This window comes from Nicotiana tomentosiformis, chromosome 3, assembly GCF_000390325.3.
Source record: "Nicotiana tomentosiformis chromosome 3, ASM39032v3, whole genome shotgun sequence".
Lineage (NCBI taxonomy): Eukaryota > Viridiplantae > Streptophyta > Magnoliopsida > Solanales > Solanaceae > Nicotiana > Nicotiana tomentosiformis.
The window spans coordinates 146,715,628-146,787,716 of NC_090814.1; the positions used below are offsets into that span (position 1 = coordinate 146,715,628).

General features: G+C 36.1%; 4 protein-coding genes and 1 long non-coding RNA gene across 12 annotated transcripts; 3 read left to right on the top strand and 2 right to left on the bottom strand.

Moving 5' to 3' along the window:
• Positions 1-3,118: 3,118 nt before the first annotated feature.
• On the top strand, positions 3,119-4,255 carry LOC104086762 (ESCRT-related protein CHMP1B). The gene has a single exon (XM_009591095.4). It carries the CDS (start codon positions 3,478-3,480, stop codon positions 4,087-4,089), a length of 612 nt encoding a protein of 203 aa, XP_009589390.1. The 5' UTR covers positions 3,119-3,477; the 3' UTR covers positions 4,090-4,255.
• A 3,080-nt stretch (positions 4,256-7,335) lies between these two features.
• On the bottom strand, positions 7,336-13,794 carry LOC104086764 (small ribosomal subunit protein uS8mz-like). The gene is made up of 3 exons (XM_009591096.4): positions 13,448-13,794; positions 13,115-13,275; positions 7,336-7,688 (listed from the first exon to the last, which is right to left on the bottom strand). The coding sequence occupies exons 1-3, from the start codon at positions 13,575-13,577 to the stop codon at positions 7,590-7,592; spliced, it is 390 nt and encodes a 129-aa protein (XP_009589391.1). The 5' UTR covers positions 13,578-13,794; the 3' UTR covers positions 7,336-7,589.
• A 4,373-nt stretch (positions 13,795-18,167) lies between these two features.
• On the top strand, positions 18,168-34,539 carry LOC104086766 (uncharacterized). Of its 6 annotated transcripts, none has more exons than XR_001967404.3 (5): positions 18,171-18,329; positions 19,515-19,810; positions 19,918-20,001; positions 20,083-20,115; positions 33,551-34,539. It is a non-coding gene; the product is annotated as an uncharacterized lncRNA (long non-coding RNA). The 6 variants fall into 6 exon arrangements; XR_684176.4 differs by having other exon boundaries at positions 33,568-34,539; XR_011415050.1 differs by lacking the exon at positions 20,083-20,115 and having other exon boundaries at positions 18,168-18,329; positions 19,476-19,810; positions 33,568-34,539.
• Positions 28,665-36,025, top strand: LOC104086765 (uncharacterized). 3 transcript variants are annotated; one of them, XM_018767575.3, is made up of 2 exons: positions 28,665-33,644; positions 35,256-36,025. In XM_018767575.3, exon 1 carries the CDS (start codon positions 31,152-31,154, stop codon positions 32,754-32,756), a length of 1,605 nt encoding a protein of 534 aa, XP_018623091.1. In that variant the 5' UTR covers positions 28,665-31,151; the 3' UTR covers positions 32,757-33,644; positions 35,256-36,025. The 3 variants fall into 3 exon arrangements, with proteins under 3 accessions (XP_018623091.1, XP_009589393.1, XP_018623090.1); XM_009591098.4 differs by having other exon boundaries at positions 35,554-36,025; XM_018767574.3 differs by lacking the exon at positions 35,256-36,025 and adding an exon at positions 34,182-34,539 and having other exon boundaries at positions 29,240-33,644.
• Positions 36,026-37,283: 1,258 nt separating this feature from the next.
• Positions 37,284-50,216, bottom strand: LOC104086767 (uncharacterized). Its single transcript, XM_009591100.4, has 12 exons — positions 49,689-50,216; positions 46,310-46,536; positions 44,734-44,801; positions 43,230-43,304; positions 42,711-43,060; positions 42,434-42,502; positions 42,243-42,331; positions 39,248-41,323; positions 38,782-38,859; positions 38,528-38,639; positions 38,055-38,105; positions 37,284-37,947 (listed from the first exon to the last, which is right to left on the bottom strand). The coding sequence occupies exons 1-12, from the start codon at positions 50,064-50,066 to the stop codon at positions 37,894-37,896; spliced, it is 3,627 nt and encodes a 1,208-aa protein (XP_009589395.1). The 5' UTR covers positions 50,067-50,216; the 3' UTR covers positions 37,284-37,893.
• Positions 50,217-72,089: the final 21,873 nt, after the last annotated feature.

Below are 72,089 nucleotides of genomic sequence, written 5' to 3' on the forward strand. Positions count from 1 at the left end.
TCAGAGCAAGTTGCTTGGGAATAATGATATCAGTGACGCAGAGGAAAAGATGCTCTGATCTATTACCGAGAGTATTTTTGTTGTTGGCAGAAAGAATATATGTCTTTGAAACTTGGATGCAGAGGGTAACAAAATTAAGGACCCGTTTGACCATAATTTGTTTTTATGTCCAAATGCTTACTAAAGGTATTGCTGCGCCTTCAATTTCCTTACTGAAAGGATGGTATTAATTTCATTTGCAGTTGCAGAGAGGGTTTTTCATCCTCCTAATCAAAATGGGACTACGCCATTTCTTTTGCTACTCAACCGACCTAATAATGAAGAGTTCAAATTTTGAATTTAATGCAAATGGTGCGAGAAATATTTTTTGACGAATTTGTTCCTCAAATTTTTGTCGTGTTTAATCAAAGAATAGTGGTCAATCAAACTCGTAATTACTCCATATTTTTGACTGTCGTCAAGCCATTAGGAATTAATTGTAATTATGTTTTTGACTTTCATCAAGATGTTGGGAATTAATTCTCACCAAAATGCGAGGATTGAAAGACTGACAGTTGAACAAGGGCTCTTAGGGAAAGCCAAAGACATGGTACATAAGATAGTACGTAGTATCTGTTATTCCATATATACGTACGTTGCGCGTGTATCCCATCTTAATAAGTAAATAATTTTAAAAATTACATTAATATTATATTAAAGAATAGTTTTTGAAATAGAAAATAGATACATAAAAAAAAGTAAGTTCTTCAAAATGATTCTGGATCATATTTAGCTAACTCAATAAAGAAAAATGATGACACTAAAAAGTCCTCAATTATCTTAGTCTATATATTCAACTAAATATTTGTTTTATCTTTATATTTTATTATTATTTTTCAAGCTTTCATATTTTTTTTAGCAAGATCACGTAAACTCTTGAAGATTTAAGAATTTTTTCTAATATTTTTTGAATGACTTAAGTTCATGACACAAACAATGTCAACTAATTAACAAATTTCTTTTCTCTAGAGCAAACTTCTTTTGTTTGGTATTAGGAAAGCTAACAAAAAATAGAGGAATGACAATATATATATATATATATATATATATATATATATATATATAAAAAATATTAGCTTCTTTTATAGAAGTTTTTAACTCCTTTTTCTACAAAAAAATTAGTTTTAAAATTCTAATTTAACAAGTTGACCTACAAACAAAATTGGTAGATGAAATCAGTGACCACCCAAAAAACTAAAAGAAAGTGTTCATGGAAAATAAAAATTAAGATATTAACCGCTTTTTTTACACTCCTTAATTTTGATATTAAAGAATAAGTTTCCTACTTATTATCTATTCCTTTTTTCCTTTTTAACCTACAAACACGGGCGAAGCCACACTTAAGTTAGGGTGGTCAATTACCACCCTTTGTCGGAAAACTACATTACGTATATAAATAAAGTATTAGGTTTTAGAGGTACATATCATATATTAAACACCCTTTGTTGGATTTTATTTTTACTTATTTCAAGTTTGAACACCCTTCCGGAAATATAAATAGAGAAATATAATTAAGTAAAAAAGTAAAATAAGATTGACAGATAACTATTTTAGTTATATTAATTAGAGGAATAAATCGAGTTATTAAAAATTAATATGAAAATAAAGAAATAAATTTATCAATAATAAGAGATAATTCTATAAATAATATACTACTATATATATAGAGAAATAGTAATTTTGGGGCCCTTAAAATTTTGGGGTCTAAGGCAAGTGATTCACTTGCTTTAGGGTCAGGCGGCTATGTATATGTTATAAAAGGCACTTGTTAGAAATACACAAAAATTCCATGTCAATTTGGATGTATAAAACCTATTATTCTTTGGTAATTACTCGACGAATAGTGCTAGACTTTTGTCACCAACGAATGTTTATTAGATCCATAACACGAAATGACTAAACATTCGTTCAATTTGGATTGTGAATTCATTCTCATGGTTGTCATTATATGCTTTAGTTTCATTGCTAAATGAATGTCGTTTTTTTTCCTGAATAAATAATACACATAAAAAACGCATAATCAAATCAGAAGCCAAAAATATTATGTCCAATTTTAACAAATTGAATCAGGATTATGACTGTCAACGTATTTTGTTGATCTTCCTATAATCTGCGAGTCCATTTCTCCAACCCAGAGCCAAACATAGTTGCTGCAAAGAAAATCAAGAAGACTCATGAGTTGCCTTGTGACTAGTGAGATAGCAGCTGATGTTAGATTATTTTTCTAATAGACGCTGCACAATTTAAATGGAATATTGCCATTTCTTCTTATTGAGAAAAATATCTAGTGTAGATTAGTTTTGCTACATTGTTGGTGTCTTGGTGAAGTTAAAGAAAGTTTGATGGTATTTGAAATCTTAGTCACAATAAATATTTTTTTTGTCCTGCAGTTTTGAATCTCCTGTAATTGAGATCATTTGCTGCTTAAAATTTTCAACATCAGGTAGGCACACAAATTTCACAAGTAGGGTAATTTTAAAATAGAACATCAATCTTAACTATGCCATGTTTATGCTTGGAGTTAAATCATTCAATCTACAACTGTAAATTTTTAGTGAACATTATAAGGAAATAAATTAATATCTTTTTTGGTTTCCAACATGATAGGTGGAACCTTTTCTGGGGTTCGATTAATAATGCTCCTTGCTAAAGAAGACTTTTTTAAGACTTAGTTTGAACTCGTCAATTAAAAATGAAGGGATAATTACTATTTCACCACAATCTTTGATAATATAAACTAATTTTTTCACAAAATAGATTCAACAAGATGAGACCAAAAAAAAAAGCATAAGAACATTCATCTTCATCTTCGAAGATGGTAGGTGTCTTGTAATTCTTTGTTATTAGAACAGTATAAACTTGAATGGAAGTTTTGTATTTGCGTATTTGCAATTGCAGAAATGTGGGGAAAGAAAATATTTTTAGTTCAAACAGAAAATGAATTTAGTTTGTTTGTCAAAAACTTAACGAACTATTCCAACACGGCTAAATTTTCTGACAGAATATTATTAGTTATCTTTTTACTTTAGTCCTTCCTGAATAAATAGAGAGAACATAAATTAACGCGTCGAAGTTTCGAAACGAAAAAAAGAAAGAAATACAAACGTCAATTCAGGAAAATTAGGAAAAAGAAGTATAGCTCGTTCAACGGTCGACTCATCTATTGGGCCCACTATTACGTGTTTTATTAATCCGACGGCTAGTTATAGAAATAAACGACGCTACAATTGATCCTGACCGTAGATGGTCTTTACTCGGTAAGGGAGTAGCATTATACAAATACCGTATCCAACGAATTTCCAGCAAAATATCTCTGTCTCCAAACCCTAACTTCAACCAAATACAAGTAGGAAAGGTGATCGATCGAAGGTAAAAAGATCATCAAATTGCATCAATAATTCAGAAATTCGAAAGAGCTTATCGCCAGATCTAAGAGCCATGGGAAACACAGAGAAATTGATGAACCAGATCATGGAGCTCAAGTTCACATCAAAAAGTCTTCAACGCCAAGCTCGCAAATGCGAGAAAGACGAAAAATCCGAGAAGCTTAAGGTGAAAAAAGCAATCGAAAAAGGAAATATGGACGGCGCTAGAATTTACGCCGAGAACGCGATCCGCAAGCGCAGCGAACAGATGAATTATCTCCGTTTATCTTCACGGCTCGACGCCGTTGTGGCTCGACTCGATACACAGGCGAAAATGACCACAATTAGTAAGTCAATGGGCAATATTGTAAAATCACTTGAGTCTTCTCTTGCTACAGGTAATCTCCAGAAGATGTCTGAGACGATGGACAAGTTCGAGCAACAGTTCGTTAATATGGAAGTTCAAGCTGAGTTTATGGAGAGTTCTATGGCGGGAAGTACGTCGCTGTCGACTCCCGAGGACCAGGTTAACAGCCTTATGCACCAGGTGGCTGATGACTATGGCCTTGAGGTATCTGTTGGGCTTCCCCAAGCAGCCGGTCATGCGATTCCTACAAAGGACAGCGAGAAAGTGGACGAGGACGATCTTACCAGGCGCCTTGCTGAGCTGAAGGCGCGTGGGTAATTGAGAAATTTGTGATTTTTATGTTAATAATGAGGCTGCACAATTGGTATATTGTGACATAGTATGTGCAGTTCTCTCTATTTCCTACAGAAGAATGAGTTTAATGTGCATTTCAACTCTCTTTTGATTGGTGGAGTTATATTGCTCTACTTAATGGTTTGCAGAATTCGCGTGTTTATACTTTAATGTGCATGTTGGTAAATGGTAATTTGTACATTGTCTGGTAGTGTTGCAACTAAACCTACTTGTTGATATAGCTGCTCATAACTCGTAGTTAGTGGCAGAGCTAGAGGTATGGAAGGAAGTTCAAGTGAATCCCCTGTTTAGGGTTCCTAGTTCTGCCACCCCTCCTAGTATCGCATGACACCGTTTTACCTGTAAAGGCGAAGCTATCCGGTTGGTTTAGTTGATCTGTGTGAAACAGAGAAATTAAATTTGAATGAATTCATGCTCAGTTAAAAGAAACTAAATAGGGAGACGTTTCTTTTTGGAGAGGGAGGGCATAGGTTAATAAGAATGGTTGCACAAGCTTGATCTTTGTCGTGTCAAGCTAATTTTCAAACAGTTTTAATTGTTTTTACCATCTTTCTGGGTGTTGGTTACCAAAATGTCGTGTTCATGGACTTCAACTTTCTGCCATTCATGTTTGTATGATGATAAAGGAATAGACAAATGATGGATAATATGTTACTGAATATTATAACTGAATACTGAAGTTAAATGGATTGACTCCATTATTTTCTGCCAGAGGAACCATTGTTGTTGGTAAGAATCTGCAGTCTTAATGGCCATCCACCTTATTGTTTCACAAATTTAGTGTGCATAGCTTTGAAAGCATTTGTGAGCATGCATGACTCACCTGTCATCGTTTTTGCAGCTTGACATATTGACAACAGTTCTAAAATTTTGCAGCTGGGAGTTGCAGATTTGTGTGTGGGGGGGTGTTTGGGGTGGGGGGTGGAAGGGGTGCTTATGGATATTGTCTTCACAAGTTTGTACGTGGCTAAAAATCCTGGTTAACTACAACCACACATCAATTTGATATGCTCTCATAGTTCTGGTTGTCCTAATGTATTATATTATTCTCACTATAAAAAATTAGATATACCTTTGCAGTTTTGTTATCTGCCACCTTATCAGTTTAAGCGCGTGAGAGAGAGAAGTGGATAAACATATTACATATATGCCATCTTTTAGTTGAGAGAGAGATGCATCTTATACAGATAACTTTGCTTGGTCGTTCTTTAGGTTGATTGATCTTTTGCAGATCAATTTTTGTTAATTCTACTAGTTAGAATATGTGTGTGAGGGGAGAAGAAGAGCATCTGTAGTTTGTTTCAATGTGTAACTAGGTCCAGAGTATCATCCAGGCAGATAGCCTTTTTAAGTGATAATAATTGCTATTGGAGGTGCTTTCCTTGTGGAAAGAAACTTCCAGGCTCCCTTTGCTATGCTAAGCTTCTGTAATAAAATTATGTTTTAGTGTTAAGGTAGAAAACTGTTTTCATGTAATTCTGCATAGACTGCAGCAGGTACGAAGCGGAGAAGTAAAACAGTGAAACTTTTGGTGCAGTTAGCCATAATAGTGTATAGGGTGAGAAAGGCTTGGAGATGGTTAGAATTTCTACTTGTCAGTGTGCATTTTATGTACATGTTGTATGAGAAATGATTTCATGTATATTTTTATGGCAATCTGTTATAGCTAATTGTTCTAGTATTTGCACATTTGCTTGTAATCCATTTCGAATAGTTCTTTGAGAAATAGGGGCTGCTGATGTGAATTCAATCCATGTTGTATGCCATTCTTGAAATCTTTATAATGTACTGGGTGGAGTCAAGTGTTCCTTAGGTTGGGTTTATCCTTGCACCACTAATTTGGAGTATTTCATGTTGCACAACCAAAACAGAAAGGGATATCGTGCCAAGCTAACTTATGCATAGTTTAATATGCTTGGGGTTGTTGAGCAAAGCTAATTTTTAAATAGGTTTAATTGTTTAGAGTTTTTTTGTTTTTGTTTCCATGTGGACAGTTAAAATTTCCTGTTAAATGACGTGAAGCATCTATCATGCATGAGGCTATGATGATAAAGGAATAGATAAAGCATAAGCATTATGGATATTGATTTTTATAAAATGGTTTTCTCCTGTCTAAGGACAAGAGTGGGTTGCTCTAGTGATAAGCACCCTCCACTTCCAACCAAGAGGTTGTGAGTTCGAGTCACCCCAAGAGCAATGTGGGGAAGTTCTTGGAGGGAGGGAGCGAGGGTCTATCAGAAACAGCCTCTCTACCCCATGGTAGGGGTAAGGTCTGCGTACATACTACCCTTCCCAGACTTTACTAGTGAGATTATACTGGGTTGTTGTTGTGGTTTTCTCCTGTACCATGCTGAACTCAGAAGGTTAGATGGACTGATTTCATCTTTGCACCATGAGGAAGTCTTCTAACAGAAGTAACGGTCAGCAACAGTTTCCCTGAGTTTACCATAGCTTCAGAAGCATTCGTATGTAGTGCATGACTCAGACGTAATAGTTTTTGCCATATGATATTGATGGCAAGTTTAAAATATTAAACCTGGAATGGGGAGATGGGGCATATGGAAGTTTCTTTGCTTGTCTACTAGTGTCAAAACATCCAGGTAAGTTGCACAACAATCTAATTAGGTTTGAATTGTATAAGAGGAGGTGGGTAACATACATACCTGAATTTTTCTTTGGGAAGTCTCTAGTGGGAAAAACTTCTGATTAACTCGAAAATAACTTCATTTCTTCTTGACTTACATTCTACAGCGGTGAGTCGGTGACTATGTTTGGTCATTCTTAATTGGAGGATTGTATAAATGTTCTTTTGCAGTTAATTTAGTTAATTTACTAGTAGGGATTGCACATGGAGGCAGAAGAGCATTAGTGTAGTCTTGATATCATGTAAAAGAGTAGCTGATAACTGGTGGAAGTCGTCTTTGCGGAGACATCCTATGCTTTCCACTGTTCATGTTTTCCCCTGCTCACGTAACTTGAGTAAGAAATCTTTATGTTTGAGATAGAATGTTAGTTCATGCTAAACACTGCAAACATTTGGTATTGTCGGGATTGACTGTGACAGTGTAGACACAAAAAGGCTATTTAGTTTTGAATATTTTATCGATTAGTAGGTCCAGCCGTAGTACTGTGTGAGTTGCTTTGTTCATCCTCGAGTAAATTGGCGTTGCAGAACTAGAAAAAAAGTGAGGGGGACTTTTGTCTCATGGGTGAGACATGGAAAATCACGCCAGCTCTCTTATACAGATAAAAATCCAACACGCTACACCCAAATGACATCGAAAGCTCATAAGTATAGCTAAATAGAGGAATTCTAATGTTTACTACGATTCAAAGAAACAAATTTAACAGGAATTCTAATGTTTTATTATTCCCTATTGGCAATAGAAAGGAAAATTCACTTTTCATCTAGGGCGTCGGGAAAGACATTACTCTTGCCAACTTTGAGCCATGTTTTAACGTGTTCAATAGAAGTAGCCAATAACTTGTCCACCCACATTCTGCCGCTGAGCTTCTTCGTGATCCAAAACTCCATTTGGTGTTGTAATTACAACATATCCCCACTGCATGAAGGGAAGAAATCAATTCCTCAATAGGAAATAAAAAATCAGTAATAAGTTCTTGGTCATAAGTTAGAGAAGCTGGTGAAAAACAACTGGATTTTAGAGTAAATGAACCCTAATAATTTTGAATGTCTGCACAACTTCTTTTCATGGAATTTAAATATGAAAAAACAAAACTAATCATTTAAGGTTTTAATAATTAGGATAAAGCAAAACTACACTGAAGAGCATATAGGATAACAGATTAACAGGGACTAAAAAGGTTTACATGTGTCTAGTGAACTTCAAAGCTCAATGATGGATGTAAGCAAGGAAGCAACGGAGTTATCGAATCGTGTGCGCTTTCCTTATCTTAAAATAAAATTATGTTTGACGGACAAGAAAATAGAGAGATAGAAGAGAATTATAACCATAATATATGCACATGCAACTCAAATTTGGCTCCACGCACACACCACAACATGCAGCTTAAATATATCTTATTTTTAAATCCCTAGGCCCAAATCCCCGAATCTCACCTCAAAAACATGTAATCTAGTTGAAATACTCAATGATAATTCAATATTATTGACCAACAATGGTCACAAGTGACTTACCTCAAGAATTCCCGTGAAATCTCTCTGAAAAATCGCCCCAAACCGTGTGTTTGAAGTCCAAAAATGAGAGAATCTCGGAACCCCTCGTTTTAACACTGCCAGTGTTTTCGCATTTGCGATACACTTGGCTCTCGCAGATGCGAGGTCTTCGACACTTCTGCCGACAACAGTCTGCTTCCGCGAAACAGCTGCCCCTTTCCGCGGTCGAACCCTTCGCAGGTGCGATCAGCGACCATTGCCCCTTTCCTAATGTACGTAGTATTAGAATTCTATTCACCTACCATGAAGTTGTTGGTAAATGTTCTTCTGTCCAAAAAATTAATCTAATAACAACCTATTAAATGCCATTAAATTTTAACATTATAGAAGTGAGGATTTCAACTATAAATATGCAACGATTGTTTTCATCCTTTTCATAGCAAAACTAAAATGAAGTTGCTGGTAACTTGCATTGCACTGTTTTTTAGTTTCACTACAGTCCCCCAGCAAGTAATTTCTCAATCGACCACCTATGATAATATGCAGATCGTATTACAATGGGCACCCACATTCTGTGGGAGGAATAACTGCAACAATCGTGTTCCGTCAAGTTTCACCTTGCATGGCCTTTAGCCCGCAAACAGTACTGGATATAGTCTAAAATGTCCTCCACCTCCACACGATACTAGCGTGGTTAGTATATATGTTCTTGAAAATACTTATTAGCATATATAGTTGTTGTTTTTTGATGATTAGTACTAGTATATACTCCCTCCGTTTCAATTTATGTGAACCCATTTGACTGGGCACGGAGTTTAAGAAAAGAGAGAAAACTTTTGAACTTGTGGTGTAAAATGAGGCACATATATTTTGTGTAGCTATAAATCATTGCATAAAGGTAAATTGTTTCCAAATAAGGAAAGAGATCATTCTTTTTGGCACGGACTAAAAAGAAAATAGGTTCACATAAATTGAAACGGAGGGAGTATATTTTTTAACATATATAGAATTCTGCTACCTGGGAGACTGAGCGGGAGATGCGGAGCAAATATCCACACCTATTTGAGACTTCGGGTATGATTCTAAACCCGTTCGAGGACGAACGTTTGTTTAAGAGGGAGAATGTAACGACCCAGCCGGTCGTTTTGAGTATTACAGCCCCGTTTCCCCATTTACTGAATATTTTATGCTCAATTGCGATTATGTGATTTGTCGGGAAAGTTTCGGAATGAATTGAAACACTTAGTTCCAAGATTTAAAGCTTAATTTGAAATAGTTGACCTTGATATTGACTTATGTGTAAACGACCCTGGAATAGAGTTTTGATGATTCCAATAGCTCTGTATGATGATTTTGGTCTTAGGAGTGTGTCCGGAAAATTATTTGGAAGTCCGTAGTTAAATTACACTTGAAATGGCGAAAATAGGAATTTGGAAGTTTGACCGGGAGTTGACTTTTTGATATCGGGGTCAGAATCCGATTCTGGAAGTTGGAATAGATCCATTATGTCATTTATGACTTGTGTACAAAATTTGAGGTCAATCGGACTTGATTTGATAGGTTTCAGCATCGAAAGTAGAAGTTGGAATTCGTTAGTTTTCATTAGGCTTGAATTGGGGTGTGATTCATGGTTTTAGCGCTGTTTGATGTGATTTGAGGCTTCGACTAAGTTCGTATGATGTTTTGGGACTTATTGGTATAATTGGTTGAGGTCCCGGGAGCCTCAGGTGAGTTTCGGATGGCTAACGGATCGAAATTTGGACTTAGAACAATTCTGAAAATTTTTCCGATTCTGGTGCAATCGCACCTGCGATGGAATTGGTCACAGGTGCGCGACCGCAGAAGCGACACAATGGTCGCAGATGCAGCTTGGGCTAAGGAGGGCAGTGGTCACAGAAGCGGGCAGGTGGACCGCAGAAGCGAATCGCACCTGCGAAGGTTCGACCGCAGAAGCAGAAAAAGGAAAGGGGCAGTTGTTTCGCAAAAGCGGACAGCTTCTTCGCAGAAGCGAGTCCACAGAAGCGTCGAAGACCTCGCATCTGCGCTCTCGCAGATGCGGCCAAGTGTATCGCAGATGTGAAAACACTAGCAGTGTTAAAACGAGGGGTTCCGAGATTCTTTCTCATTTTTGGACTTCAAACACACGGTTTGGGGCGATTTTTCGGAGGGATTTCACGGGAATTATTGAGGTAAGTCACTTGTGACCATTGTTAGTCAATAATATTGAATTATCATTGAGTATTTCGACTAGATTACGTGTTTTTAAGGTGAAATTCGAGGATTTGGGCCTAGGGATTTGAAAATAAGATTTGAGGATTTGAAGATCGAGTTGATGTCGGAATATTGAATGCAAATTTGAACTTTTAGACATGTTCTCGAAGATGTTTGATAGAAAACTATTGAGGGTATTATAATATTGGACAATGGCGCTGCAAACCCAGGTGGCATGTCTAATTGAGAGCTTTTTCTGGTCAAAGATACTTCCTTCTGCATCAATGTCCCACGATAGTAAGATGGCTCAAAATGGTTCTTTTGGAACAGAAAACGATAGCGGAAATTTAGAGCCCGTTTGGACATAAGAAATTTTTTTCTTTTTTCCAAAAAATTCACTTTTTCCCGAAATCAGCGTTTGTTAATTTATTTTCACTTAAAGATGCATTTTGGAATTTTTCGAAATTTTGAAAAACTCCAAAAAACTGTTTTTCAAAATTCACTCAGATTACTCACAAAACTTCAAAAACAACCCAAAATTATATTCATGTCCAAACACAACTCTAATTTTCAAATACCATTTTCACTTGAAATTTTTTTTTACTTTTTTTTGGAATTTTACAATTCTTATGTCCAAACGCCCACGTAGTGTCTACAGACAGAAAAATGGCTGAAAATGGTTATATTTGGATACAAAAAATAATAAAGAGGTTAGTCTGAAGGGAGAAAAGTGACAACAATTGTGGATACTCTTTTCACAGTTCTTGCTAGAGAAGAAACTCAAAGAAAGAGCAGCAGGCTGAGAAGTAACTAGCGAGTGTGGTAAATGGATAGATATATAGTAGTGCTGGTTGGAGTGCAGAGGATAGTATATTCAGAAACTCGTAAAGAACGAGCGGAAATAAATGCCTGGAAGATGTAGTTGTTTGATCTGTTGGTTGGACAAATTGGGCCTAAAGCAAGTGCAGCAGAGACATACATTGGCCCAGCCGTGCCTCGATATATCATATGCAAAAGAACTGCATGATAAAACAGGAAACACCGCCTTAGTTCAACTGCAATTATTTGTAGCACGTGATTGACAGATCTACAAAGGTAAGTGAGTCGACTCTTCTCCAGATCTCAGAAGTCCATGAAACTGCAAAGCTCTGAGTTTCCTTCGGCTAATGAGAATTTCTTAATATGACAACTATTACCGACCTCTTCCTCAGAGCAGCTTTTTATAGAAATATGGAAACAATTCATTCACAAAAAAAAAATTATAAATATGTAATTATGTCTACCTGTAACTACAAATTTTCGAGCTTCCTTCAGGTACAAGAATTTACCATATAAGTAGAAATTTAATCCCCAGCCCCTCCCAACAGGGCAGATTTTTAAACTTCCATTTACAAAAGTACTAAGCAAACATTTCACGAAAAAAGTCAGAATCAGGGAGCAAGAACCAAGAGCAGCTTGTTTCCAGAGCTAATGGTGTAAGCGCCTATGGAGGGAAAATAACTAAATATACATTTGTACTTAACACATAGTAAAACAAGAAATCAAAGGGTACAACCTTCTCTATTTGCACCTTAAACTATGATCAAGATGAGATATTATAGTATATGATATAGATCCACATATTACATGAATACCATACCTAAAATGTTTGAGAAGAACATAGGAAGCTTCACTTGCTGGTTAGAGAAGCTACTATTGCAACTCAAAATGAATATCCTCTCGTCCAGGCCGGACAGCCATCATGGGAGGTACACTTTTTCAGAAGAAGTGCTCAAAATTGGGAATCTGATGAGGTGGAAAGATTCTTTCACAAACTTTACAACTTTACGCAATATGGAGAGGAAGATAACATGATAAAGAAAGGATCCCTCTCGAGCTTTTGGGTGAAGTCGCACAGCATTTTATGTTCAGTGGAAGCGATTCAAGACTCATCTGATCACCTATATGAAAAATTAAGGCTCCTAAAATTGTTGCATCTTTTTGGTGCCATTGAGCAATCTTAACAGCTGAAAAGTTGAGTAGGAGGATATGTATATTGCTAGTTGATGTTGTGTGTGCAAAAGCCATGGTGAGGATGTGGATCATCTTTTACTACATTGTGGCTTCATATTGGGCTTGTGGGCTATGCTATTCTCCACTTTCAATGTACAACATGAACTATCTTAAAACGCCTCTATCAATAGTTTTCGAATGAAGCTTACCACTGTGCCCCGTTTGTACATTTAGTTTTCAAAAATGTAAGAACACAAAAACCCAATAGGATTAATTTAAATTGGGAGAAATTTTAGAGAAAAATGATTTAACTGATAAAGTGATTAAGGAGAAAGACATGTAAGCATAGGAAACATAAACAAAATGTAGGAAATACTCAAATGGGAGAATGGTCCAAGACCTAACATATTCAAACAGAGAAAAAACTACAAAGCAGAGGCGAACAGATTAGCATTTGGCTAACAAAGCAATCAAAAAGAGAAATGATATAAAATAGGAATTACATCATACAAAGCAAAGCCTTCAATGGTGCAACTCATAATTCAGAACTCAACAATGAATCAGCTCAGGTTTGATGGCTTGCTTATAACTGATGAGAGCTCAATAGCATGAACAAAAAAGAACCTTACTAAGGGGGAGATCACAAACCTGACGAGTTGGTAGCGCGCGTGTTTTATATTGCTCAATGCTTGCAGCCTTGATATCCTGTCTATAGGTGAGAGCTCGACAATCATTGACCCTTCCAAGCAGTTGAACAGTTATCTTACCAACTCTGTGAGGATCATGTACTTGAAAGTCCTTAATATAACCTGAAAAATGTAATTACAAATTTAATATAAGCAGCCCAGCGAAACCTAAAATCCTTATTTGATTTCTCTCAAATTGGAGGAAGCATCTCAAAAAGGGAATTTTATACCAAAACTTATTGAATGTTTTAGAGCTCAAAACTAGAAGTGTGAAAGAGAATCGTTAAGTAAATACCTCGATATTTCATGATTTGGAGGAAATTAGAAATAACATTAGAGACGGGTTTGAGCTCAGCAGAAGCAAAGCCTCTCTTTTCTGCATTCACGATTGTCCTCAATGCGTCATTCAATATTCTCCTCCCCATTTTCACTATACTGTTTCTTCTCCGGCAACTGTAAAAGTTCCACTTCCAATCTCGACCTTCAACAGCTAAAAGCCTAAAACCCTTGCACAAAACCTGCTTCGGCCATTTTCATTGGTATGACCCGAGAGATTACTAATTGTATTTTGATTGGGCCGTGATGGAAAATGGGCTAAGAAAAGAACCCATTGGATAGTTGATTCTCGAAATTGTCAGGTCCATCTAGAAATGATGAATAGAACCCATTTTGTAGATTGGGTAGATTCAACTCCCCCCCCTTTGTTTTTTTTCTTTGTTTTTTCAATCTTGCCGGCTTCTTTGCTTTTTTCTTTTCAGTGAAATACCATTTTAGGGGATTTCAATCATTAATTACATCTTTATTCGTAAATAATAGGATATTCCCTATATATATATATATATATATATATATATATATATATATATATATATATATATATATATATATATATACTAGATAGGGGTGTACATAGATCGGGTTGGTTCGGTTTTATTAAAACCAAACCAAACCAACAGGGGCGGCCCAAGAAGATTGGTGGCCTAAAGTCAATTTTTAATTTGGGGCCTTTCAGAAGGAAAAAAAATTTATTATAACATCGATGATTCATTCCGATGTTCCTACACATAGAACAACATAATTTAGCGCAATTGTCGCACAATAACTCACTTAAACCAACAAAATATAGGGCGAGTAATGTGCTAAAAGTATAAAATTTTGGCCTAACATCAGTTGTTAATAGTTTCTTTTATAAATAATTTAGTCTCTCCTAAGATATTGTTGATCTTAGATAATAAAATCAAATTCATATAGATACCTTACTAATGATGTCACTCGAAAAATTTAAATAATGAAAAGTTTTATATTTGCGACAAGGGTTTAGGGGGAGTGATTCTCTTTCTGTATTTTTTGCTCAAACGTTTACATCACTACTAAATTAAAAGTTATCTTGAATTTTTATAAAATATTTTATTTTTTATTTTAACATACCCAATATATTTAGACTCTGCCTCTAAAGATTGTTGTGAGATGTATTTGATCCAACTTACCTTAATTAAATATATTGGGTTCGAGTTCTATGGTTAAAAAAAATCCCGTTAAAACGTGTTCTCTCTTTTACTAGGTATTACGCGATACAAATCTAGATTAGTCGGGGTCTCAATACAAATACGAGTAGAAAAACAAAAGAAAAATTTGGGGCCCTCAAAATTTGGGGCCTAAAGCCTTTGCTTTAGTGGCTTTACTGTTGAGCCGCCCCTGCAAACCAACTATATCGGTTTGGATTGGTTCGATTTTGTCGGGTTTTTCGGAATTTTTTTTTACATGAATAATATGTCAATCCTACTTTGTTAAATTTTTGATAAGTAAATATATGTTTAATAAAAATTAAAAAAATTGACAGACATATGATCTATTAAAATATTCTTATGGGAGAATTTTCTTAGTAACACATGATAATATTTTTTTAGTTGTGTGATAATAAATTTTCGTTGATGTAGACTTTCAAAGCTAACCGAATTTAATAATTAAATATAAAAAATAATACGATACCTAAATAATAATGTATGTTCTATTTAATTTTTAATTGTCAAAATACAACTTCAGATTCGAAAAAGATATAAGAACCTAATAGATTTTGACATATGAATATGAAAAAATAAAAAGGTTGACGCATTTCAATAACACTTGATAAGAAAGTGATCATACAACACATTATTTAAAGTTAATAAAAATGGAGCACTTCATATTCTATTAAATATTACTTCCCATAAGAGAATCCCAAATATCTATAGAAATTATTTAAAGAAAATTCTATATAAAGCCTTATAAGTATATATAAAAATTATATATTTATATGTCGGGTTGGTTCAGATTTTTTTATTCAATACCAAACCAAACCAAACCAAATCTCGTCGAGTTTTTTAATAGGTTTGGTTTGACTTTTTGGTTTGGTGCGATTTTCCGGTTCGCTTTGTACATCCCTAATACTAGATACCATTGGCCCGTGCACGGGCCCAACAACTTATAACACTATCTTTGAGTTAAAATATTTTGAGCAAGTCACACAGTTGGGTGATTATCAAATATAATTATATTTGCTAGTCAAATACATACAAACATATATTAATTATGAGGGATTTGCATCGATACCTAGCTTTTGGGTCACATTTTAATTTATACCCGCTTTGCAAAAAAAATTGCAAGCGTACCCACTTTTCGGGTAACTTCAGACATATGGGCATGAAGTAGCAAAAATTTATATCTGAAGTTTGAATTTCAAAATGTTTTGCCTGAAATGTAGCCTTATCAAAGCAAAACTTTAGATATTTTTGCCTGAAGTTTGGCCTGACTTTCAAAAGCAATCACGCAAAATTCAGTTCATAGTGCAATGGCAAACTTCAGTTCAATAAAACTACAACATGTTTTGGCTGAAATTTTTGTTTTGTAATTGCTAAACTTTAGCATTCTAGGAGCTGAAATTTTGTTTTGTAATTGTTGAACTTCAGCATTCTATGAGCTGAAGTTTTGTTTTGTAATTGCTGAACTTCAGCATTCTAGGAGTTGAAGTTTTGTTTTATAATTGCTGAACTTCAGCATTCTAGGAGCTGAAATTTTATTTTGTATTTGCTGAACTTCATCATTCTAGGAGCTGAAGTTTTTGTTTTATATTTGCTAAACTTCAGTAGTCTTAGAGCTGAAGTTGTGTTCTACATTTCTTTAGATGGCTTTAAAATATAACTTAAGTCAAATTGTGCTGAAGTTTTAACTAATTTTTTTGATAATGTTTTGAAGTTATTTTTCCTATCTTTTATTTTTCAGTCCCGCAGCCCTTTTCTGTCGTTTTTTCTGCGGATGATATCATAAAGCATGGGGTAAGCTAATTCCAAGAGATCGCGAGAGCAACTATTGTGTATAACAAATTTCACATGCATGTGCCATTCTTGTGGCAGATTACTTGGAAGAGAGACCATGTATTAGTCAGTTGATGTTGTATGTTTAAGAAGGATGGATCAGGGAAAAATACAAATCACACATACTTTAACCAGCTTGTGGAGTTTTATTTACTCGTCCTTCAACATAGAATATGGTAGTTGATAAGATTTAATAAAAACTTTACAAATCCAATCAATAATACTTATACAAAATCTCATGTGTTTGAGAGATAAAAGAAGAAGAGGAAAAGAAGGGGAGGAAGAAAGAAGCGCATAGGTCAGGAGGAAGAAAAAGAGGCGTCTGAATTTGTCAAAATTAGGGTATAAGTTAAAGAATTTTAAAAATATGGGTATAGGATAAATTAGGACGCCTCGTGCAATTTTTACATTAATTATATATAAAATATGTATATTTTATATTAATATTCAAAAAAAATATATTTGTCAGCTATCACTTTTTAGAGTGGCTATACTATATAGTTTTTCTAAATATTTTCAGTCTTTTTATCCCTTCGAGATCATAATACGTAAAGTCTGTGTTACATATTTTTTGTTTCTTCTTCATCCTCTTTATTTCTCTTTACTCATTTTTTAGAACAGATTTTAGATGTAGCTTTGGGTTTTCATCCGATTTTTTTGTCTTCTTCTTCTTCTTCTTCTTCTTCTTCTTGCATAAAAGCCCTAATTTTATCAAGAGACCTTTTAGAACGCATTTTTCTTAACTTCCTTTAAGACTTTTTAAAATTCACATCTTCGTGAGGATGGACAACAATGTTGGTTGAGGATTAACAATAATGGCTCTCGTCGAATTGGAGAAAAAATGATTGTCCCCTCACTTTTTACCCATTTACTCTTTTTCACCTTGAATTTTAAACAAAAATGATATTAACACTAAAATTAAATTTTATTTTTTACTCATATTTAACGACACATAATTTTTTATTAATATGTGTAGTGTCTCTTGGCAAACTTTTTAGTGTTATAGGAGAGTTATATATAATATTGAGTCGGGGTGTTTTAGCTATGGAAAGTTATAATACATGAGAATAATAGAAATACCGGAATAGTTCAAATATGATACTCAAAACAGGTGATATACAGTTTGTGAGGTTTTTAAATTATGAAGCATTTTGGGTTAAGTTTTGATCTTTCTAAGTTGTTTTCAGCTTTAAGCATTATATATATTGATGTGCAACAAATATGATAGTTTCAACATATAGACCAAATATGTTGAAACTTAATCCAGGATTCGTGCAATGGATGAGCTCTCCCTCTTCTTGTTTGACATATATAGTGAGTGGTTAATGAAAATGAGACTTATTTTCTTGACTTACAAGTACAATCTCAAGTATAGGACCAATATTAGTACTAATCCATCTCCAATTACAGATGTTGCCACATGAATTTGCTGGAACCATTGCCCTCTATATGGTTTCTGTAAATAGAGTCTAAAGTAAAATTACAGCTCAGTTAATAGGTTACACATGTAATTAAATGATTATATGAAAAATGTTTAGGTGGAACCCACTTCTATCATTACTATGTAGTACGTGTGCAATTCAAAGTTTGATGGGCCCTTTTTGGTCATTTCATGTAGCACAATTTTAATACGTGCTAACTCTACAATGTCCTGCACGTGAAATCTGCCTACAACTTGAGGTTGAGAAGGACAAGTGACCGCTTCAATTTTTATCTAATTGTTTGCTCTGCTTTTCTCTTCCTTGTACTCTGTTTTTCACGGACCGTAAATATCATCGAATACCTTTGTTTCTTTGTTCGATCTCTGACCCTCCGGCCAAATTACTTGTACGTTTCTCTTTCATCCACTGAATTATAGTTGTTTAGATTACGAATTTTTAATATTTAGTTAGTAAATTTCTGAATATTATGTATTTTGAAGAAGATGAAATGTTTATCAAGGTCATTTATTTCGGTCATTTAGCAAATCTTTTGTAGTGATCTAATCGCATGATTTTTATTCCAGAGTTAGATGGGATTCTGAATTACTGTATTTTCAAAATTGTAAGATCTCAATTTACTTTCTTTTTTTCATATGTGTTTGAATTGAATCTGAAAATACAGTGAAAGGAACAGTCATTTAGGTTTGCATATTTGCTCAAGTTCCAAGGATTTAAGCCTATGAATTTCACTTACCATGGCAAACGCATTAACATTTGTTTTTCTCTCCATTACCAATTTTTTTTTGAATATATTTAATCAAGTTTTCAGTTCTTTCTGTATTAAGTTTTACTGGATCATTGAGTTTAACATTTCAAGACTGAGTTTGATGAGGCTGATAGGATGTTTGCTATCAGATGTTGTATGTGTTATAAAATATAAGTCAATCAGAGGCGGACCTAGTATTTGAGCGTCGCCGGTGCACCATTATCTTTGACATAGATATGTCAATTACTAGCGATCTGCACATATGAGGCGTTGCAGTGTTTTGACGATGACAACGATATTTTCTGCTTCCTTCCCTATTCAATCTGTCCTGTTCCTTTTGCTTCAACTTCTGCGCTGCTTGTTTTGTTTTCTGTCAGTTTATTTGGTAATAACTGGGGGTTTTGGGTTTTGACATATCTTTTATGGCCTATGTGTATTTGAGACGAATTCTTCTGCTATTTCCATAATTCATAGACTGTTTTGGCATATATTTTTTAAACGATCAACTTGGTGGTTAAATACACGTACACCAAACAGGAAGAAAAAGAAAAACTAATAACACATCAGGTATATTAGAGGCTCACTTAAAGTGATGGGTTTCATATACTGTAGGAATGTTCGAATATTTGATGCTACTTTGTCTGCTCTGGGTCTCCGCTTATATATTGTCTTTAGGGATATTTGTGTTCTTTTTTACTTTCTTCATTTTGCAATGCATTTTACAATACATTTTTGCTCATTAGTCATTACTGATGGTCAGATTAATTGCTTTTTGATTTGTATTAGAGATGTCATGTTAAAAATGTATAAATTATTCAAATACAGATGCCTACTGATAAAAAAGCCACAGCGCCAAGTTGCCCCGCCTCCAGAAGAGGAAGCGGCATTACTCAGCAGAAAGAGCTTCTAAAATCAAGCTCAGGAGACATGATGTGTATACAAATCAGTCAGCTGATAAAAAAGAAATACTTTTATCACTACGACGATCGAAAAATATTGAGTCACAAGCCAAGGTTTCTTGGTTGAACATACTGAAGTAGCATCATCTTGTGAAGCTGCTGTTGAGTTACCTAGACAGAGAATACTAACTATAGGGGAATCATGTTGCCTTGCTGAAAAAGGTTAGGAAACAAAATATAACTCTACGTATATAGAACTCTGGATGTTGTTTTTGGGATTTTACCTAGATATGTATTGTTAATGTTAACATGTGTTCGCTTCTATGTAGCCGATAAATCCTGCGCGGACGACACAACAGTTTGTTCTAACAAAGGGAAGAATATAATTGGCTCCTATTCTGTATTCGAATATGGTTAGTAACTATTAAAATGCAGTTCCAATTTTTATTCACTTGAAATATTTCATATATCAGTTATAATAATTTGCATATTAGGTTCCACATCAAATACAGTCGTCATAAAAAGAGGTTTGTCTTGGTCTACTCTTTTAACAATATTAGCCATATATCTTTTCTCAATACTTGTATGATATTCAACAACTTATATACACAGGTTGTAGATCAAAGATAAAGGTTGTTGGAATTTCAAACAGTTGCCCAGTAATGCAACCATTTTGAAAACTGTACCAAACTGTAAATATTGTGGAGCTAAAAGGTTTGAATATGAATCAACAGGATTTTGTTGTAGCAATGGTTCGGCTAAGTTGACGTCATATGAAATGCCCAATGAATTATTAAATCTCTACTTAGGCAATACTGAAAAATGTGAACATTTTCGTACCTACGTTAGACTGTACAATAATATGTTTGCTTTTACTTCACCTGGGGTGAACTATGACAAAGTACTAGCAAAAAGAAACCACGGAATTTACACATTTAGAGTGCATGGTCAAAATGTATCACTTCATAAATGATTTAATTCCGACAAATCGACAATCAAGAAATTCACAGCTGTATTTTTACGATGAGAACACAGAAATATTGAATTGAATGGCTTCCTCTGTCACGCCCCAAACCTGAAGGGACGTGGCCGGCACCCGGTACCATACTCGGCCCGAGCGTACCACTCTGTAACTGTGAACTCTAGAGGAATAACCCTCAACCTACGCCGATGAGACCATATTCTGAATCATCTAAAAATATCGTCTGTCTCATCTAAGGGGTAAACATACCCAAAAACTCATATATATATATATATATAAATGTACAGACTGAGGAGGCCGCCGTGAACATCTACTGTTATACAAACTATACAGGACTTGTCTACAAGCCTCTAGAGATAGTTGAACTGTATCATGGTCGGGACAGGGCCTCGACCTACCCATCAAACCTGTATATATATAACAGACTCCAAGGTCTAGACCTGGTAACTCCGGGGAAGTGGAGCTTACCAACCAAGCTGATATTTGGCTCTGTCTACTGGGAAGGTCTATCCAGCTGTCTATCAGGACCTGCAGGCATGAAATGCAGCGTCCCCAACAAAGGGACGTCAGTACAAATAATGTACTGAGTATGTAAGGCAACAAAATAACTGAAAGCTGAAACTGAATTGATGATATAATAACGAAATGTAACTGGGAGTCAAAAATAATCTGAATATATGCTTACCTGCTGATACTGACTCAACTCTCTCCATATAGTATGTAAAAAAGTTGTCCGGCCCTATAAGGCTCGGTATGTGTAACTGCCCTGCCGTAGTAGGCTCGCTCATAGGCGCTCGGCCATACTAGGCTCTGTATCTCGGCCATTCTGGGCTCGCTCATAGGCGCTCGGCCACAGTAGGCTCGGTATATACTTACCATCTGATCAGTGGTTGCCCAATAGGGGCCTGCCCATCGATTATAGCTCGATGGTGGTAAACATACTGTAACATTGTATATATATATATATATATATATATATACTCTCTGCTCTCTTAGATGAAATAAGACAATACTAAACTGAATATGAAGTCTCGATAAGGGAGAATACTGTAACTTCGGAGATTAGGATAATGTGAATAAATTCAGGAATACGAACTTCTCTTTATGCCTCGTTATCAAACTCATGTAGTTACGGGATCATGCCAAAATGAAGAAAGGTTTAGCCTTAACATACCTTATCACAATCTTTTCAATCACCAAGTTGAACTCACCTCTTCGCACCTTAATCTACAAGAATGATAATAATACTATCGTTAAGTTACGAAAGGTACAACTATCGCACAACGAACGACAAACCTATTTTGTATTAAAACGGGCAGCATCTCCCCTATAATATGCCCTTCCTCCAACTTCAAGATAACACCAACAATACAAGGACAGAACAATAACAACATATATACATCATTTTCCAGCCCTATATACACCATCAAATACTACAAAACAGCCCAACACACCCCAATCTCTTCGTACACAAAACGACCACCGTAGTAGTGTCAAACGACCCGAAAATGTTATGACGAACGACCAGCCAACCACCCTACATTTATATGGTGTTTATAAACCCCCTTCCTCCTCCAAAACTCCACAAAATAGTAATAAAACACGCAGCCCAACAGCAACACAAAACAGTCCACAAAACAGTCCGCTACAAGTGAATAACTCAAACTCACGGCTTCCGATCACCATCCCGTGAGTTCTTACAAGTATAGAACGACTTACCATGAATTTACAGCAGACAAAATGGATGAAAGAGAGCAGTAAACTCACCTTATTTGTTGGATAACTCAGCTCCTATCTTGGTTCTTCAAACTCTAGGTTTTACCTCCAATTAGAACTTGAAAGGGAGAGAAAATCAATTAGGGTTTGTGGGAAATTTTTGGGAGGATTCTTTGCAGAGCTTATGTCTGGTTATTATGCTCTATTTTAAGTCTAATATATGAAGAAAATAGGCCCTTAAAAGGCCTCTTTGGACGACCCGAAATGGCCCATTTTTGGGCTTTCATTTAAGCAAGTAGGTGACACACCTACTTGTCACCTAGCAGCTTGCGCAGTATCGCAAAAATGCACATATCTCTCTACTCCGATGTCGTATTGACAAATGGTTTAATGCGTTGGAAACTAGACTCATAGAGCTTTAATTTGATAGGTGGAACACACCATAACTCTAAGTATATTGGGAGAAAATTGCAGTTACATTTGACCCAAAGTTTCAGTAAAACTTATGAATGTAACTTGTGATGACTTTCATCGACTTTTGTTCCACAACTCGCTTGACTTAAAAACATAACACACGGATGTAATATGACTAATATAAATCATAACATAATCTCTTTATCATGTTAATCACCCTAGTCTCACCCCAAAGGTACATGTTATAACATTCCCAACTTGTCGACTTTCGATGAAACATTGTTTTATTTTCAATTCCTTTAGCTTGTGAAACTTCCAACCATCTTTGTACTTGTTGTTAATGATCTTTAATATTTGTAACCTCCGAGGTAATATGATTAACTTACTTAGCAAACTTTTCAAATATGATTTCACTTCTGAGCTTACATCAATTGACTTATGACGACTCATACGTACGAAAACATGGGTTGTAACATCATTCCCCCCTTTGGAACATTCGTCCTCGAATGTTGACTGGTGCACTTATCAGTCTCATAACCTATTGCTCTCATAAATACTTTATTTCTGGCCTTTCCATCTAGGCAATTGTTCTATGAATAAATCCATAGGCCAGGGCATTCCCCCCTTTAGGCCTCTTCTGACACCATGACTTTTGGTCTGAATCCTTCCAACCTCGTAATTATTGCGACCTTCTGTCATTCATCTTGTACGACTTTATCCTTATATGTGTGCCTATGCGACTCTTCTGTTCCTTTTCCTCCAGCTTTTAGCCAATCTCTAGGCCTCACTTTGGGAACATATATAGAACTATGACAAGTTGTTCCTCCCAGTGTATATAGGTGTAGTAAAGTTCTTCGCTCGGTAATTTGTCAAACTTACGACTGTTGCGATATCTTGTTTCGTAGCCTTGTAAATATATCCTTATTGATTTACTACATCTAGGTAGGTCATACTACACTATCACACTTGCTTCCGTTTATTATTGCCGAGGTTTGCTACCCAACTCCATGTTACCTCTCGCTTCTTATCCTATATGTATAAATCTAAGTCCTTTAGTTCTTCCTCATTACTGTTCATCTTAAAAATGAAGGCCTGATATCATCTCATACTTTGGAACTTGTATCTGCCTATTGTTGATTCACCTTAATGTGGATCTATAATCTACCATTGATAACTTGAAACCTCTTACATAATACATTGTCCTTAGGGATCACGTCTCATTAGGAAACATCTGAAGTTATTTTCTTGATCCATCTAGGGATGATACTATACTTCAATAAGTGTATTTCATCGCATCCCAACGTGATTCATCTTATAAGGGGTATTCTAATCTCATGCAATTCATGAGTTTCCCTCCTCTTTGAATCATTAACCAATCAATAGCCTTAACGTTATCCTCTTATATATCACAATTACACCATTATTCTACTACCAGGGCAACATTTTATCTCTTCAAATTTCTCATAGTCTTAGACTCCTCTGAGTTCGTTCAGGCTATACTGAGTTATTTTTTTTTTTTTTTTTTTTTTATAACTTACGGAAACCATCAGTTCTCTTGTTTTGATGGGCTTAATTCTGAGGCCTTACCTATTCTCGTCAGCTTCTCAATCACCTCTGCTTATCCTTACTCATGTCCGCCTAAAACCATGTTTCTCTACCTTACTTTATCTTGTGACCTACACATATTTATTTATAGTACTCACAACCTTCCTTTAACTTTCTAGCACCATACATTTCCTTATGTTATTCAGGAACTTCAAGCGGGACATCAAATTGTCTCTAACTCTTCTTTACTCTCTTAACTAGACCTCTCGGTACTTGGAAACTATAGGCTAGAAGATATGTCCCTGACAACACCACTATCATTTGTGGGTACTGAATCATGGCGCTTCCAGCCCGCTATCTGATGTATGGACTATTCACAACCTTCTACATTTGAGCATTTCGTACCTTCTTAACCTTTACCTTACTTAGCTTTTAATCTCGCATTGTATCTTCTGTCTCTTTAATAACCTCCCTTCCACATAGGTAGAATTCACTTCCACTTCTTGAAGCTCTACTATAAACTTGCACCTCTAGTGCGTACACAATCCGGTGGGAGCTTCATACTTACTCCTTATGAGACTGGTACTTTTTTTTTTCTAGCTTTATTGTAGAGCCATTATAGACACGATAGGTGCCACTTTCTTAAGGAGTGTATATAATATTGTAGTGAGACTGTTGTTACAACATCATTTCTTCTTTAGGTCATTATGCTTATGTTGAAGCCTTCTTCCTTATTTCCTCAGCTAGTCTTTCGTTGTAGCACTTAGGGAAGACCCTCTGACTCTAGTAGAGCTGTGAGCTTTTTACATCGTATACCCGATGAAAGATTTGATATACTGACTCGCCAATAATTATCCTTAGTTACTTATCTCTATGCCCTTATGCTCGTAGGGTTACTTCTGCACTCGAATTTTTATTATCTCCTCAGTGGCACTCTCTCTTTTATTTCCATAACACTTATACGGTACCTTTTACTGCCCAACTCCTATCAGAATATTCCTCAAGGATTACGATGTTGTATCTACGAGATCAAATTTCCTATGTTGGGTTTCACTTCATTTATCTTGCATGGTCTACTGATTTATCTAAGACCTCTTGTCTATCCATGACTAGGCTCTTACTGAATTCCTGAATGAACTTCTAACTACTCATCAGTCCATGCTCATATTTACCTTCTGGGTAACCACTCTTGGGTTATGTCTTCTAACTTAACTTAACTTTTGCACTGGCTCCTAATGTATCAAGGATGATTGAATATCTTACACACGACGGTATCAGATACCTAGTGTAACTGGAACACTTAATCCCTTATGATTGACTTTGCTCAAAGTTCTTGCTTTAGGGAAGCATCTTCCTGAGGGACCTTTACAGGTTATTCTTCTGTTGTCGATTGTATTATTGCTGGAATGTAATATTTGAAATTCTCTTGATGTCAACTATTATCACCTCATTTGATCCCTAATTGATGTTCAGTTTATCTTGTTCACTAGCCCATGCTAATTTCTATTACTCCGGGGGTCTAAATTGTTTTGTCTTGGTAATCATGTTGGACGCACCAACTCATTTCTCGAAATGAGGATATGACTTTTGGCCTATACTCTTTTATTGTCTCAAGACCTGTCACCTCTTATGTTTTTCCTTCACTTGACTATAGACTCTATCATCATATCATATTTTGATTTACTGTTATCACCCATTTATCACATCTTACTCATAATATTTCATTTACTCTCTTCTTATTCTCCTGCCAATACTCGCATTATTCTGAAAACTTCAACAAAACATTGTTTCACTTTTAGCTCCCCTGGCTCAATCCACCATTTCGGGTTACTCTAACCCAAACTGGATCTTGATATCCCATCCTTCTTTTAAATATATATGTTAGCTCCCATAGGGCATAACTGAGATGGGTGTGACTAATTGTACATACCTCTATTTCTGTTGAAGGTAACTTAGAATCCTTTTAATTCTCTGCCTGACGTGGAAATTCGGACAATCTTCATTAACTAGGTACCTCGTACCCTTCTTCACCTTGCTTCTGTTACCTGTTGAATCTTATACTTTTACCTTTTGATACTCCCATGGCCTGTTATTCACGGGGTATGTTGGATATTCCCGTCTTAGGGTAAATGGGAAATTTGCACATATGGTAAGCACGATCTAATAGGGTCTCAAACAGGGCCACGTAATCAAAAATTCTCTCTCTACTAATGCTTTTATATGCTGTTGTATTAGCCCTTTAACTAGTTATAATTTTTCTAATTGAAAGCATCGCTATATCATTAGCAAACATAAGCTTTGGCTCGAACTCTTATGACTCAGCTCTATAGCACGATTTGGATTTGAATGAAGGGTAGCAGACTCCTAAATGCCTTGTAGCCTCCTGCTTATAAGTGTGGTGCACAACACACCCATAAACAAGACTCTACTAGACACGGCTTGTAGACTCCCTAGGATAGAACTGCTCTGATACCAAGTTTGTCACGCCCCAAACCTGAAGGGACGTGGCCGGCACCCGGTACCATACTCGGCCCGAGCGTACCACTCTGTAACTGTGAACTCTAGAGGAATAACCCTCAACCTACGCCGATGAGACCATATTCTGAATCATCTAAAAATATCGTCTGTCTCATCTAAGGGGTAAACATACCCAAAAACTCATATATATATATATAAATGTACAGACTGAGGAGGCCGCCGTGAACATCTACTGTTATACAAACTATACAGGACTTGTCTACAAGCCTCTAGAGATAGTTGAACTGTATCATGGTCGGGACAGGGCCTCGACCTACCCATCAAACCTGTATATATATAACAGACTCCAAGGTCTAGACCTGGTAACTCCGGGGAAGTGGAGCTTACCAACCAAGCTGATATTTGGCTCTGTCTACTGGGAAGGTCTATCCAGCTGTCTATCAGGACCTGCAGGCATGAAATGCAGCGTCCCCAACAAAGGGACGTCAGTACAAATAATGTACTGAGTATGTAAGGCAACAAAATAACTGAAAGCTGAAACTGAATTGATGATATAATAACGAAATGTAACTGGGAGTCAAAAATAATCTGAATATATGCTTACCTGCTGATACTGACTCAACTCTCTCCATATAGTATGTAAAAAAGTTGTCCGGCCCTATAAGGCTCGGTATGTGTAACTGCCCTGCCGTAGTAGGCTCGCTCATAGGCGCTCGGCCATACTAGGCTCTGTATCTCGGCCATTCTGGGCTCGCTCATAGGCGCTCGGCCACAGTAGGCTCGGTATATACTTACCATCTGATCAGTGGTTGCCCAATAGGGGCCTGCCCATCGATTATAGCTCGATGGTGGTAAACATACTGTAACATTGTATATATATATATATATATATATACTCTCTGCTCTCTTAGATGAAATAAGACAATACTAAACTGAATATGAAGTCTCGATAAGGGAGAATGCTGTAACTTCGGAGATTAGGATAATGTGAATAAATTCAGGAATACGAACTTCTCTTTATGCCTCGTTATCAAACTCATGTAGTTACGGGATCATGCCAAAATGAAGAAAGGTTTAGCCTTAACATACCTTATCACAATCTTTTCAATCACCAAGTTGAACTCACCTCTTCGCACCTTAATCTACAAGAATGATAATAATACTATCGTTAAGTTACGAAAGGTACAACTATCGCACAACGAACGACAAACCTATTTTGTATTAAAACGGGCAGCATCTCCCCTATAATATGCCCTTCCTCCAACTTCAAGATAACACCAACAATACAAGGACAGAACAATAACAACATATATACATCATTTTCCAGCCCTATATACACCATCAAATACTACAAAACAGCCCAACACACCCCAATCTCTTCGTACACAAAACGACCACCGTAGTAGTGTCAAACGACCCGAAAATGTTATGACGAACGACCAGCCAACCACCCTACATTTATATGGTGTTTATAAACCCCCTTCCTCCTCCAAAACTCCACAAAATAGTAATAAAACACGCAGCCCAACAGCAACACAAAACAGTCCACAAAACAGTCCGCTACAAGTGAATAACTCAAACTCACGGCTTCCGATCACCATCCCGTGAGTTCTTACAAGTATAGAACGACTTACCATGAATTTACAGCAGACAAAATGGATGAAAGAGAGCAGTAAACTCACCTTATTTGTTGGATAACTCAGCTCCTATCTTGGTTCTTCAAACTCTAGGTTTTACCTCCAATTAGAACTTGAAAGGGAGAGAAAATCAATTAGGGTTTGTGGGAAATTTTTGGGAGGATTCTTTGCAGAGCTTATGTCTGGTTATTATGCTCTATTTTAAGTCTAATATATGAAGAAAATAGGCCCTTAAAAGGCCTCTTTGGACGACCCGAAATGGCCCATTTTTGGGCTTTCATTTAAGCAAGTAGGTGACACACCTACTTGTCACCTAGCAGCTTGCGCAGTATCGCAAAAATGCACATATCTCTCTACTCCGATGTCGTATTGACAAATGGTTTAATGCGTTGGAAACTAGACTCATAGAGCTTTAATTTGATAGGTGGAACACACCATAACTCTAAGTATATTGGGAGAAAATTGCAGTTACATTTGACCCAAAGTTTCAGTAAAACTTATGAATGTAACTTGTGATGACTTTCATCGACTTTTGTTCCACAACTCGCTTGACTTAAAAACATAACACACGGATGTAATATGACTAATATAAATCATAACATAATCTCTTTATCATGTTAATCACCCTAGTCTCACCCCAAAGGTACATGTTATAACATTCCCAACTTGTCGACTTTCGATGAAACATTGTTTTATTTTCAATTCCTTTAGCTTGTGAAACTTCCAACCATCTTTGTACTTGTTGTTAATGATCTTTAATATTTGTAACCTCCGAGGTAATATGATTAACTTACTTAGCAAACTTTTCAAATATGATTTCACTTCTGAGCTTACATCAATTGACTTATGACGACTCATACGTACGAAAACATGGGTTGTAACATCCTCGGGTATACTTCGACAATCGATCATTGAGAAGCTAATGGATATACTAAAGATAAATCCTAACTGTATTTTTTTGAAATCTCTGATACATATCCCAGAATTATCAAACTTTTATATTGCGTTAAGATGTGGTTCTGGCTTAGATCAGAGAGTATATAATCTGCCAACTGTGCCAGAAGTAGCAGCATTATGGCTAGAACAAGAAACGAACAACAATATTTCTTCACCGCATATCCGAATTTACACTCACAGTAACAAAAGTCAAATAATAAATTACTATTATGGTTGCTAAGATCTTTTGCAATATCCGCTTTTACTTCCTTACGGTCAAAATGGGTGGTATTGTAGTATCCCAAAAATAGTACAGCATATGAATAAATTGAAAAAACGAGCTTACTATGAGACTGAGCAACTTCCGAGCCTTTATAACATGTGTTCAATGATGGACTACTTGATATGGAAGCTGATGTTTTGCAAAAAGGAAAACGAAAAAAGAATAATGTTTCTTGTCGTGAATTCTACCGTTACAAACTCCAGATGAGAGACAATGAGGAAAATGGAGTTTTACATTCTGGCAGATTATTTCAACAATACTCAGTTGATGAATTCATAAAAGTAGAAACTCAGAGATTAGATTTTGCCTCATTTAACCAAGATTTATTTCGGGTTGATGTATTACAAGGACTTCTGGATATCCTAAGAGTTGGTGAAAGAGAAGCTTCTAAGATAGGAAAACAAAACTTTCTTCCGACAAGTTTTACGGGAGGTCCGAGAGATATGCGCTAGCGTTATATGGATGCTATTGCATTAGTACAACATTTTGGAAAGCCTGATATATTTCTGACCATGACATGCAATCCCTCTTGGCCCAAAATAAAGGAACATTTGCTCACAACAGATGAAACTCAAAATAGGACTGATTTAATTAGTCGAGTGTTCAGAGCAAAAGTAGAAGAGATGAAAACAGATATATTAAAAAGAAAATATTTGGAAAAGTTGCAGCTTTTATATACACTATAGAATTTCAAAAATGCGGTCTTCCACATGCTCATTTTCTTGTTATACTTACTGATGACTACAAATTATTGACGCCCGAGGCTTATGACAAATTTGTTAGTGTTGAGGTGCCTGATCCTGATACGAACTCTTACTTGCATAAGCTTGTTATTAAACACATTATGCATGGGCCTTGTGGTCATTTGAATCCTACAAATTCATGTATGAAAAGAAATGAGTGCAAATTTAAGTACCCCAAGAGCTTTGTTGATGAGACAATGAAAGAAAAGAGAAACAATTTCTTGATAACTCATGGGTTGTTCCTTACAATCCTTATCTGCTCTGTAAATACAATTTCCATATAAATGTAGAGGTTTGCTCCGATATTAAAGTTGTCAAATATATATACAAATATATCTGAAAAGGACATGATAAGATTTTGTTTGGCTTACACAAAGATAACACAAATTTACAAATAGATGAGATAAAAGAGTATCGATCTGCTAGATGGGTGTCAGCTCCGGAAGCTATGTGGTGCTTATTTGCCTTTCCTATTAGCGAAATGACTCCAAGTGTTTATCACCTGCAGTTACATCTTGACGGACTACAGTTTGTCTCTTTAAAAAAACTGACACAATAGACAGTATCGTAAAAGATCCTATGATTAAGAAGACGATGTTGACAGAATGTTTTTTGATGAATGAAACAAACAAAGATGCTAAACAACTTAAATTGTTCTATAAAGATTTTCCACAATACTTCGTATGGTCATCTACCTGTAAAATGTGGACTCGACGACAACGAGGTAATGTTATCGACCGCGTTGTGACGTGTCATCCAACAGAAGGAGAAAGATATTACATTAGATTATTACTAATGAATGTGAGAGCACAAAAATCATATAAAGATCATGTCAGAGGCCGCTTGTTATCAAATGCCATATAGTTTAAGACGTTTATTTGCTACAATATTAGTATACTGCAGTCATGATAATCCAAGAGAACTATGGGAACAATTTGAAGATTTAATGTCCGAAGACTTTAAGAGCCTAGCGAATCTAGGGCCAAAGGATATCCACCTTGTTGTCTTGAATCACATCAATGACATACTACATTCTATGGGACGTGATATTAATGAGTTCAACCTTATTTCAGAAATGATCACATCTTCAAAAATAGCAAATGAAGCAAAGGAAGTGTATTTCGAAAGAAACATCATTGTGAGCGATGAAGATTTATTGTTACATAGAAAATTAAATGCTGAACAAAAAATTGCATGCGACATAATTCTCCAGAGAGTATTTTCCAATAAATCTGGAGCATTTTTCATTGACGGTCCCGGAGGAAGTGGTAAGACATTCTTATATTGTGCCTTATTAGCAACTGTGAGATCTACAGGATTTGTAGCGTTAGCAACAACAACTTCTGGTGTCGCAGCTTCGATCCTGTCAGGAGGACGAACAACTCATTCACGTTTTAAAATTCCGATTAATATCGATGAAATATTTTCTTGCAATATCAGCAAGCAGAGCTCACTGGCATCTTTAATTCGCGATGCAAAATTGATTGTATGGGATGAAGTATCGATGGTAAAAAAGAATATGATTGAAGCTTTAGACTCTCTCCTAAAAGATATAATGGACACAAATGTGCTTTTTGGTGGAAAAATTATTGTATTTGGAGGAGATTTTAGACAAACTCTTCCTGTGGTTCGAAGTGGAAAAAAGGAAGACTTCATTCGGCAAAGCATATTGAACTCCGAAATATGGAATGAGCTTGAAAAACTCCGATTATCAGAAAATATGCGTGCGAAAACTGATCCCTCTTTTTGTGAATATTTGATGAGAATTGGAAATGGAACAGAAAAGAGAAACGCCGATGACAAAATAGAAATTTCGACATCTTTCATTGTTCCTTATATTACTGAAAAAGAATCGTTGGACCTCTTATTCAACATAATATATCCCGATTTGCATACGTCTTTTCATGATACTTCCTTTTTAACATCTCGTGTTATTTTGACGACAAAAAATGACTTTGTTGATGAATTGAATGATAGACTTAAAACTTTATTTCCTAAAGATGCTAAGACATTTGTTGCCACTGATGAGACTATTGAACCGAATGATCAAAGCCAGTTTGAGGATTTTCTACATTCATTGAACCCTGCTGGTTTGCCTCCTTACAAACTAATCTTGAAAGAAAATTGTCCTATTATATTTTTGCGAAATTTAAATCCTTGTGAAGGTTTGTGCAACGGTACACGATTGAGATGCTGTGATTTTAAGAGTCGTGTTATAAGCGCTAAAATTGCGAGTGGTGATTTTAAGAATACACATGTATTTATTCCTAGAATACCGTTGTTATCTTCAGATGATGAGAAATTACCTATCCCATTTAAAAGAACACAATTCCCACTACGCCTGTGTTTCGCTATGACGATAAATAAAGCACAAGGACAAACATTAGATTATGTTGGAATTTATTTACGCGAACCAGTGTTCTCTCATGGCTAATTATATGTTGCTTTATCCAGAGCAAAGAGTTCAAGCTGTATAATATTAATATGATCACCTACGGCAGATAACAATGATGACCAGTCTACATATAACATAGTGTATAATGAAATCATTCAAAAAGCCCTTCTATAACTTTATAGCTTCCTTATTTATATTCCTTATGTGGTATATATTTATCTTGCTGATTGCTGCTTCTCATTCACTTATTCTTAGAAAATGAGGCAACAACTTATAATGTTCTTTTTCTAATTGTTCTACTTATTATTTATTCCAATGGTTTCCTTGGGTATTGAAATAATTTTCCTGCAATTTGGTAGGACGTAAATAAGAGTTGGCTTGTTTACCTGCAAATCATTGTAACACTTTTATTCTTCTGATATAGTTTTTTTATGCGCAGTATGCAGATAAGAATGTTTACATTGTAAAACTCTTCAAGAACCAATCAGTGAAAGCATTAGTGTTAGCAAATTTAAAAATACAACGGGTTATTACATATTTATGTGATTTTGTAACTCTGTAAAGTTGATATGCATGATCCTCACCTCCAGAAAAAATTATGCTTTTAACTCCGCCTGTGTTCAAGTTATACTGTGACACAGCCGGTCCCAAGCCCGGATAAAGGAGGAGGGTTTGTTGTTTATTAGCAATGACACTTGTGTTTTTATTTTTTGATTCGACTGTACTCACTGTGAACTCATTTAAATTTAATTAGTATCTTCATCAGTTCCCTTAGATGGACTGTTTTCCACTTATTAAAAAAGATTTCTGAATCTGTTATATGTTTTCCTCAGTCTTGCTTATCTTTCAGGATATCATAACCAGAAAAGTTGTAGAGACAACAAAGACTATTGCTGTAAATTAATGGGAATGGAGACAACTGATCAGGTAAGTTAAAAATTCTTTATGAGTAACTCATGTTGGTAATAGCTGTAACTTTGCAAGGAAAGTTTTAAGCTCTATTGTTCAAGACTTGTAAAAGAACTTGTGAATGAATTATTAAAAAAAGAAATTGACGAATCGCAATATGACTTCAAAGTGGATAGAAGAATTTTTCTATCATATGATTTTGCTATTATTGGGAAAAATTGCAATGAGGCAATATCCATATCAAAGACAAATTAACTGGAACCATTGCAAATTGAAACAAGAAATCCTTACCTATATTTTCAAGGTTACATATTTAAATTTGTTCAAGATTTGCAGGCAGACCGATAATTCTCTCATAACATATACTTGTTAATAAAGATTTAAACTCCATAACTCAAGTATTCACATGTAGAATTATTCAATCTCAATTATTCCATGAACCGGCGATTTGCTTTAGGTAAGAAGTGGTTGTTTCTGTATAACACTACAACTGATTACCCACTTGAATATTTTTGATCAATTTAAACTCAAAACGCATTTGATATTCCTTCGTAGAGTGTTCACTGAGAGGAAACAGGAAGACTTGAAATCGATGTTCGATTCGCTAGCTGCACAATCTCAGAGCAGTGGAGAATACATTCTTCATGGTTATTAGTATTTAAATCAGACTTTTCTTTTTTAGAAATATGTTGTTCTTTTTTCATTATTTTAGTATATGATTTTATTGAGTTTTAATTCAGAATGTTTATGTGGGCCTTCCATTAAGCATTAGTTGTGATTGTAATGTCTAGAGATGTCTTGATATATCTGAGGATGAGGGTTGTTTGAGTTGGTGAAAAGAAAAAGTGAACCAAGTGTCAAATTTTGATGATTGAAGAAGAACCCAAGTAGTTAAATAAATATAGCTTGTATCTCTTTCTGATGCACTTCTTTCTCCCAGAAAGAAGACGTGTGATTAAATGTTATCTGTACTTCTATTTGAAGTGAAGAATTTTAAACCTAGCATGAACATTGGCTAACTACATCCTCGCTAAGAAGAAAAAAGGCATACCTTGTTAATTGAAAGTTATAAAGAATGTTATCAAGTTGACAATAAATATTTTATTATCTTAGCCTATTAGTTGAGCGTGAGCACATATAGTGGAGGTTGGATTTTGGATGGAAGTAGGGTTAGATTGAGGAAGATGGGCAGAAAATATGACGATAGCATCATGTACGATCATACATTTTGTTTAAAGCTAATAATGAAGTCATTCCGCCTAATTTGTGGTATTTTATACAACAGTTACATATACTTATCTTTTTGTTCTTTTCGCTAAGTATGTATACTTCGTATGTATACTTCTGAGCTCTTATTGCTACTATGAACAACACAACTCTGACATGCAAATTAGTTACTTTGGCGGTGGAAATTATATGATAATCTGACTTACTGAGTACAATCCTACTCAGATTTCTATACCATAAATCAAATGTGAATTGTATAGATGATTTGTACATTTGGTGTCACTCTGGTCAAAAGTGGTGTGTGATGTCTTGCCGTAAGGTCTTTGTCAACTGTGATGTTTTATTTCCATCTGTATTTTTATTAGAGCATTTATGCTATTTGTCTAATATTTGCCGGTATAGCCAATGAATGCCTTCAGTAATGAAGGACAGCAAACGAGCTTCAGAGTGCTATCATCATGGTGAATGCAAAAAATATTACTGAACCTATTATTAGGGAGAAAATTCTAAAGTATAAATTGAGTCTGCTGAATTTGAAAAACTGACTTTGGAGTCCTTAGCACCTGCTCTCCAAGGTTAGTGATTTCTTAATGGTCATTAATAAACTTAGTTGTTGTGCTGCTTTTATTTTCAGATAGTGTTGCAACTTGCTAGAAATTAAAATTACTGAAGATAATATTTCTTTTGCTGCATGCTTCAGTAGAGGGATGACCTCTTTATCATGATGCTATATTGTGTGATTACTCCCCCGAAGGAGGATGTTTTTGCTTGTGTTGGGACATCAAGGAGTTATATGTTATGCTTCTACAACTTGAGGAGAAGAGAATAAGTGTGACAAAGACTATGCCTTCTTGCAATTGGTGTACAATATGGAAATTAAAAAGAGGAATCTTAGATGTTTTGAAGACAAAGCGGAATCCATCAGCAATATCAAGTTTTAGTTGTTTTTCTGTTGTCCTTTTGGTGCAAGACAGAATGTTTAGAAAGTGGTGTAAATCTAATAGCATTTCATTAGTTCATTTCAGAGTTGGGAATCTGAAAATGTTTTACTGTAGTTGTATATTATTATACACCGGGTGGTTACTGGGCATAACATTCAGAAATATATTAGCTGAGTAACCCTGGTGTTTACCTTGGTGTTGTTTATTGATGAAATTTATATTTCCACAGAACCTGTAGTAAACTTTTCTTTGCTGCTAACCTATATTATAATAACTTTACTTTTGTTTGACCCACCATTAATAAACTCATTGCTTCTAAAATATTCATACTTTCTAAGGACTTTGTACCTTGATATCAATGATTTGCTACTATATCCTTAACTACCTTGCTACTATTTATTTTGTAGGAATTTACTAGCGATAGATGATCGATCGGCTTTCATTTAAATGACTAGTTTATACAATAATAAATCAAGTCATTTTCTCTATAATCATGTGCAGAGGTGAGTGACATTTTACAATAATATTAACAACAATACCAAATAGCCCGGGCTAACTCTCACTAGTATATATATATGTGCATTATTTTTGTTAAGTTGAATATTTATTCTCAACTTAGCATTTATAGTATTTTTCTTGTTATAAAGAAAAGCAAGATAATATTTTACAGGAAACTTGCACAAATGTCTCAAATAAGTTCCTACTTACCAACCTCTAGCCATTAGTCATAGACTTACCAAAACTAGCCAAGCACATATAAAAATTGAAAAACCAAATAAATAAGGTTCTTTCTCTCAAAGAATCACTTGCAAAAATCTCCTTCCATATTTTTAAACGTGATTAGCAACATTAGAAGCAAGACGGAAAGGAAATTTCATGGATGAGGTAGCAAATAAGGTGATGAAATACAAAAAAAAAATATTCCAAAAATCTAAGCAAAAAAGGAACCTTTTCAATGGGTATTGAAAACATATAGTTAAGTCAATATACAAAATTTGAGGAAGATTGGAGGTGATTTGGACTGATTTTGTATCAAAATTCGTAATTAAATCGAGTTCAAAAAATGCTTCTGCGACACATGTATCAAACATGTATCACGCATGTATCTCACACAGGTATACATGTGATACACAATTGATACAAATATGATACACAGTGTGATACACATCATTTTTTTCATGTTCAGTTTTTACTTTGAATTTTCAATTCAAACCACCTCAAAACTTCACCAAATCATCCCAAAACTGAAATTTAAGCTCCTTAAGATGTACCCAATCTATTCTAATAACACCCACTCAAAAGAAAACAAAAATTTGACCTTTTTTTTTTTTTTGCTACAAATAGCTAATTGGCTAATATTAGTAATATTTAACTAATATTAGTAATATTTTATGAATTAACCAATTTTGATAATGAGCTACTTATAAATGGACATAACTGATAGTTTCCTATTTTATATAAGAAATTGTTAAAATCGTAAAGCATGTAATAATTCCAATCTGTTTACTAAAACATGTACATAATATTACAATCTACGTGTTTCATTGTGACTACAAAACGTCTAGTAGTTATCTACTTTAAAGGAGCCTTACAAATTGGATCAGAGTGGACAAAGATATATCCACCTTATGCAACAGTTGTATCAAAACTTGGTAACGATCCTATGATGACAACACTATGGAAAATTAGCCCTTAGGGCGATTCCTAGAATCAGGAGTCAGTACTGTACGTATCAGGCACATTAAAACTTCCATAAATAATTTACACGAGAATGTACTGGGACACAAGCCCCGCTAATGAATGGGAAAAAAAAAGGAAAGAAAAAAGAGGCACTCTACATTTCTATTTACATCCATCGAACTGTGACCAAATCTTGTAGTAACCCTTCACCCTATTTGCGTTGCTCCAACTGTATCTTCACATTTTCTGTCAACTCTTGTGGTGTCACCATCATTCATTTCATCTACAAATGGGACAGCGCACTTTCTGCTTGCCCCTCCACCAAACGAGTTAACCACCACATATTATAGAGGAGATAATCCCCGAGCACTACGGGTTCCCCAACAGGCCAAAAATGAGTTAGAATTCAATCTTTTTGGTTACCGATCTCTGGCATATGAAACAGCAAAGTCTTTGATCATCTGCTTCAAATGCTGCACAGCAAGTTGAAGCATTCAGAAATTGTATAGAAAAAGAGCTACTACTAGGGATCATAGGGAAATGAAGCAATAAGGTTCAAAAGTGATGGTCCGATAAGTACCTTCAGTTCCTCATGAAGCACAATAAATATTTTCTTCAGTCTTTTATGTCTCTGCATTGTTTAAATAAAACCAATGAGTCAGACATCACAAAGAAAGTACAGTTATAGTATATCACCCTAAGACACATGGGTAAGTGGACAGATACTTCTAATAAACCAGCTCAAGGAGTCAAATGAAAAAGTAAAGGGTTATCCAAGTAAACAGGACTATGGAGAAAGTGTCTCTCCAGAGGGCATTGAAACTATTTCGGACATTAGGCAATCTGTCATCCAGAAATAGCCTGCGGAAAGGCACTTAATACTTGCATCCAAAAGCATTGAGAAAAATGCAGGAGAGATTTTTTGAACTAGTGAACTAGAGCTGGCATCACCATTAGTCTAGAAACATAATAGACATCAACATTAAAAATGTTGAGTAAAATCTCCAACTGCTTATCCATGACCACAAAACATATTGAGAGGAGGAAACTTACTGGTCCACATTTGCGATACGAATCTTTTAACTGTCCCAACATGTCATAGAATCTTTGCTTGTCTCTTCCTCTAGATACCTCAAGCTCCTTGCCGAGTGTCATGAACTCATTCCTAAAGAGTTGATCCCAATAATTATTAGACTAACTAAAACTGAAAATAAACTGTTTGCAAAAGGTGTTGGTTAAAAAAGTTGAGAAGAAATAATCTCCATTAAACTTTGAGAAATAAGCATAATTATATTCTTGTGACAAACCTGTAAGACTCCAATGTTTTGTTTATAGAGCAATAACTATCATATTTTTCCCGATACTCCTGCACATATTCTTCATACCTGAAACATGGATAAACTGATATATGAGAAGCATCAAAAATAAAGATTTCCAGCAAAAAGATAATAGGAAGTACAAAAGGCATTAATAACTTCAACACAAAAGGCTCTACTCTTTTTTATTGGTTTAGAGAACAAAAGTCTCAACAATGAAGACGACCTCAATTATCCAACATATTTACTACTTGAACCCTACACGTGTACTCTCTTTTTTCAGTAAAAGGTTTCAAGAAATAAATTTTTCAGCAATGAAGACGACTTGAAGTATATCACTTGAAAACTACATTTGTGTACTCTCTTTTATGTATTAATTGAATCTGAGAATATGCCTGCATGTTTCAACAAGCTCCAAAGTGCTCTCCACTACTAAAGTAAATGTAGAAATACTTACTGGGCAAAATTCTCTATTGGTCCCTTTAGCTCTGCTTCCTCCTTTTCATACTTGGAGTACAAACTCATCTCATCAGGAGAAGACTCTCCCATCCTTTGACGACCTTCAGAGCTCACGAGTAAAGAAGCATCCTTATGCCTATCATTTACCTCAGCAGCCAAACTGGACTTTTGCCCTTTGTTCTCCTTGGCAGATGCTGGAAGTACACCATGTTTTAGGTCATGTTGTTCTCGTGCACCAGCAGAAAATTTTCTGCGAGCGTCACCATGGACCTCCTGACCAGTCCCTAATCTCCCTTCTACTTCAATTTGCCGACCATTATGCACTTCCACTGGTTGATTATATTGGGAACCAATATCATTCTGATTAATTCTAGGATGGGGTTGTTGAGGCTGAGGTTGTGAAACCTTTTGGTGAGGTCTTGTAAAATCTTCAGCATGACGTTCAGGGGTCCTCCTCTTAGAAAAGCCATTTGGAGCCCCAGAAGGCACAGCGCTTGACTGGATAGGAGATGATCTTCTAAACTCTGCTACATTCTTCTCTGTAGTTCTTCCTTTAGTTGACTCAAAATTCCAATAATCTGAACTTGTTGGTCTATTCTCTCCTTTAAAAGAACTTTTCCTCTCAAACTGCTTGTTTAACCCAGCTGTTTCCTGTGGCGGAGGCTCCCGAAGTTCTCCTAACTCCAAGTCTGAAAGCTCTCTTTGAAGCATGTGTCCACGTCCATTCATGAAAGATGATTTCCCTGTATTACACATTTTATCCTTTGGAGAATTTCGTGGCAGTGGGCTGTCATACTTATTGAGGTTCAAATCGACTGATGTTCTTTGCTGGTCCCCAACACCATCTTTTGGAATTTTTCTTTCCCTTTTATCACTAACAAAGTCGTATTCATCTTGTGACTCTCTACTAACCTTGTCTCTCTGTGAGGGGAGCCCTTCATTCATTTGAAGGCTTCTTTCAGTGTACTTAGTGGTATGCCCTGAGCTTTCACCTTGTTTTATTGGCCTCTCAGAACCAGTAGGAGCTTTGCCCCTTGCAGTGAAATCAACAGATCTCCGGTCTGGCTGCAAAAGTTCAGAAGCAGACTTCCTGGAAGTTCTATCCATCTGCTGCATATTAAGGCCCTTATAAGGCCCTTCTGAAGGCTTATCAGGAGATAAGTGTGAACTCTCCACAAAATTAGAGTTCATATGACCAGAACTTTGATGCTGAATAACATTCTGAGTTTTTACTCTCTTATTCTTGTCAACTTTATCAACTAAACGTTTTTCATCACGCACTCGTTTAGATTTACTTTTCCTACCCCCAGATGGCTCATGCTTGAAGCTATCCTTGTCGACACTTTCAATTTCACTATGATGCTTTTGGTAACTAACAATGTGTGCTTCATGATGAAGCTCACCCATTTGGACCTGACTTTGTTTATCCTCATGCCTATCAGACGATAAAGGTCTGATTTCTTCTACAGGTTTTTCATCATCTCTCATAGGACCTGAGCCAGGAATAACAGCCATTTCAGCTACTTGGTCGCCGTGAGGCAAGTCCTTCTCAATTTCCACAATATCCGTAACATTGAGATCGTCCCTCTCACCTACCTTAAATTGACCTGGCTCAAAATCCAAAGTTCCGCATTGAACCTGTTCAGAAGCTCGCGGTTTATGATTTGTCTCTTTGTCATCATCGCTCATGATATCAACATCCTCATCAGATGCCTCCTTACTATTAGAAGAAGCATCACTGTCACTGTCACTGCTACTCCCACTGGCTACACTTTTACTTGGGCTTCTGCTTCTACTCTGACTTCCACTATCGCTTCCACTGTCGCTGCTCTCACTTTCACTATCACTAGAGCTAGAGCTAGAGCTATTAGCCAGCCCTACACTTCGATCAGGTGAATGATGGAGGATATCAATTTTTTCCATGGCATCAGATGCTTCTTGAGGTTTAGAATCGCTCACTGCCCCCTCTTCCAACTCACTGCTATCAGTTTTTAAAGGTAAGACCGGTTCTGGAGCAGGTAGTTTGTCAAATTTATCGGGGGCAGATAATGGCTGACAATGATCTTCAGGAGAACTGTTAAGAGCAGAAAACATCAGGGTAAGGGGACTTTCAATTAACATAGAATCAAGCATTTCAATCAAAGAATAAATCTTTTCAGAAGAATGATTTTCCTATCAAAGGCATAGTAGAGCTAGTAGTCTGGTCCTCAGCAGCACTAAGATAGAAGAGATATGTTAGAACGAGAAGTTAAATTGATGTCTGCAATACCTATAATAATCAAAAAGGTGATACTGGAAACATATTAAAGAGCTCAATCTAAAGCAAAAGCGATTGGGTTACAAACCAAAACCATAAGAAAATACATCCTGACCAATGTCCGCCTGTGTGTGCATAGATGCATGATTTTTTTTTTAATGAAGACAGATCTTTTTACTGTGGAAAAGATCACACGTGCGTGGATCTTTTTACTGTGGAAGGAGGTGTTCTGCTCTCAAGGAAAATAGTTCATGACCACAATACAGAGGATCATCAAATGAAACATGAATAGGAAATAAAAATAATCTCTCGATCAGAAAATAATCTTCCCACCTCTCCACCCTCCAAGGAATTTGGCCAAAAACAAATACATACAGATATGATCCTCGTACGTTAGTGTCAAAACATATAAATTAGCATCCCAAACAAGGGCAAAATTAATAAGCACATTTTAACCTTTGTAACGTCAAAAAGATGCATATGTTCCTTGATAGTTTTAGCTCAAAATGGATGTAAAATGCCAAGGTCTTTTTGTTTAATATCATTTTCACAAACATCTTCCAAGTTTATCCCTGGTAGAAAGTTCCCGTGCTCCTCAGGTACACTTACCGAGACTTTAGTTTAACCAGACGTGCTGAATGCAGATCAGCTTTGTCTCTGACAGTGACAGATACTATTTTAATTTCAAATAGAAGAGACAAAACAAAAGAACAAAGAGCCCGAAATTTTTTTGTACCTTCCACTTTCAGGGGCAGGTTTCGGGAAGCTTTCTATATCCACTCCTGGTTTCAAGAAGTATCTTCCTGGAGCTTGATATATAGCAATCTACCACCAGAAATTTATGTGTAAAATATTACAACTATTGAATATTATTCACTTATCTTTTCTTCTTTCAGCAGAACTACAGCAATTTCATCTACCATTTACCTTTTTTATAATGGGTTCAATTTGCTTGGCTGAGTTCGGGAATGTGTCTCCAACAGCTTTCTCCAGTGCCTAAAACCCAGAAGATATTTTAAGGGGAAAAAAACAAGAAGCTGATGCGGTAAAGAGATGTACTTAAGAATTTTTAACAAGTACTCCATGTCAACAAAAAAAAAACAATAAACCAAAGGAAAATGGACATCTTTGCTTTAAACTTACACTCTACCTCCTACAACACAATGCTAAATTAAGAAAGGTCCAATTTAGTTCACATGCTTACCTTAAGACTCATCCCCTTGGACTGGTTCTCCATAAGTAGAGAAATCAACATGCTACGCAGGTCGGTAGACGTAGCGCCTGCATGCCTTTTACGCCCTACTTTATCATGTGAAGAACTTGTGGTCACCTTGCTAGGAATTTCTTTGTCAGAGCTAGTAGCCTTAGCCATGGTTTGAGCTGGTATCACATCATCCACAGCAATTTGGCCCTTCAAAAGATTGGCATTGTCAAATGGAGATGCTGGAGCACCAGATAGTTCAGGGGGAGAAGACAAAGGTGAAGCAGAAGGCTTTCCCTTTGAATGAGTTGTTGCAGAGGAGCCAGATTTGTAAGCAGATCCGTAAGCCCCCCCTGCAATTCATAAAGTTCAATGAAAAGATAGGAAACATAACACCACCAAAACAGTGAAATTATATTCAAGACATCCCTCCTTTCCAACACCTGGACATGAAATATACTGACTGGACTACAAGCAGAAAACATCCAATAAGAAACCTCTAAACTTCAGCTCCCAAATTACCTGGAGGTGGTTCTGCCTTTCGCTTTTTGAAAGGAGGCTCTTTCTTTTGCTTGAAACCCATCCTCCATGGATTGGCTGAAGAGACAAAGAGTTAGATTTACATCAAACTGCAATATCAGAAATTAAACATATACCATCATTATAGATCATTCATCCAGAGAAAACTAATGTTCTCCATAGTATATGTTCAATAAACAAAAGAGACACTCCAGAAAATCAAGCTTACACATCATCATCCTGAAGATCAAGCTTACACATCATCTGCTTAACTATAGCGTTTAAGCGACTGCTGTTTCATAAGTTACTAAAATTGATTCTTCTTATAAGCCACTGTTTCACTATTGTGTTAGCTATTGCGTTTAAGCTGTTGTTTGATAAGGTACTATAATTTATCTTTTACACCTTTAACAGATGCAATAAGGTTCTTTTTTCTCAAAGCATCACTAATTGCCAGTAGATTTGCTGCCACATAATGCTATGAAAATTGGTTTTAGTAATATTGCTATTCTCGACCTTCTTTAACAGCCCAGAAATGAGAGATACCTATATTGGATAAAGTTGATATTGGATAGCAATAGAAGTTTCCCAAGACTCCGTAACTTTGTAGTTACCTATCTCGTTACCACACAACAACAGTATCTGAATCCATGTAAACCAAACACATACATCAAAAAGAAGTTTTATGTTATAGCTCCAAATAACGAGTAGCACAAGATACTAGGATAGCATGAGCACTGAACACCAAGAATGATAGCCGATACACCACTATTAGAATCTTCATTTTTTCTTTCTCAATATTTCATTCATTGATTATACCAAGTTGGTGTGAAAAATAAATATAAAGCAAACTCAACAATGGTTCTCGAACAAGCTAATCCAATGATCTAACCACAGATCCCACAAGTATTCTTTCCCTACACCAACAAATGCATTAAATAGAAAAGATCTCCTTATACTACTAATATCTCTTTTTTGAGAAGATAAACTACTAATATATCTCTCATAACTATGGATCAATCTCCTACTCCTTTCATTCCACGTAAAGCCAAATATACATAATGACTACCAGATACTTCATAGTCGATTACACCAATTTTTTTCTTTTGGCTCATTAAATAGAAAGTCAAAATGGGATATCAGAAGCATCCCTCTCTCGTATACCTTCAAGTTGATAATGCACACAGCCCATCAAATATTCTGAGGATTTTGCATTACTAGGTAGTGTTATCCTCAAATGAATACCAGAAGCATTTCTACCTCCAATAACCATCAAGTTTATAATCCTTTCAATATGCAGAAGGAATCATCAACTAGGAGCAATCTACCAAGACTTTTTTTTTAGAAGGTAAAATGTTATTACATTGGCATCAGAGGATGCAAAAAATGTACAAGAAAATGATTGAATCATATGTGAAACTTAAGGGCAATCTAGCTGACTTTAACCAAGGTAAATTAGAAAAGCGATTATCAAATGCTTAATTTCAGTGTTCATGACGATGTGTACCTTCAGCTGCAGCCATTGCCTTCACCTGACTCTTCATGGATGGATTGCCATGGTCCAAAACAATGGCTCTGTTTTAGAGATGCAAAAATATCAATATACAAGACAGAATGAGAAAATCAAATACCAGCTAAGGTACAAACAACAGAGAATCTTTTATTTATTTAACTAGAACGAAACTTCTCCAAAGCATCGGAAAAGCCTTAAACATTTTTCCTCAGCATTGCATCATCAGAAACAGTATTGCCAAAGGCTTGCTTGAGGCACGCATAAGCCCTCAAGCTAGGTGCAACACAGGCTAAGCAATTCACCTCGCTTAGACCACGCTTTAGATCATGTACCAAGGTGCTAAGATGTACATTTGATCAACCATAGGAGCTAATTTCTTTCAACAAAAGAAAAAACTGAGTGTGGGTTAGTGATATGAATGTTGTTACTCCAACTATAGTGGTCATCTATTGGTTTATCAATCATACTTTTCTGTTAACTAGTTATTAGCAAGTTATTTAGCAAAATTTGAGACAGGATCTTTCTCTCATCAAAAATAAATTCTAACTGCAAAATGCTTAATATTTTAAGAGAAAGACTTATTTTTGCAAGCCTATAATTTTTTCTTTGATACCATAAGCTTTTAAATTATGTTGTGGACAAAACAAGAGATGGAGGATTCTCCCAGCTTCCATATGGTGGACAAAGCAGAGATGCTTTGAAGACAAATCTAGTAACATCCAAAAGATGAAGATGAAGTGTTTAATTCTTATATACTTTTGGTGTAAAGGAAAATTTTTGAAAGATCATGAATCTATTTTTGATGTTTTAGAATCCTTGTAAGAAGACAAAGGATTAGGAGTTATATTTTCCTACATTCCACATTGTAATTATGGGTGACTTCACAGCTTTTGTGTAGTCTATATTTTAATATGCAAATATGTTACCTTCTCAACCAAAAAAAGAAGCCTTTAAATTAGTCTTCTACTTAATCAATACATCCCAACTCGTGATCAAGGAAGTGAGCTGCTGCATCTTAAAGACAATTAAACGTCGATAACAGTGGTACCGCTAGCTCAACACAGTATCACAGAACTTCAGCCTAACTAGATAGAGTCGAATAAAGAGCAGCGGAGTCGAATAAAGAGCATGTAAAATGAGTGGACGAAACCATTGTCATGTGAAATTCGCTAAATGAGCTTAAAGTGACCTTGCCTAGACACTCACTCCAAGAAAGAGAGCACATCAACCCACATAGACATTGAAGCATACAAGAAAACAGGTCAGGAAAGCCACATAATTAGATATGAACTTGATTGTACAAGAATTAAGCGGTAGCTGTGGTAGACATCCCACCTTGAATCCTAAAAGTGCAAAACTCAATCCTCATTAAGCCCTTAATCATACCCTTCCCCCTTCCCAAAAAAATAAAAAGCACTCAACTTTATATATTTGCATATCATTAAGTTGAGAACTATCATGTAGAGAAATCTAATATATCTAGCTACAACAATCAACCATTTCATGTCATTTTAGAGTTGGACAATAAATCCTTATCCAAAAGAACAAAAGAGTTTAACAATAAACATACTTGCGTGATTTAAGCTTCTTCTCAGCTTCTTCTGACCGCATTTTAACATGGTTTTTAAATGATTCATCCAGAACGCGCTGTACATTCAACTTTCGCCAAGCACCACCTGACTCAACAAGCAAACCATTTCCATCTTCACCACTTCGACGTTCTTCATATATATCACATAAATCTCCAGGTTCCCGCGACCATGTGAATCTGAAGTCTTTACTACCAACATTAATGACCTGATACAATGTGGGCAAATCACATCCAATTATACTTAACTAAAGTAACATTATTGCCAAGCATGAGTTCAAGATCAAGTCAAAGGATGTCAGAAGTTCTTTCTTTTATAAAATTGAAAGAGGTCATAAATTCTTAACGAGGCACTCATACATTAATTCAATAAGGAGCACAACCAAACACCTCAAAGCAACTAATACAAAAGTGCATATTAGAAAAGGGACAAACAGAAGTGACGTTTGGTGGCATTTCAATGGTGGACCTGTTGGGTTTTTCTCTCCCCAAAAAGGCCTCAGACAGGGAGATCCACTGTCACCTTTTTTGTTCATTCTTGCTATGGAAGGCCTAAGCAAAATGTTAGACAAAGCTAACCAGCTCCATTGGCCGGAGGGTTTTAAGGTGGGCAATGAAGAGGGCAATTCTGTGATGGTGTCGCATCTGCTATACGCAGACGACACTCTGATTTTTTGCGGAGCTGAAAAATCACAAGTTCTATATCTTAATCTCACACTAATGATCTTTGAAGCTATTTCAGGCCTACACATGAACATGCTGAAAAGCACCATCTATCCGGTTAACACAATCCCAAATCTGGATGAGCTTGCAGAGGTTATGTATTGTAAAGTGGGATCTTTCCCTACATCATATATGGGGCTCCCATTGGGAGCTAGATACAAGTCTCAAGGTATCTGGAATGGAGTGATTGAAAAATTTGAAAGAAAACTGGCTTCCTGGAAAATGCAATACCTATCCTTTGGAGGCAGACTTACACTCATCAATAGTGTGCTAGATAGCATACCAACATATTTCATATCCTTATTCCCAATCCCAACTAAGGTACAAAGGAGACTTGATCAATTAAGAAGAGATTTTCTATGGGAAGGCAACAGTAACACTCACAAGTTCCATCTGGTTAAATGGCCAAGAGTTATTCTTCCTAAGAACCATGGAGGGCTAGGGATAAAAGACCTTGCTTTGCATAACAAGAGTTTATTGATGAAATGGCATTGGAGGCACAACATGAAAAGTTCAGGGCTATGGAAAACAGTAATTCAAGCAAAGTATGGGGTGGCAAACAACTGGTGCACTAGGCAGGGGAGAGCTCCACATGGTTCAGGCCCCTGGAAACACATTTCAAAGCTTTGGGGAGAATTCAAGCTCAAGTCATCACTCAAGCTAGGGAACGGGGCTCATATATCATTTTGGAAAGATAAATGGCTAGGTACAGAGACACTGAAAATTGAATTTCCAGCTTTATTTTTACATGCTAGTAATAAAGATGCAACTATCTCACATGTTTGGCAAAATAGTGCTTGGGCTCCACATTTCAGAAGGGACATCCAAGATTGGGAGTTGAATGATCTGTTGGGTTTGCTCAATAAATTATCAGGTGCTAATGTCAATTCCCAGGTGCAGGATAGGTTGGAATGGGGTGAATCAAAAGAGAGAACCTATACTGTAAAAAGAGGATATGACAACCTATGCTCCAACAAGGAATTGATCGACAAATGGCCATGGAAGCTTATATGGAAAACCAAACTACCTACAAAAGTAGCTGGCTTTATGTGGACAACATTGTATGAAGCTTGTCTTACTCAAGACAATCTTATCAGAAGAAGTATACCGACTGTGAATAGATGTTATATGTGCCAAATGGAATCAGAGAGTGTGAGGCATCTTTTTTTGCACTGTTCAGTAGCAACTGATATTTGGAGTATGTTTTTATCAGTTTTTGAACTTGCTTGGGTTATGCCAAACAGTATCAAGGAAGCTTATGAGAGTTGGTGCTCTTGGAGAGTTGGGAAATCCATCAAAAAGACTTGGTCAATGGTACCTGGTGCTATTTTTTTGGAGTATTTGGAATGAAAGAAACCGTAGATGTTTTGATGGGATTTCAACTCCCAACCACACTCTTAAAGCCACGTGTTTAATTAACTTATTTAGTTGGTTCAATCAGGCCCCTGTAAATAGTGTTGAACTATTTCTTGATTTTGTCTGCTCCTTAGTTTTCCCGTAAGTTTTCTGCATGTGAGCAGACAATACCTTTATGTTGTAATTTTGCTATGCATTTTCTTGATGCCTTTTAATGAGATTCCCTTACTTCATCAAAAAAAACGTTTAGTGGCATTTCAGATGCAAGTCAGGATATATAATTATGGCAGTGTAGTATAATATCTAGGAAACACAATCACTAAAATGTAACTGCCAGTCTTATCATAGGATCACTCTATGAATAGGCCTATTCTCTATGACCTTCCACCGTTCAAGACATCCCTTGCTTCTCACAGGAATGGCTCCTCGGTTGAGTATTTAAAGAACAAATACATAATTACAATTTAGAAGGATAGATAACAAAAACACTGGAAGCATCATGGAGTAAATAGTTTGAAATGGACCCCTTAAGAAGCACATATCCCCATTTCAAAGGCCTTTAAATCATATTGCCCAAAATTAGGGTATTCTGTTTCTTCATTTTCCTATTCTGTTACAGAGGAAATCTAATAAAGAAAACAGGCAAACAAGGTATGGAGTGATACATTTGGTAAGTGCATAGCTTTCGAACGAAAGGTAACCTACGAACCGCAGTGGCGGAGCCATAAGGGAATTACCAAAAAAAATAGAATGTCATAGTTGGGATTCAAACTTGTAAATTAAAGCAACTGTTTATATATAACCTAAAGATTTGATTTTTACCTATTTACCTAATATAAATATTCGATGAAGGGGATATAATTGAACCCCTTCCTCTCTTACGAGCTCCACCCCTGATACAAAGTCTTATTGTTACGGGTAAGTAGGTAACCTGCAAGCCTTGAAAATAGACGTAAATATAGACTCGCACCAGTCACTAGAGGTTAAAAGTGCTACAAGCTTTTTTGCTGCACACCAGCAGTACAGTGTTTATGTTCCATGTTCATGTAACACAAGAGTCAATTTTTAAGCATAATAGCCCATGTCAAAGTTTAAACTGAAAATCAACAAATGCTTTTAGCAGTCTCTCATATTCTCCACTGCACTATAAGTATCCAGTTAAGCACAATATGTTCAACTAATCCAACTTAGATAAAACCTAAAAACAAAAGGAAAACCATCAAATAGCAAATAAATATGTTGCACACAGATCTGTAAAACAAAAGTGAACAAGAAAACTCACATTTCCGGAGGAATTATTGGCATTGGTATCAAATTTGATCCTAGCTGTACTACCTTCAGCTTCTACTCGCTTGATCTCTTCCACCAAGTCTGGCGCCAGCCGAATTATCATTGCAAAATTCAAAGGGTTCCCAGTGACGAGGCTAAAAGTCTCCTCCGCTCCATTAGAGGAAGTGGGACCCGTCGCGCTGTTGTTGTTGCGGTTGCGAGGTGCGGCAGCTCCACCGCCGCCAAGTGACAGGCGACCGCCAGTCGCGGCGGTTGACCTGTTGAGAGGCGGCGGTTGGAACGTGGACTGGATGTTGCGCTTCCCAACGCCACCTCCACGGCCGCCGCTGCCGCTGCCGCCACGGCCGAGCTTTCCGGAACCTCCGTACATTACGTTTGGAATGATGCGAAAATAGATTGACAAAAGGGGAATCGGAACTTGAGATACCGAATACCAGCGATATTTGGGGGAGCCGACGACGATTTCACAAATTTGGGTTTTGGGATTTTAGTTTTAATTTGGGCCCACAATTCTTACTCTAATTTTAGTTTTAGATAAAATCAATAAGAATTTTTACTTCCTATACAGTACAGTATTTGAAACTTTATTATCATCCCTGCTCAAGTTTCAATTTAATTATATGATCATATAAAATTTATCAATTATATACAAATAAATTTTAAATGAGTATCATTTTATATTAAAAATTGAATAAGGAATATCCCTTTATATTTCTTTGCGAGAATCCCTTCATATTACCGTATCCCTTTATACTTGCTCACTCTCTCTCCGTCTCTATCTGTCTCTGTCTCTCTCTTGCAAAACATGGAGATTCACTTAGCTTTAGTTGGTCATATGCCTCTCTCTTGCAAAGCCGGAAGACTCATAAGGAATATCAGTTTATGATTTGAAAAGATGAATGCAAGGAAATTAAAATTGCAAAGCCTAAAGATTCACTTTGCTTTAGTTGGACTATAACATGTGCGGAGACTTTAATCTCTTCTAATTCTCCGTAGGATTATAAATTTTAAAGGTGTTATGAAATTTTAGTAAAGTTGTATTATAATTGTATGTAAATTGTATTCTGTTGTAGTTATATATATATTTTTATTTAAATGTTGTATGAAATTTAAAAAATAGTTGTATAATGTATGAATCGTTGTATAAAATTTGTATTTAAGTTATCAATACTATCTTCTTACATAAAGTTGTTGAAATATATCAAAATTGTATTAAGAGAGTAAGTTTTGATTGGAATTTTAGAGAGAAAGAAGCACACACCATAGATAAAATATATACAAATCAGATACAAAATATATACAAAAGACATATTGTATACAATTTATATAAAGATTATATTTAAGTTGTATGATATTGTAGTTGTATTTAACTAGGTAGAAATAATGTATGAAAGTTGTAGATAAGTTGTAAATAAGTTGCATAATATATAATTAGTTGTATGAAATTTATTTTTACTATGTATAAATCAGATACAAAGACATATTGTATAAAATTATATTTAAGTTGTATGATATTGTAGTTATATTTAACTATGTAGAAATGATGTATGAAAGTTGTAATCAAGTTGTATAATATATAATTAGTTGTATGAAATTTATTTTTACTATGTATGTTGTTATAGATATTCAAATTTGTATTAAATTTGTACGAAATTTGTATGTTGATGTACCATACATTGTTCTTTTTCTCAATTGATTTATTAAGGAAAGAAAAGTAGAGAATTCCAAATCGACTCATGTGCACTGATTCATATTTGTTTGAACGGAAAAACTTGAATATTGATGGGAACTGAATGATTTGGGTGGAGAAATTTCGAGTTTCATATTAAAAGCGCCATCGTTGCACTTCGGAGAAATTAAGTTTTATGTGAGATTTGAATTTTGTGTGAGAAATTAACTGGGTAGCATATATTCTTGTTGGAAATACTAATATAAAGTTGAATCCGAAGTTTGGAGGCGATTGACTTTAATTTTTTCCCACTCGAAAGGCCTTGGTATAAGTGAGTTCCAAACGACCCAATCTTTTGGGTTCACATAGTATAATTTTTGCCTCCTAACTAAGCCAGATATGAAATAGAAACAAAACGTCTGTTCATATATTGCTATTTCAATATTGAGTTCACAAAACAAATTGCAAATTATGGTGAGATTGAATTTAATTTGAAATATGCTAAAATTTTGAATCTACTCAATTATGCTTTTTACTTTTTTGTAACTGAAATTCCGTTTGTTATGGATTAAAATAGATAATACACAACCGGAAGGAGTCTTATTAAAAAAGGAATGGAGAGAAAATATGAAAAGGATATAACTAAATCATCTAATTTAAGGCACTAATAATATATTGTATATAATTTATAAATAATCCTTATTTAGAGCGGGTAATATACAAAATTAGGATAATTTTGATAAATAACTTTCAAATATTGTATATGAAGGAAAAAATCTCCACCGATAACTCGTGCAATTTGAGAACTGTACAGGGAAAAACTGATTATTTTTTTTTATTTTTTATCATTGATAGGTAAAGACTGTTGAAGGAAACTGAGGAGGCTAGTAAAATTTAAACGTAAAATTAGTATAAAATGCACTATCTTCTCTCGATTGGTGTTTTTTACAAAGAAAAAGGTGCACATTTGTCCACATATTAATATAAAATTATATAATTTGCTTTTCGTTATAATTTTGGTTTGGTCGAATATTTATCATTAGTAAATCTGCTTTTATTTATTTTTCTATTAAAAGTACTGGCGTGAAATTGATTGATTCTTGTCACGACCCGAAATTCTCACCTTCGGACCGTAATGACGTCTAACATTTCACTTGCTAGGCAAGCCAACGTTAGAATAATATTATCTATTTTTAAAATAATTTTTAAAGTTATTAATAATCAAGGAACAAATGCAGAAGTAAAGTCTAAAATATAGTGAATAATCCATAACAACGATGGTGTCTAAATACCATCCCAGAATTGGTGTCACAAGTGCACGAGCTTTTGGAATAATACAAATAAAGGTCTGAATAAAATAAAGTTATTTGAAAATAAACACACAGCTAAAGTAAAATAGACGGGACTTCAGAACTGCGGACGCCATGCAGTTATACCTCAAGTCTCCTCTGAATAGCTGAAATCCGAGCAAGTCTATGGCATGCCGTTGAGACCAACTCCGAAATCTGCACAAGTAGTGCAGAGTGTAGTATCAGTACAACCGATCCAATGTACTGGTAAGTACTGAGCCTAACCTCGACGAAATAGTGACGAAGCTAAGGTGGATCACTTACATTACATGTACGCAATATTAGTAACAACAACAACAATAGAAATAAATCAGGTAACTCATTTATAATAATTGAAGCTAACTCAGCAGTCATAACCAATTATCATTTCAACCAATTATGTTGCAGCGTGCAACCCACTCTCGTAATATATTCCTTTAATCGAATCTGTTGCGGCGTGCAACCCGATCCCCCAATATATATATATATATATATATATATATATATATATATATATATATATGTTGACTTTTAAATAAGTCTGTTGCGGCGTGCAACCCGATCCTCCAATATGAACTTTTAATAAGTCTGTTGCGGCGTACAATCCGATCCTCCAATATGGACTTTTCATGAGTCTGTTGCGGTGTGCAACTCGATCCTCCAATATGGACTTTTTATAAGTCTGTTACGGCGTGCAACCCGATCCTCCAATATATTCATTATAATTAATTCTTTTGCGGCGTGCAACCCGCTCCTCCAACATATTCATTTACCAATTCTTATAGAAGAAATTCCCTCAATAAATGCAACAATTAATATAAAATTATAAGACAACAAGCATACAATGATTATAATTTAATTATGAAACAAACAATGACAAATAGCAGATTATTATGGAAATCAAGGAGAAAATAGGCAGTTTAATGTTTAATATGCTAGATGTCAAATAATAATTAAAATACATATTTCAAATAGCATGTAACAATTAATGCAGGAATTCAAGAATTAATATTTGACAAAGAATATGAGAGAAACAGTTATTATAATAATTAATTTATGATTTAAAATAATTTATGATTTTTCAAGTAAGCAGGCAAACAATTAATTTGACGACATATAGACACTCGTCACCTCGCCTATACGTCGTTCACATGCAATTCACATAACAATTAAATTAAGGGTTCTATTCCCTCAAGTCAAGGTTAACCACGACACTTACCTCCCTTTGTAAATTCCCATCAATTATTCAACCAGAACTTTCCCTTTTAAATTTGTCTCCGAAAGCTTCAAATCTATTCACAATAATTCAATATACTCAATATGAATCATAGAAATTAATTTCATATGAATTTATAAATTTTACGGATAAAAATCCGAAATTTATTAAAATATTCGGCAGTGAGACCCACGTCTCAAATCTCGAAAAAACTTACGAAGTCCGTCATCAGGTTCAATAAGTTAGCCCGTCATATTCCTACTTTGCTTCCTACAGCCAGAGAGCGAGTCCACATAATCATTAAAGGACTCAATTATGATTGTAAAATTTTGTATGAATCGGGGGCTACAGGCTGATTCTTCATTTCCACTAGTGGTAGAAATTACCAAGATATTAGAATGTGTTCGGGGTGAGGTTCGGAAATAAGGGCAAGTTGAGTCCTAGATATATCGGACCCTTTGAAATTCTTGAAAGGGTGGGTGAAGTAGCCTACAAGCTTGCATTACCACCTAATTTATCAGCGATTCATCTGGTATTTCATGTGTCTATGCTCCGAAAATATCATGGTGATCTGTCCCATGTGTTAGATTTCAGCTCAGTCCAATTGGATAAAGATTTGACTTGCGATGAAGAGCCCATTGCTATTCTAACCCGGCAAGTCCAACAATTGAGTTCTAAGAATTATCCTTCAGTTCGAGTGCAAATGAGAGGTCAGCCGGTAGAGGCATCTACCCGGGCGTCCGAGTCGGACATGCGGAGTAAATATCCACACCTTTTCTCCAGGTCAGGTACTTTTTCTAACTCCGTTCGAGGACTAACGTTTGTTTTAGAGGTGGAGAATGTGATGACCCAAAATGTCATCTTTAAATTTAATAAGTAATTCTGTGTTCTAAGACCTTGAAAAGCACCATTTATCATTCCTCGACTTGCGTGCGCAGTCCGTGCAATTTTCGAAAAAGTTTTTATGTGAAAATGGATTAAAATATGAAATAGAGCTTTAAAACTCAACTGAGTTGACTTTAGTCAACATTTTGAGCAAACGGATCCGAATCAATGTTTTGACAATTCCGGTAGGTCTGTATCGTGATTTGGGACTTGGGCGTATGCCCGAAATCGAATTCCGAGGTCCCTAACTCGAGATATGGAATTTTGATGAAAAATTAAAAGCTTGAAAGCTTAATGATTTTTAAGAAATTACTGATGTTGGACTTATTGACCTCGGGTTCGTATTTTGGTTCCAGAGCCCGGTATAGGTCCACTATAATATTTATGACTTGTTTGCCGAATTTGGTGAGAATCGGAGTTGATTTGACGTGATTCGGACGTCCGATTGTAAAAATATAGGTTTTAAAGTTTTCTTAAAAACTTTCTTTGATTTGGTGCTAAATTCGTAATTCTAGGTATTATTTTGGCGATTTGATCGCACAAGTAAGTTCGTATGATATTTTTAGACTTGTGTGCATGTTTGGTTTGGAGCCCCGAGGGCTCGGGTGAGTTTCGGATAGGCCACGGGATGTTTTGGACTTTGAAAATCTGGTATTTTGCTGCAGCACGTGTTCTGGCATGTCCTTCTTCGCGTTCGCGAAGGTACTCTCGCAAACGCGAAGAGTAAATTGGAAAGCTGAAGTTTTCTTCTTCGCGAACGCGAAGCGGTGGGGGCATTACTCTTCGCGAACGTAACCAGCTCCTCGCGAATACGTAGTGTTAGGCACACCTGGGGGAGGGTTGATCATTCCTTCATCGCGAACGCGAGCAATGCCTCGCGAGCGCGAAGGCCAGGGAGAAAATTCTTCGCGAACGCGAAAGCCACAGACTGCTACTCATCGCGAACGCGACAAGCCTCGCGAATGCGAAGAAGGCCTGACGCGTGTGACTTAAAACATAACCAAAACGGGATTTTTCCCATTTTTCACAAACCCTCAATTAGAACTCGGCTTAGGGGCGATTTCAAAGGAGTTTTTCACGATTTCGAACTGGGTAAGTGTTCTTTATCATATAGTGATTGTATTTCATAAATCTAAGCCTATATTCATCATTTATTTCGTATTTAGATGAAAGAAATTATAATTTTTGTAAAAGTTTCCAAAAACGAAAAATTTAGATTTGAAGGTCCATTTGACATCGGAATTGGATAATTTATGTATGGTTGGACTCGTATCGGAATGGGTGTTCGGACTTCATAAATTTTTCCGAGATTTGAGACGTGGGTCCCATTGCCGAATATTTTAATGAATTTCGAATTTTTATCCGAAAAATTTATAAATTCATATGGAATTAATTCCTATGATTCGTATTGAGTATATTGAATTGTTGTGAATAGATTTGAAACTTTCAGAGAGAAATTTAAAAGGGAAAGTTGTGGTTGAATAATTAATTGGAATTTGCAAAGCGAGGTAAGTGTCGTGGTTAATCTTAACTTGAGGGAATAGAACCCTTAATTTAATTGTTATGTGAATTGCATGTGAACGACGTATAGGCAAGGTGACGAGTGTCTATATGTCGTCAAATTAATTGTTTGCCTGCTTACTTGAAAAATCATAAATTATTTTAAATCATAAATTAATTATTATAATAACTGTTTCTCTCCTATTCTTTGTCAAATATTAATTCTTGAATTCCTGCATTAATTGTTACATGCTATTTGAATTATGTGTTTTAATTGTTATTTGACATTTAGCATATTAAATATTAAACTGCCTATTTTCTCCTTGATTTCCATAATAATCTGCTATTTGTCATTGTTTGTTTCATAATTAAATTATAATTATTGTATGCCTGTTGTCTTATAATTTTATATTAATTGTTGTATTTATTGGGAAAATTTCTTCTATAAGAATTGGTAAATGAATATGTTGGAGGATCGGGTTGCACGCCGCAACAGACTTAAGTCCATATTGGAGAATCGGGTTGCACGCCGGAATAAACTTATCAAAAGTCCATATTGGAGGATCGGGTTGCACGCCGCAACAGACTTATGAAAAGTTGCACGCTGCAACAGAATTGAATGTGAATATATTGTGAGAGCGGGTTACACGCTGCAACAGAATTGGTGGAAATGATAATTGGTTATGACTGTTGAGTTGGCTTCAATTATTATAAATGAGTTACCTGATTTATTTCTATTATTGTTGTTGTTACTAATATTGCGTACAGATAATGTAAGTGACCCGCCTTAGCCTCGTCACTACTTCGTCGAGGTTAGGCTTAGCACTTACCAGTACATGGGGTCGGTTGTACTGATACTACACTCTGCACTTCTTGTGCAGATTTCGGAGTTTGTCCCAGCGGCGTGCCATAGACTTGCTCGGATTTCAGCTATTCAGAGGAGACTTGAGGTATAAATGCATGGCGTCCGCAGTTCTGGAGTCCCCGTCTATTTTACTTTAGCTGTATGTTTATTTCCAGACAGCTTTATTTTATTCAGACCTTTATTTATATTATTTTAGAAGCTCGTGCACTTGAGACACTAATTCTGGAATGGTATTTAGACACCGTCGTTGTTATGGATTATTCACTATATTTTAGACTTTACTTCCGCATTTGTTCCTTGATTATTAATAACTTTAAAAATTATTTTAAAAATAGATAATATTATTCTAACGTTGGCTTGCCTAGCAAGTGAAATATTAGGCGCCATCATGGTCCGAATGTGAGAATTTCGGGTTATGACAATTCTCATTGTCGAAATTCTATGAAAATATTATTCAAATTTAACCCTCAAAATATTATTACAAGTAAACATTGCTCTAAAGTTAGATTTTTAATAGGGGCCAACGGCAAAAACCTCACTATGTCCTTAAGACACGAATAAACTTATACTAAAGGTCTAACGAATGACATAATATATTTGTCAATTCGGAATAATATATAAGTAAATTTAACTCATATATAATTTTGTCTTTTCACTTTTAAGATTATGTTTTTCTTAAAATTATGGTGAAATTAACAATTTTGACCGAATTTGTCCACAATCCAAGAGGATTATGTCAATTGTAAGGGACAAGTTCGTCACAATCATTAACTAATGCAATCAAAAGAGCAATGCAACGACCAATCAGCTGTGAAATAATAAGCAGTGAAAGTATATAATATACTCTAGCATGGCATCATAAAAGTCGATTTATCCCATACACCATCTAATGTTTATATTGAATCATGTAGCTTAATTTTAATACTTTAAAACTATAATGAGAATAAATATCACCCAATTATTCGTGAATGAACAAAGAAGAGTTTGAGTTTCGGCAACAAATTTAAAGACTTTAAGCTTTATTTACTTACTGCATAATCTTTTTAATATAATCAATCACACTTAAATAAATGATAACTAACTTATAAAAATATATAAATGGCCTATAATATTATACGTTTTGTGCACAAAACTTAAATCGATTGAAGGATATCCATCTTCGCCCAAGAGGCATTCATCTTCTGCATTCATCGCATCCTAATAGGAAAAATCAAAGAGCACTAAAATGGGTTATGTAGGAGTCTTTTCAGTGGGGTGAATGTTAGTCCGGTTTGGTTCGGTTCGGTTCGACTTTCGAAAATTTTAATTTAGTTTTTGATATTTTATTTGGTGTACCGAAACAAATTTGTATTTTTTTGAAACTTCAATCTTCTGTTTCGGTTCAATTCGAGCGAAGCCTGTCCTATACTAGATTTTCCTACTATAGTCAAACCTCTCTATAACAACCTTGTTTGTTCCGAATATTTTTGGATGTTATAACATAATATAAAATTTGGTTCCGGAGAAGCTTGACTTTTACAGTGAAGTGTTGTTATATAAGGATGTTGTTATAGAGAGTTCTCACGGTAAATTTAAAATTTTCAAAGGTTTACTTGTTTAATTAGGCTTTTTCCATTATTTGCGCAATTCCTAAACACTAGTTAAATATTTTTGCATATTAGCTAAATATCACGACCCAAAATTCCCACCTTCGGGTCGTGATAACGCCTAATATTTCACTTGCTAGGTAAGCCAACGTTAGAATAATATTATCCATTTTAAAATAATTTTTAAATGTATTAATAACAAGGAAACAAATGCGGAAGCAAAGTTTGAAATATACTGAAATAATCCATCCAACAACGGTGTCTATATACCATCCCAGAATTGGTGTCACAAGTGCACGAGCTTCTAGAATAAATACAAATAAAGGTCTGAATAAAGTAAAGCTGTCTGGAAATAAACACACAACTAAAGTGAAATAGACGGGGACTTCAGAACTGCGGACGCCATGCAGTTATACCTCAAGTCTCCTCCGAGTAGCTGAAATCCGAGCAAAACTATGGCACGCCGCTGGGACCAACTCCAAAATTAGCACAAGAAGTGCAGAGTATAGTATCAGTACAACCGACCCGATGTACTGGTAAGTGCTGAGCCTAACCTCGACGAAGTAGTGACGAGGCTAAGGCGGGTCACTTACATTACTTGTACACAATATTAGATACAACAACAATAATAGAAATAAATCAAGTAACTCATTTATAATAATTGAAGCCAACTCAGCAGTCATAATCAATTATCATTTCCATTAATTCAGTTGCAGCGTGCAACCCGCTCTCACAATATATTCACATTCAATTCTTTTGCAGCGTGCAACCAGCTCTCAAAATATATTCATTTTAATCAAGTTTATTGTGGCGTGCAACCCGATCCTCCAATATAGACTTTTAATAAGTCTGTTGCGGCGTGCAACCCGATACTCCAATATATACTTTTAATAAGTCTGTTGCGGCGTGCAACCCGATCCTCCAATATTGACTTTTAATAAGTCTGTTGCGGCGTGCAACCCGATCCTCCAATATTGACTTTTAATAAGTCTGTTGCGGCGTGCAACCCGATCCTCCAATATTGACTTTTAATAAGTCTGTTACGACGTGCAACCCGATCCTCCAATATATTCATTATAATCAATCCTGTTGCGGCGTGCAACCCGCTTCTCCAACATATTCATTTACCAATCAATTCTTATAGAAGAAATTCTCCAATAAACGCAACAATTAATATAAAATCGTAAGACATCAAGCATACAACAATTATAATTTAATTACGAAACAAACAATGACGATTAGCAATTTATTATAGAAATCAGGAAAAAAATAGGCAGTTTAATATTTAATATGCTAAATGTCAAATAACAATTAAAACACATAACTCAAATAGCATGTAACAATTAATGCAGGAATTCAAAAATTAATATTTGCAAAGAATAAGAGAGAGACAATCATTATAATAATTAATTTATGATTAAAAATAATTTATGATTTTCAAGTAAACATGCAAACAATTAATTTGACGACGTATAGACATTCGTCACCTCGCCTATACGTCGTTCACATGTAATTCACATAATAAATAATTTTAGGTTTCTATTCTCTCAAGTCAAGGTTAACCACGACACTTACCTCGCTTTGCAAATTCCAATCAATTATTCAACCACAACTTTTCCTTTTAAATTTGTCTCCGAAAGCTTCAAATCTATTCACAAATAATTTAATATACTCAATACGAATCATAGGAATTAATTCCATATGAATTTACAAATTTTCCGGATAAATTCTGAAATTCATTATAATATTCGGCAGTGGGACCCACATATCAAATCTCGGAAAAACTTATAAAATCCGAACACTCATTCCGAGACGAGTCCAACCATATAAAAATTATCCAATTCCGATATCAAATGGACCTTCAAATCTTAAATTTGCATTTTGGAAGATTTTAGAAAAATCTGATTTTTCCTCCATAAATTCACGGATTCATGATATAAATGAGTATGAAATCATGAAATATAATAAATATAGGATAAGGAACACTTACCCCAATGTTTTCCCGTGAAAATCTCCCAAAAATCACCTCTTGAAGTTTTAGGTTTTGAAGATTTGGGAAATGAATCAAAAATCCCGTCCAATAGTTATTTTGTTTAGCTGCAGGTGTCGCAATTGCGACCTGAGCTTCGCAAATGCGAAGAAACACTCGCAATTGCGATGCCCTTCACAATCCCCCTGTCTTCGCAAATGCGAAGATTTTGTCGCATTTGCGACAATTGGCCCTTCGCAATTGCGAAGAAAAACTCGCAATTGCGAGAACTGCTGGCATAGGCTTTCTTCGTAATTGCGATAAAAATCTCGCAATTGCCATACCTTCTTGGTTCGCATTTGTGATGCCTGATCTCGCAATTACGAGATCAACAGCTTGCAACAGGTTCAGTTATACCAACAAAAGTTTCTAAGTTCAAAACATCCCGTGGCCTATCCGAAACTCACCCGAGCCCCTCGGGACCTTAACCAAATATCCCAACAAGTCCCGTAACATCATACAGACTTACTCGGGGAATCACATCAAATAACATCGAAATTGCAATCCACACCTCGATTCGGACTTTGAGTTTTTAAACTTTTCAATTTGCAAACCTCGTGCCAAAACATATTAAATGAATCCGGAATGACTTCAAATTTGGCACACAAGTCATAAATGACATAACAGAGCTGCTCAAATTTTCAGAATCGGATTCCGGCTCCGATATCAAAAAGTCAACCCCGTGGTCAAACTTGGAATCTTTAGCCTTAAATTGTTGGTTCCGTTAAATGGTCATAATTTGAGCTAGGGACCGCCAAATTAAATTCCGGGCATACGCCCAAGTCCCAAATCACGATATGGAGCTATCGGAACTATCAAAACACTGATCCGGTCCGTTTGCTAAAAATGTTGACCAAAGTCAACTCAGTTGAGTTTTAAAGCTCTATTTCACATTGTAATCTATTTTTTTCACATGAAAACTTTCCGAAAATTTTTACGGACTGTACACGCAAGTCGGGGAATGATAAATGGTGCTTTTTGAGGTCTTAGAACACATAATTACTCATTAAATTTAAAGATGACAATTTGGGTCATCACATTCTCCACCTCTAAAACAAACGTTCGTCCTCGAACGGAGTTAGAAAGAAGTACCTGAGCTTTTGAATAAGTGTGGATATTTACTCCGCATGTCCGACTCAGACTCTCAGGTAGATGCCTCTACCGGCTAACCTCTCCATTGCACCCGAACTGAAGGATAACTCTTAGACCTCAACTGTCGGACCTGCCGGGCTAGAATAGCCACCGGCTCCTCCTCATAAGTCAAATCTTTGTCCAATTGGACTGAGCTGAAATCTAACACATGGGACGGATTACCATGATATTTTCGGAGCATAGACACATGGAACACCGGATGAACCGCTGATAAACTAGGTGGTAATGCAAGCGTGTAGGCTACTTCACCCACCCTTTCAAGAATTTCAAAGGGTCCGATATACCTAGGGCATAACTTGTCCTTCTTTCCGAACCTCATTACACCTTTGACTTTTAATATGGACTTTTAATAAGTCTGTTGCGGCGTGCAACCCGATCCTCCAATATTGACTTTTAATAAATCTGTTGCGGCGTGCAACCCGATCCTCCAATATTGACTTTAACAAGTCTGTTGCGGCGTGCAACCCGATCCTCCAATATTGACTTTTAATAAGTCTGTTGCGGCGTGCAACCCGATCCTCCAATATTGACTTTTAATAAGTCTGTTGCAGCGTGCAACCCGATCCTCCAATATTGACTTTTAATAAGTCTGTTGCGGCGTGCAATCCGATCCTCCAATATTGACTTTTAATAAGTCTATTGCGGCGTGCAACCCGATCCTCCAATATATTTATTATAATCAATCCTGTTGCGGCGTACAACCCACTCCTCCAACATATTCATTTACCAATCAATTCTTATAGAAGAAATTCTCCAATAAACGCAACAATTAATATAAAATTGTAAGGCATCAAGCATACAACAATTATAATTTAATTATGAAACAAACAATGGCGATTAGCAATTTATTATAGAAATCGGGGAGAAAATAGGCAGTTTAATATTTAATATGCTAAATGTCAAATAAAAATTAAAACACATAATTCAAATAGCATGTAACAATTAATGCATGAATTCAAAAATTAATATTTGCAAAGAATAAGAGAGAAACAATCATTATAATAATTAATTTATGATTAAAAACAATTTATGATTTTCAAGTAAACATGCAAACAATTAATTTGACGACGTATAGACATTCGTCACCTCGCCTATACATCGTTCACATGCAATTCACATAATAAATAATTTTAGGGTTCTATTCCCTCAAGTCAAAGTTAACCACTACACTTACCTCGCTTTGCAAATTCCAATCAATTATTCAACCATAACTTTTTCTTTTAAATTCGTCTCCGAAAGCTTCAAATCTATTTACAAACAATTTAATATACTCAATACGAATCATAGGAATTAATTCTATATGAATTTATAAATTATTCGGATAAAATTTGAAATTTATTAAAATATTCGGCAGTGGGACCCACATCTCAAATCTCGGAAAAAACTTACGAAATCCGAACACCCATTCCGAGACGAGTCCAACCATACAAAAATTATCCAATTCCGATATCAAATGGACCTTCAAATATTAAGTTTTTATTTTTGGAAGATTTTAGAAAAATTTGATTTTTCCTCCATAAATTCACGGATTCATGATATAAATGAGTATGAAATTATGAAATATAATCAATATAGGATAAGGAACACTTACCCCAATGTTTTCCCGTGAAAATCGCCTCTTGAGGTTTTAGGTTTTGAAGATTTGGGAAATGAATCAAAAATCCCGTCCAATAGTTATTTTGTTTACCTGCAGGTGTCGCAATTGCGACCTGAGCTTCGCAAATGCGAAGCTCGCAAATGCGAAGAAACACTCGCAATTGCGATGCCCTTCACAATCCCCCTGCCTTCGCAAATGCGAAGATTTTGTCGCATTTGCGACAATTGGCCCTTCGCAATTGTGAAGAAAAACTTACAATTGCGAGAACTGCTGGCCTAGGCTTTCTTCGCAATTGCGATAAAAATCTCCCAATTGCCATACCTGCTTGGTTCGCATTTGTGATGCCTGATCTCGCAATGCAACAGGTTCAGTTATACCAGCAAAATTTTCTAAGTTCAAAACATCCCGTGGCCTATTCAAAACTCACCCGAGCCCCTCGGGACCTTATCCAAAAATCCCAACAAGTCCCGTAACATCATACGGACTTACTCGGGCTCTCAAATTACATCAAATAACATCGAAATTACAATTCACACCTTGATTCGGACTTTGAGTTTTTAAACTTTTCAATTTGCAAATCTCGTGCCAAAACATATTAAATGAATACAGAATGACTTCAAATTTGGTACACAAGTCATAAATGACATAACAGAGCTGTTTAAATTTCCCAAATCGGATTCCGGCTCCGATATCAAAAAGTCAACCCTGTGGTCAAACTTGAATTCTTTAGCCTTAAATGGTTGGTTCCGTTAAATGGTCATAATTTGAGCTAGGGACCTCCAAATTAAATTTCGGGCATATGCCCAAGTCTCAAATCACGAACGGAGCTACCGAAACTGCCAAAACACTGATCCGGGTCCGTTTGCTAAAAATGTTGACCAAAGTCAACTCAGTTGAGTTTTAAATCTCTATTTCACATTTTAATCTATTTTTTCACATGAAAACTTTTCGGAAATTTTTACGGACTATGCACGCAAGTCGAGGAATGATAAATGGTGCTTTTCGAGGTCTTAGAACACAGAATTACTTATTAAATTTAAAGATGACAAGTTGGGTCATCACATTCTCCACCTCTAAAACAAACGTTCGTCTTCGAACGGAGTTAGAAAAAAGTACCTGAGCTTTTGAATAAGTGTGGATATTTACTTCGCATGTCCGACTCGGACTCCCAGGTAGATGCCTCTACCGGCTGACCTCTCCATTGCACCCGAACTGAAGGATAACTCTTAGACCTCAACTGTCGGACCTGCCGGGCTAGAATAGCCACCGGCTCCTCCTCGTAAGTCAAATCTTTGTCAAATTGGACTGAGTTGAAATCTAACACATGGGACGGATCACCATGATATTTTCGGAGCATAGACACATGGAACACCAGATGAACTGCTGATAAACTACGTGGTAATGCAAGCGTGTAGGCTACTTCACCCACCCTTTCAAGAATTTCAAAGGGTCCGATATACCTAGGGCATAACTTGCCCTTCTTTCCGAACCTCATTACACCTTTCATAGGTGAAAATCGGAGCAATATTCTTTCTCCAACCATGAATGCAATATCACGAACTTTACGGTCGGCATAACTCTTTTGCCTAGACTGAGCTGTGCGAAGTTGATCCTGAATAATCTTGACCTTATCCGAGGAATCCTGTACCAAATCGGTACACAACAACCGAGCCTTTCCCGGTTTAAACCAACAAACTGGCGATCGGCATCGCCTTCCGTATAATGCCTCATATGGATCCATCTGAATGCTCGACTGGTAGCTATTATTATAAGCAAACTTCGCAAGTGGTAAGAAATGATCCCAAGAACCTCTAAAGTCTATAACACAAGCGTGAAGCATATCTTCCAATATCTAAATAGTGTGCTCTGACTATCCGTCTGTCTATGGATGAAATGTTGTACTCAACTCCACCCGCGTGCCTAACTCACACAGTACAACCCTCCAGAAATGTGAGGTAAACTGCGTACCTCGATCTGAAATAATAGACACGGGCACACCGTGAAGGCGGACAATCTCACGAATGTAAATTTCAGCTAACCTCTCTGAAGAATAGGTAACTGCCACTGGAATGAAATGGGCTGACTTGGTCAACCTGTCCACAATGACCCAAACTGCGTCAAATTTTCTCTGAGTCCGTGGGAGCCCAACAACAAAATCCATTGTGATACGCTCCCACTTCCACTCAGGAATTTCTAACTTCTGAAGCAAACCACCAGGTCTCTGATGCTCGTACTTAACTTACTGACAATTTAGACACCGAGCTACATGTGCTACTATATCCTTTTTCATTGTCCTCCACCAATAATGTTGCCGCAAATCTTGATACATTTTAGCGGTACCTGGATGAATAGAATACCTGGAACTGTGTGCTTCTTCAAGAATTAATTCACGAAGCCTATCCATATTAGGCACACAAATACGGCCCTGCATTCGCAGAACCCCATCTTCCCCCATAGCAACATGTTTGGCATCACCGTGCCGCACCGTGTCCTTAAGGACAAGTAAATGAGGATCATCATACTGCCTTTCTCTGATGTGCTCATATAAAGAAGACCGAGCGACTGTGCAAGCTAGAACCCGACTGGGTTCTGAAATATCTAACCTCACGAACTGATTAGCCAAAGTCTGAACATCTGCAGCTAATGGCCTCTCACCCACCGTAATATACGCAAACTGCCCATACTCATAGCCTTTCTACTCAAAGCATCAGCCACCACATTGGCCTTTCCGGGGTGATACAAAATGGTGATATCATAGTCTTTCAATAACTCCAACCATCTTCTCTGCCTCAAATTAAGATCTTTTTGTTTGAACAGATACTGAAGGCTACGATGATCAGTAAATACCTCACACGAGACACCGTAGAGGTAATGCCTCCAAATCTTCAACGCATGAACAATGGCTGGCAATTCTAAGTCATGAACAGGATAATTCTTCTCGTGAACTTTCAACAGTCGTGACGCATATGCAATTACCTTGCCATTTTGCATTAATACTGCACCAAGCCCAATGTGAGATGCGTCACAATATACCGTATACGATCCTAAACCTGTGGGTAATACCAATACTAGCGTTGTAGTCAAAGCGGTCTTGAGCTTCTGAAAGCTCAACTCACACTTGTCTGACTATCTAAATGGGACACCCTTCTGGGTCAATCTGGTCTTAATAGTTGTTCATAATCAATTACAGAATCGTCAACTAACTTCATGTTAACAAAATCTTGTTTCATTCCTTCACAATACTAATAACGAGATGCGAGACATGAAGACTTCATAATTATTTACCTTAATTAATGAGTCACATTTAACGCCACCTGGGCGGGCACCTACCTCGTAGGTTACAACTCAATATTACAACACGAATTTGGCAAGTATGCACAGAGAATTTCATACAAATATTTTTAAATAAGCCTAGCAGGCATGACTCCCTATTAGTACTATCGTACAAATTTAATTTCACAAGGGAGAATTTAAACACAAGAATTTTTATCACAAGGATCTCGTCCTTATATAACTTCCACCGCAGCTTATAGCCCGATTTAAACATATCAATTTACTTTTAAATGTGAGGACCTCAACCTTAGTTCTGAATCACAAGTAATATGGACATCTTGCCAATCGAAACTTTCCATTTTCTCCTTTTAAATAACTTTCGTTAAACAAAATTACAACACATAATGAACCTCACACTGGTAGGGCATATAATTCACAATTTGTAATTAATTATCTGGAAATACATTAAAACATACCGAAATAAGTACCAGAAAGGCACATTTAGCCTCACAGATCTTATTAGAGTCCATCATGGAATGATAGGTGTAGTTATCTCCATAAAACCTCCCCACAGAAGTAGACACATAAGTAGATTATAGAATTACGAAGCTTACTCATAAGTGGAGTACAATAGAAGGACTCGTCTTGATACTTAGAACCGAATCAAGTTAAGGTAATTATTCCTTTATTTTAAATCAAGGTCGTACCTATAACGACACCATCTGATGTAACGACCTCCACCATACCACAAAACAATTATAACAACGGCTGGATCTCCACCTCTAAGACGCCTTCTACCCGCATGTCTCCACCCTTAACTGGTCATATGGGTGGTGTAGTAACTGTAATGGGGCACGTAGCCTGAGTGCTTTGATAAAATATGCCTCTCCCAAGTTTGGGACAATTTTTCTCATGATGTGCCTAGTATCACCGCATTCATAACAACCCATTTGCGGGTTTGGTTGCTCATATTGAGTCTTTGCCAGATAACTGAAATAACCATTTTTAGGAACTCATATTAGTGGTGCATTAAAATAACTTACTGTAGCACCCCGGGTAATCCGATGTGCGGACTGGGCTAGCCGACTGTCCAAGCCCCCACCATAATGATTTATACTCGCAGAGTAGAATCCACTGAATCCCCCAGAACCTCGAGATGTCTTGGTCTCCTTAGTTTCTTTTTTTCTCACCCCGAACACGTTCTAATATCTTGGAAATTTCTACCACTAGCGAAAATGAAGTATTAGCCTATAGCTCCCGAGTCGTACCAAATTTTACAATTATAATTGGGTCCTTCAATGAGTCTGTGGACTCGCTCTCTGGCTGTAGGAAGCAAAGTAGGAATATGACGGGCTAACTTATTGAACCTGATGGCATATTATGACACCATCTTGGTGATCTGATGCTACCGTTCAAACACTATATGCCATGCATTACGTAGAGTCCGAGAAATAAACTCTTTTAAAAGCGTTCTGGGAACTAAGCCAAGTGGGCGGTGTTGTATTGGCTGGTCTGCTCTTTTCATAGGCTTGCCACGGACACCTATAGAGAATTATCTCTCCCAAGGCCAATTTATTCTTTTGTTATGCTGACTCAACACTGAGCTAACCCATTTCTTAACATACTCTTCGATTCTTCTTCGGGGTAACCCTTACCCCTATTTATACACAACGATCACAAAAGTAGAGCTCCATACAGGCAATTCTTAGCACGAACCACATAGTCCAGAACCTCCTCAACCACTGTACTTCCTCCGAAGCATCCCAAAATCCGCAACCATGACGTCCATGATGAGTAGATCTTCTGTAAATTTAAAGTTGTTTCTCTAACTCCTTTGGTACTGAAGTATATGATTATTAAGTAGGCGGACATACCGCAAGTACCAACCTTATCCTCTACAAAATCTTAGGCCTTAAACATGTGTAAATTTTTGGGGAACTTTTCAGTACCACATATATACCTTTCAAGCCAAAACTGATATAACACATGACCCCGCAATCCATCCATTGATAGTGGACTCCCCCCAACTCGGCGCGAAGTCCTAGTTCACCACGTCCGATGGTCCACAATATTAACCTTCACAACTTGTATAAATCAACCAGATGCCAAGGTCCATTGCATCCCCCACCTGATTTACTGGGTGATCTCTTAATACGTCCGCATCTTCAGTCGGAATCACACGTTGAGGCAATGTTTGAGCATCTCTGGCTCCCTCGTAGTTCCTCTGCGGCATCACGAACCGTCGATGCACAACTGATACCAAGTGCGCAATGTGATACACAAGTGGATACAAAGGAATACGAGATATAGGTTTCAAGCAAAAATCAATGCCGCACGATAAGGAATGAAAGAAGTGATATTGTTCCTTAACTTCATAGCCTCTGAGAGATAAGTACAAACGTCTCCGTACCGATCCTTCAGACTCTACTAAGTTTGTTCGTGACTCGTGAGACCTATGTAACCTGGTGCTCTGATACCAACTGTCATGTCTCAAAATTCCCATCTTCGGACCGTGATGGCGCCTAACATTTCACTTACTAGGCAAGCCAACGTTAGAATAATATTATCCATTTTAAAATAATTTTAAATGTAATAATAACAAGGAAACAAATGCGGAAGCAAAGTTTGAAATATAGTGAAATAATTCATCAAAAAACGATGTCTAAATACCATCCCAGAATTGGTGTCACAAGTGCACGAGCTTCTAGAATAAATACAAATAAAGGTCTGAATAAAGTAAAGCTGTCTGGAAATAAAGACACAGCTAAAGTGAAATAGACGGGGACTTCAAAACTGTGGACGCCATGCAGTTATACTTCAAGTCTCTTCCGAGTAGCTGAAATCCGAGAAAAACTATGGCACGCCGCTGGGACCAACTCCAAAATCTGCACAAGAAGTGCAGAGTGTAGTATCAGTGCAACCGACCCCATGTACTAGTAAGTGCTGAGCCTAACCTCAACGAAGTAGTGACGAGGCTAAGGCGGGTCACTTACATTACCTGTACGCAATATTAGATACAACAACAATAATAGAAATGAAGAAAGTAACTCATTTATAATAATTGAAGCCAACTCAGTAGTCATAACGAATTATCATTTCCATCAATTCAGTTGCAGCGTGCAACCCACTCTCACAATATATTCATTTTAATCAAATCTGTTGCAGCATGCAACCCGCTCTCAAAATATATATTCATTTTAATCAAGTCTGTTGCGGCGTGCAACCCGATCCTCCAATATGGACTTTTAATAAGTCTGTTGCGGCGTGCAACCCGATCCTCTAATATTGACTTTTAATAAGTCTGTTGCAGCGTGCAACCGGATCCTCCAATATTGACTTTTAATAAGTCTGTTGCGGCATGCAACCCGATCCTCCAATATTGACTTTTAATAAGTCTTTTGCGGCGTGCAACCCTATCCTCCAAATATTCATTTACCAATCAATTCTTATAGAAGAAATTCTCCAATAAACGCAACAACTAATATAAAATCGTAAGACAACAAGCATACACTACTTATAATTTAATTATGAAACAAACAATGACAATTAGCAATTTATTATAGAAATCAGGGAGAAAATAGGCAGTTTAATATTTAATATGCTAAATGTCAAATAACAATTAAAACACATAATTAAAATAGCATGTAACAATTAATGCAGGAATTCAAAAAAATTAATATTTTGACAAAGAATAAGAGAGAAACAATCATTATAATAATTAATTTATGATTAAAAATAATTTATGATTTTCAAGTAAACATGCAAACAATTAATTTGGCGACGTATAGACATTCGTCACCTCGCCTATACGTCGTTTACGTACAATTCACATAACAAATAATTTTAGGGTTCTATTTCTTCAAGTCAAGGTTAACCACGACACTTACCTCGCTTTGCAAATTCCAATCAATTATTCAACCACGGCTTTTCCTTTTAAATTTGTCTCCGAAAGCTTCAAATCTATTCACAAATAATTTAATATACTCAATACGAATTATAGGAATTAATTCCATATGAATTTACAAATTTTCCGGATAAAAATCTAAAATTCATTAAAATATTCGACCGTGGGACCCACATCTTAAATCTCGAAAACAACTTTCGAAATCCGAACCCTCATTCTGAGACGAGTCCAACCATACAAAAATTATCCCATTCCGATATCAAATGGACCTTCAAATCTTAAATTTTCGTTTTTGTAAAATTTTAGAAAAATCTAATTTTTTTCTCCATAAATTCACGGATTCATGATATAAATGAGTATGAAATCATTAAATATAATAAATATAGGATAAGGAACACTTACCCCAATGTTTTCCCGTGAAAATCTCCCAAAAATCACCTCTTGAAGTTTTAAGTTTTGAAGATTTGTGAAATGAATCAAAAATCCCGTCGAAAAGTTATTTTGTTCAGCTGTAGGTGTCGCAATTGAGACCTTATCTTCGCAAATGCGAAGCTCGCAAATGCGAAAAAACACTCGCAATTGCGATGTACTTCACAATCCCGCTGCTTTCACAAATGCGAAGATTATGTCGCATTTGCGACAATTGGCCCTTCGCAATCGCGAAGATAAACTGCAATTCACACCTCGATTCAGACTTTGAGTTTTTAAACTTTTCAATTTGCAAACCTCGTGCCAAAACATATTAAATGAATCCGGAATGACTTCAAATTTGGCACACAAGTCATAAATGACATAACAGAGCTGTTCAAATTTCCAGAATCGAATTCCGGCTCTGATATCAAAAAGTCAACCCCGTGGTCGATCTTGGAATCTTTAGCCTTAAATTGCTGGTCCCGTTAAATGGTCATAATTTGAGCTAAGGACCTCCAAATTAAATTCCGGGCGTACGCCCAAGTCCTAAATCACGATACGGAGCTACCAAAACTGTCAAAATACTGATCCGTATCCGTTTGCTAAAATGTTGACCAAAGTCAACTCAGTTGAGTTTTAAAACTCTATTTCACATTTTAATCCATTTTTATCACATGAAAACTTTCCGAAAAATTTTACGGACTGCGCATGCAAGTCGAGGAATGATAAATGGTGCTTTTTGAGGTCTTAGAACATATAATTACTTATTAAATTTAAAGATAACAATTTAAGTCATCACACTAAATTCTTAAGTGGAAGCGACATGAACAAAATACTTCTATTTAGAGAAATCTGTTTAATATTTTTGCATCGTTATAAAATGGAAATTTGTTTAAAATAATCATCATATTATACTTTAAACCATACTATATTGTAAGTGGGAAGACCTTAAGGGTCTGTTTAGAAAGTCATGTATTA

What these genes read in the sequence shown, in the direction of transcription:
- LOC104086767 (XM_009591100.4), bottom strand. Translation starts at nt 50,066, where the DNA reads ATGTACGGAGGTTCCGGAAAGCTCGGCCGTGGCGGCAGCGGCAGCGGC. An exon ending in TTGAACCCATTATAAAAAAG is followed by an intron (nt 42,332 to 42,433) that starts GTAAATGGTAGA and finishes TTCTGGTGGTAG; the next exon opens with ATTGCTATATATCAAGCTCC. An exon ending in CCTGCCCCTGAAAGTGGAAG is followed by an intron (nt 41,324 to 42,242) that starts GTACAAAAAAAT and finishes TGCTCTTAACAG; the next exon opens with TTCTCCTGAAGATCATTGTC.
- LOC104086765 (XM_018767575.3), top strand. Translation starts at nt 31,152, where the DNA reads ATGTCAGAGGCCGCTTGTTATCAAATGCCATATAGTTTAAGACGTTTA.
- LOC104086764 (XM_009591096.4), bottom strand. Translation starts at nt 13,577, where the DNA reads ATGGGGAGGAGAATATTGAATGACGCATTGAGGACAATCGTGAATGCA. An exon ending in CCAAATCATGAAATATCGAG is followed by an intron (nt 13,276 to 13,447) that starts GTATTTACTTAA and finishes TACATTTTTCAG; the next exon opens with GTTATATTAAGGACTTTCAA. An exon ending in GCGCGCTACCAACTCGTCAG is followed by an intron (nt 7,689 to 13,114) that starts GTTTGTGATCTC and finishes CCCTTCATGCAG; the next exon opens with TGGGGATATGTTGTAATTAC.
- LOC104086762 (XM_009591095.4), top strand. Translation starts at nt 3,478, where the DNA reads ATGGGAAACACAGAGAAATTGATGAACCAGATCATGGAGCTCAAGTTC.